The sequence below is a fragment of the Paramisgurnus dabryanus genome, chromosome 6 (assembly GCF_030506205.2).
Source record: "Paramisgurnus dabryanus chromosome 6, PD_genome_1.1, whole genome shotgun sequence".
NCBI lineage: Eukaryota > Metazoa > Chordata > Actinopteri > Cypriniformes > Cobitidae > Paramisgurnus > Paramisgurnus dabryanus.
The window spans coordinates 39,378,754-39,450,842 of NC_133342.1; the positions used below are offsets into that span (position 1 = coordinate 39,378,754).

The following is a 72,089-nucleotide window of genomic DNA, read 5'->3' on the forward strand; positions in this document are numbered from 1 at the left end:
CCTGTAGTTGTTCAGATGCACCCTCAGGCCACACTCGAATCACTTTAACAGCTGGTTTCACAGTATTAATAAGTGGTCTGTATACCGGAGTCAAAAATAGAGAAGTGTGATCAGAATTCCCTATATGGGGGAGAGCCCGTGCTTTAAAACCATGCTTAATGTTACTATACACATGGTCTAAGGTACTTTTCCCTCTTGTTGGACACTTAACATGCTGGTAAAGTTTAGGGAGAACAGTGTTCAGGTTAGCCTGATTAAAATCGCCTGCTATCATTAATACCCCATTTGGGTGAGCACTCTGTTGCTTGCTAATAGCAGTTAGCAAGTAGCCTAGCGCTATAGTAATGTTAGCATGAGGGGGACTATAAACAGCAGTGATAATGACAACCGAGTGCTCTCTCGGTAGATAAAAAGGGCGACATTTTACAGTCAAATACTCCAGATCCGGGGAACAGTGCATGTCAGTGATCTTAGCATCTGTGCACCAGCTGTTATTTATATATACACAAAGACCCCCTCCCCTGCTCTTACCAGAGTCACTTGTCCTGTCAGCCCGATGTGTAGCGTAGCCTGCTAGCTGGATGGCTTCCTCTGGAATTGTTGCGTTGAGCCATGTCTCCGTGATCACCAGGACGCAGCAGTCCCGTATGTTCTTTTGTGCAGACATGGTAAGTTCCAATTCTTCCATCTTGTTTGGTAATGATCGTACATTTGCTACGAAGAGACTTGGCAGTGGTGGTCTATATGGGTCTCGTGCTAACCTTGTACGTACACCAGCTCTACAGCCCCGTTTCTGCTTCCTGTCTTTGCGCCGCCTTCGTCCCCGCCCGGCAGTAACAATAACCCACGGAGACCCTGGCGGCCTCACCATCTCAGTTGGAAAATCAGTTTGGTCATAAACACCGCTGATACCGCCAATATGCGCCAAACCGATGTTTATCAGTTCGTGTCGGCTGTATTTTATGCTTACATAAGCATACGTAGTACTTACTGACAAATAAACTAACAGAAAACCTATTAATGAGAGCCTTCTTACAGAGCACAGAGCCGCAGCGTGTACACGCGCCGCCATCTTGGAACCGTTCCAGCAAAAAAAAAAAAAATATTGCTTCTATATCAAATATATATTTTTTATTTTAATAGCAGTGATGAATCCGTGTTTCCCATTGATCACTTAAACTATGGTGGTTCCTCAAAATCAATTTTTTTCCTGCTACAGTTTTGTAATAAACCTATAAGAACACTGACATTGTGTTTGCGCCACTGCTTTAACAAAACATCTGCCAATCAAACAGAAAAAATCCAGATGAAGATCAAACCAAAAAGGCAATGATTTAAGTATATCTTAGTTTGTTGATAATAATTAATTATTGATAACTATTTATAAATATTATTTTAAACCGCTGAAATGGGTGTTTCTAGTTATTTAAACTTTTTTTTCTCTGTATTATTATTTCTTATGCCTACTCATTGGCAGTTTTGCAGAATGTCAAATGTTTGTTTTATGACCCTTTTACATGTGCAGCACTTTGGTCAACTTCTGTTGTTTTTAAATGTGCTTTAGAAATAAATTAAACTTGAAACCTTAAGTGAGCTGTTTTCTGTGCACAGACATGGACACCCAAATGGCGCATTCATAGAGAGTCTCGTTTAAAAAAGGGTGTGAACACTCTTTGCATGACAGGACACATACACACAAAATTATCTCGAAATACCACATACTTGGCAAGTATTCTAACAAAAACTGTCAGTTAATATGTCTTAAGTGAATGTAAACAGTTCAGAAAGATCCGAGGAGTTTTTCAAACATTGTGCACCCCGCCTTCAAAGAGACAGTACATTAATTAAGAATCTGTCGTTTGTGTCATTTTGGTAATCAAACAACAGAACACACAAAGAAAATAACTTCTATAGTTTTAAAAAGATTAATTATATTTAACTCTTTTCCTTCCAGCATTTTTCATGATTTTCACAAAAGTTTAATGCCTCCCAGAAAATGCTCTTTTTTAAATATATAAACATACAAAATATTAAATGAAAAAAAAAAACAGACCCTCTGCTTTTAAAAAAAAGTTTCATCCTAACTTCATCAGTTCTCTTTTTATCACCTCTCAAATACGGGTTTGTTTCTTCAAAAACACAAAATTTTGAGCAAAAAGCTGAGATAATTCTATTTTTGTAAAGGACTTTTGATAGAGATCAAATGCAGAGTGGTCCTCAACACTTAGACGGACAGACAGCTGTTTACCCTAGGGCGATACTTCCAGGTTTTATAAGTAGCGGTATTAAGAGATAACTCGTCAATGGCGGGGGAAAAGTTAATAAAAAAATAAATAAAGACAGTGTTATTTTTCATTTGATTCCATTTTTGTACCCAAATATTACCATTAGACCATGCTGTATTTGTAAGTTTGCTCTTTTTTATTTTCATATGCTTGTAATTTCTTGATCAGTTCTTATTTTACCCTCCCCACCACTTTTTTGCTGAAAAAAATCCATGACTTTAAACCCATAATAATAAGTTAACATGTTGTACAATGATGTAATTTGAGAGTAGGGGACAGCGAGGCAAGTTTATGTGCCCACATAACCACTTTTTATGATAAGCACGTAAATCTTATGTACAAGATACAGTGTAGCGTGGTCTGAACCTTTACCCTGATATTAGGCTGATATTGGCAATAGGCTTACTTTCTGCCCCAGTTTTATTTCAAGAGTTCCCTCACCTGTCAAGTTCCAATTTACCCCTACTTACACCCAAACTGCAACCTAATAAATAGTCACCATTAAAAAGAGCAATAAATTCTCCATTCTTTAATCAATATGAAATAATCAATATTGATCGAGACAAAAATGCAGACAGAATTTAGGAAACATAAAAGCTCAAGAAAATAAAAAATAGGTGTAAAGAGCTCCAAAACTTTGTTTAATTATCTAACCAGCAATTTTTAACATGAGTAAGAAATAATAAGTAACAGCATTCAGAGATTTTATTCCAATATCCAATAACTATTATACAGTAATATCAGATGATGTTTTTTTTAAATATACTCAATCATGACAGCATATCATACATTGCCTGCTTGTTAATTTCCTAAACAAACATATGGCGATTTACATTGTCCATTGGAATTATCCCTGATATATTTATACAAAGAAGAAAAATGTAAATCACCTGTTGAAGTATCACTGGAATCTGTTTGATGTTGTTATTGAACGATGATTGATGTATGTTATCTAAAGTCTGAAGCAGCCACAAACTGAAAGGGAGTTGCAATGGAAACAGTTTATATTTCCAGAAAGTCACATGATTTTGACTCTGGCAAAGGGAATAATGCTTAGGGGCATCAGGAGTAAAGTTTCTGTTTCATTATTCGATTACACCCAGCAAGCAATAGCCGTCATTTCAACGTCTCGTTTCAGTATAGACCCGATATAGCCGGGCTGTGCCTAGCCCACTTCTAGCCCCATAATTTGTGAGATGTATGCTATTTCATCATGTAAGCAAAGTTAACAGCGATTACAAGGTATTTCGTTTCATTTCTTTAAAGTGTTTTATGTATCGTCTCACGTAGTCACAATTTAGCTCATAAATAGACCGACTACGAATAAACCACGATTAGCCCAGAAATAACCATGAATTTAATTACATGTTGTTTTGCCAAAATGATTTATGAGATGCATGATATTTCCTCATGTAAACAAAGTTCAAAGTTATTAAGGTATTTTGTTTCATTTCTTTTAAAGTGTTTTATGCACCGTCGTACCTAGCCACTATTTAGCTCATAAACAGACCGACTAAGAAAAAACCATGTTTAGCCCAGAATAACCTTGAATTTAATACAATTTTGTTTTTGCCAAAATAACTTGCAAGATGTATGATATTTCATAAGGCATGCAAAGACACCAGTGAATTCAAGATGTTTGGTTTTATTTATCTTATCTGAATATCTGCTGTCACGCATAACATTCATTATTTGACCATATTTCAAAGATAAACAAAATCCAGTTACAACTCCGAACCGCTAGATGGCAGCAGTACACAAACAGAAGGCCAAATCTCATTACTGGAAAAGGGTACTTAGCCTAGTAAATGTTGGGATGTAATCTAACTTAAGTCTAGTGGTAATACAAATTAGTTTCTGTGTGAAATATAAACAGCTCACAGTACAAATAATTCAGCACCAATACAAAAGTTTACAGGAATTTATAAAAAATATAAATGTCATAGTAAAGAACATTTGAATTAATAAAAAAACTACCACAGGAATTAGAGTTTTTAGAATTAAGTCATCAGGTGACATCCCTGGGCCAATGAGCAATAAGCTGTGTCGTCAGCAAGTCTTTTCCCATCGTGCTTTTCGTCTACGTAGTCGCTGAAGAGCAAAGCCGTTTCTCAATATGCGTTCTTGTCTGTACTTGTGTTCATGTGGACTTGTGAAACGTCATCAGTCGCGGCCCAAGTACTGTTCCAATTCAAAGTTCGCATCAAGCCCAAGTTCACATAAAATCCCCGGATGTGTTCTTGATCCGCCCATTTTATCGAGGATGCATCAGAGGAGACTTGTGTGGACTTATGACAACAAAGTTTCACAGAATGCATTTCGTGTCAGGAGTTCGTTCTTCCGAATCTGAACTTACAAGTTCGAACTACGAAGGACACAAGTCCGAGTTCGGCGTACTTGGTTTTGAGAAACGGCTCAACTGTGCCCGAATGCAGAATCTGATGATCCCGCCTCGCCATCGCGAGAGTTTTATGGCACACGTAAGCGTGACATCAGAGCAAGGCGGACCATTCTCGGACACTTTTCTTACCGGCATGCAACTCGCAGCGATCACCGGTGATCGATTCTGCACAGAATTTGCTTATCTCAAACAAGCCTAATGTCTCTGCTCGTTCACTTCAGTGGAGCAGGGCGTTGTGATCTCAGCTCATTATACAGATAATGATGTAACAAGAGACAGACGGTAACTTTTAGCAGTAATTGCAGCCATTTCAAGCGCAAAGTCATTTAAGACAAGCTTTTTGGGTTAAATAATTACACAGATACCATTCATAACAAATGAGCAAAAATGTGTTAATTGCATTGCGTGAATCATTAAAATATTCTCCTTCAAAAAAAATTGCGTCTGAAAGGGAGACATGCATATGCAATAAGGTCAGTCTCAAAAATAAATAAACCACAGCTTTTCAGTACTAATTATCCACTGCACGTCTTTAGTAATTCCCGACAGTCCTTATTTAATGCCAAAATGATGGTTTGTGCTGGCGCAAGCTGTTAGTAAATCTGGCCCTAAAACTTCAAGCAAATACAAGTGAGTAATAGCCATTTTAAATGAATTATTCTGGTTTATTGCTTCTATATCAAATATATATTTTTTATTTTAATAGCAGTGATGAATCCGTGTTTCCCATTGATCACTTAAACTATGGTGGTTCCTCAAAATCAATTTTTTTTCCTGCTACAGTTTTGTAATAAACCTATAAGAACACTGACATTGTGTTTGCGCCACTGCTTTAACAAAACATCTGCCAATCAAACAGAAAAAATCCAGATGAAGATCAAACCAAAAAGGCAATGATTTAAGTATATCTTAGTTTGTTGATAATAATTAATTATTGATAACTATTTATAAATATTATTTTAAACCGCTGAAATGGGTGTTTCTAGTTATTGAAACTTTTTTTTCTCTGTATTATTATTTCTTATGCCTACTCATTGGCAGTTTTGCAGAATGTCAAATGTTTGTTTTATGACCCTTTTACATGTGCAGCACTTTGGTCAACTTCTGTTGTTTTTAAATGTGCTTTAGAAATAAATTAAACTTGAAACCTTAAGTGAGCTGTTTTCTGTGCACAGACATGGACACCCAAATGGCGCATTCATAGAGAGTCTCGTTTAAAAAAGGGTGTGAACACTCTTTGCATGACAGGACACATACACACAAAATTATCTCGAAATACCACATACTTGGCAAGTATTCTAACAAAAACTGTCAGTTAATATGTCTTAAGTGAATGTAAACAGTTCAGAAAGATCCGAGGAGTTTTTCAAACATTGTGCACCCCGCCTTCAAAGAGACAGTACATTAATTAAGAATCTGTCGTTTGTGTCATTTTGGTAATCAAACAACAGAACACACAAAGAAAATAACTTCTATAGTTTTAAAAAGATTAATTATATTTAACTCTTTTCCTTCCAGCATTTTTCATGATTTTCACAAAAGTTTAATGCCTCCCAGAAAATGCTCTTTTTTAAATATATAAACATACAAAATATTAAATGAAAAAAAAAAACAGACCCTCTGCTTTTAAAAAAAAAGTTTCATCCTAACTTCATCAGTTCTCTTTTTATCACCTCTCAAATACGGGTTTGTTTCTTCAAAAACACAAAATTTTGAGCAAAAAGCTGAGATAATTCTATTTTTGTAAAGGACTTTTGATAGAGATCAAATGCAGAGTGGTCCTCAACACTTAGACGGACAGACAGCTGTTTACCCTAGGGCGATACTTCCAGGTTTTATAAGTAGCGGTATTAAGAGATAACTCGTCAATGGCGGGGAAAAAGTTAATAAAAAAATAAATAAAGACAGTGTTATTTTTCATTTGATTCCATTTCTGTACCCAAATATTAGTAATGATGCAAAGTCGGCAACACCAAAGCTCCAAAAATATAAAAAAATTTTATTAATTAAAAACAGTGCTAGGCATCAGGTAACGTTTCGAGCACGCAGGCTCTTCATCAGACAAATTAGCCCAGCTGCTCAACCACTATTTATACACAAACCACCAGGTAATGAGGTGTCACATGTTCAAACCAAATTAACAAAAAACAAAAATTAATTCTTATATATAACAATGAGAAATTATAAATGACAAAATAGAATAAAGGAGAAAATAATAATAAAAATAAACGAAAACAACTGAAAATGCACAATGCACAAAACGAACAGATACCAAGTATTGCGTAAATCACAGTTGATAACCACAAAAATGTCAAAAGTATAAAGACTTGTATACATTAAAGAAAAGGACGAATATCAAATTCTTCATTTAAACCTTTTGGTGACAATGTGTTTAATGTGTAAATCCAGTACAGCTCACGCTGTAAAAGTAATTTATTAATGTCACCACCACGGCGTGGATATTTAACTTGCTCAATGCCAATGTACTGCAGAGTGGAAACAGAGTGTCTCAAATCAGCAAAATGCTGTGCAACCGGACTTTTTGGATCGCGATGTCTAATAGCACATCGATGTTCAGAGATACGAGTTTTTAAAGGTCTGCTGGTTTTTCCAATGTAACACAACCCACAAGGGCAACGCAAAAGGTAAATGACGTTAGCCGTCTTACAAGAAATAGTGCCTCTGATCTTAAATATTTTTCCCGTGTGAGGGTGTGTGAAAGTCAAAGTCTTGTATGTGAAATTGCACTGTTGGCAATTGCCACATCTGTAATTTCCATCAGGTATTTTATTTAAGAAATGACTCCGTGGTTTCAAATCAGCTCTAACCAAGATATTTCGGAGATTGGGAGTTTTCTTATACACTACACGGGGAGGTTTTTCAAAGCATTTCTTAAGATTAGGATCGCTTTCCAAAATAAGCCAATGTTTTAATAAAACCTTCTGAATGCTCATAGAGACGGGCGAATATTGGATATAACAATTCAAACGCCGGTCGACTATTTTAGTGTTCTTAACAAGACTCTCATGTTGTGAAACATCTTTAAAACGAGTGACCGCAGACTGGATCCACTCTTCATTGTAAGATCTTTGTCTGAATCTCTCTGATAAAATTAGAGATTGTTGTCGAAAATCGTCATCACTATTGCAAATGCGGCGGACCCGACTCAATTGGGAAATAGGTAACGACCGTTTTAAAGATATAGGGTGATAGGATTGTCCATGTAATATAGTGTTACGGTCAGTAGGTTTTCGATACAGGGTGGTTTCAATGCCCAATGCAGTGTTAAGAACAAGTACATCCAAAAAATTCATTTTCTCATGATGAAATTCCATTGTGAATTTTAATGCATTGCAGTTATCATTGACCCAACTATGAAATTGTAATAGTTCAGGTTCAGTACCACTCCATATCATGAAAACATCATCGATGTATCTCTTCCATAAGACAATATGTATAAAAAAGTCATTGATCTCAGGCTTAAAAACAAACTGATGTTCAAATAACCCACAGAATAAAGATGCAAAACTAGGAGCCATCTTAGACCCCATGCTTACCCCTGAAATCTGCAAGTAGTAATCTGACCCAAACAGGAAATAATTATATGAGAGTACCAATTTGGCCAACTCAATCAAACATGCAGTACTAGGAACTTGACTAGGCCGTTGATCCAGAAAAAATTTAATAGCCTCTAGCCCTCCCAGAAAAGGAACATTGGTGTAAAGTGATTCGACATCCATTGTGACTAAAAGTACAGGACACTCAGGTAACGTCACATTCTTAATCAGTTGAATAAAGTCCATAGTGTCTCTAATGTAAGAGGGTAAAGAAGTTACCAAAGGTTGTAAATGAAAATCAACGAAAGACGAAATTTTTTCTGTAAGTGACCCTATAGCTGCCACTATGGGTCTGCCAGAAGGAATGTCCTTATAAGGTTTGTGAATTTTAGGCAGAGTATATAATACAGGTGTGATCGGATGCTCAACAACCATATATTCATATTCATGTTTGGTCAGTGAACCTGAATCAACGAAATGTTTTAAAGTGTCATGTACAGCTGCTTTATACTGGGCCAATGGATTCGTATTCAACTTTTTATAAAAAGCTGTATTAGACAATTGTCTATGAATTTCACTTTCGTAGCTTTGTCGATCCAAAATGACCACAGCTCCACCTTTGTCAGCATTTTGTATAACTATAGACGAGTCATTTTTGAGTGATTCCAATGCAGATAATTGTGACTCCGTCAAATTGTGTGCAAGTTTGTACTGACGTTTAGATTTAAAAATGGACCCAACATCGTTTTCTACAAGCCTACAATAAGTGTCCAATGAAGCATTTCTGTTTTTGAAAGGAACAAATGTAGATTTACCTCTAAAATCAGACCGATGTTGTGCACTGTATTCCACTTTAGAAGAATCACCATCATTGTCCCGTGCTGCGGATGTAGTGTCCGACACGGACACTTCTGAAGCCATCGAATGAGTCTGTAGTGAGCCGTTCTGTCGCCCATTAAAAAATTCTTTAAGTCTCAAATTTCGAAAGAATTTATGCAAATCAATGTAAGTGTCAAATTCATTACAGTGTGTTGTCGGTGAAAACGAAAGTCCTTTATTTAGGATCGTTAAACAATCTTCAGAGATCACTTTACTCGATAGATTGATGACATTGATCACTTCTGTGTCGTTCTTCGTGTCACATATAGAGATCTTGCGGGAGTTCTTTTTACTCCTCCTGCATTTTTTCTTGTGTGGCGAGAGGTGTGAGATTGGCGTCCGTCTTCTAAAAAACGTTGAGATAGGGACAGATTGCTTGAATCGGAGTCCCGATCTAATGAAGAAGATGATTGTGCAGAGGAGTATCTCTTTTCATCATATCGTAAGGATTTCCGAGCACCACGAAAGGTGGATTGTGTCGATGAATGAGATTTGAGATGTGATCTCCACTGATACACCCGATCGTTAGCATAATCTACAGCATCTCTGGTAAACTTGCTCTTCTTAGAAGCGATGATCTCCTTTTTCAATTCCGCAATGCGTAGATTGCATTCAAGTAGCGCTGAATCAAGTTGTTCTTTATCAGAAAATTCCACAGATAGCTGAGTTCTAACATCCTCCATTTCTTTCCGGATGGTCACCAATTGCGTAGAAATCTCTTGTATGGTCAACGCCATTAAATCAAATGCACACTTATTGAGAATCTCACACCATTTGTCACAAAAACTGACATTGTCCTTGCCGAAAATAGGGCTCTTGATAATCCTTAGGCCGCGTGGTATTCTCTTCACTCTCAGATAGTCACTCAACGTGACTCCATGGAGATATAGTTTAGTTTCCCTCTCAAGAAGTCTTTCCAGAGTTTTAGTAGAGATTTTTGAGGAGTCCTTAATGGCATTGTCATCAAATAACGAGTCCTTCATGAGTATTCGAGCTATGTCTTCATCAGAAAATTCAAACGTTCTTGACTGCTCAGCTTGTGGCTCAGCCATAATGACGCCAACAGGTGTATTAAATCAGTCCGTAACACTGGAGTCAAACGCGAGTGCTGTGCTAATGAAATCGACAAAAAGCAGGCTAAAGCACGCACATCAATTTAAATAGGGTGCTCGACAAAAAAAACGTAGTAGTAATGATGCAAAGTCGGCAACACCAAAGCTCCAAAAATATAAAAAAAATTTATTAATTAAAAACAGTGCTAGGCATCAGGTAACGTTTCGAGCACGCAGGCTCTTCATCAGACAAATTAGCCCAGCTGCTCAACCACTATACACAAACCACCAGGTAATGAGGTGTCACATGTTCAAACCAAATTAACAAAAAACAAAAATTAATTCTTATATATAACAATGAGAAATTATAAATGACAAAATAGAATAAAGGAGAAAATAATAATAAAAATAAACGAAAACAACTGAAAATGCACAATGCACAAAACGAACAGATACCAAGTATTGCGTAAATCACAGTTGATAACCACAAAAATGTCAAAAGTATAAAGACTTGTATACATTAAAGAAAAGGACGAATATCAAATTCTTCATTTAAACCTTTTGGTGACAATGTGTTTAATGTGTAAATCCAGTACAGCTCACGCTGTAAAAGTAATTTATTAATGTCACCACCACGGCGTGGATATTTAACTTGCTCAATGCCAATGTACTGCAGAGTGGAAACAGAGTGTCTCAAATCAGCAAAATGCTGTGCAACCGGACTTTTTGGATCGCGATGTCTAATAGCACATCGATGTTCAGAGATACGAGTTTTTAAAGGTCTGCTGGTTTTTCCAATGTAACACAACCCACAAGGGCAACGCAAAAGGTAAATGACGTTAGCCGTCTTACAAGAAATAGTGCCTCTGATCTTAAATATTTTTCCCATGTGAGGGTGTGTGAAAGTCAAAGCCTTGTATGTGAAATTGCACTGTTGGCAATTGCCACATCTGTAATTTCCATCAGGTATTTTATTTAAGAAATGACTTCGTGGTTTCAAATCAGCTCTAACCAAGATATTTCGGAGATTGGGAGTTTTCTTATACACTACACGGGGAGGTTTTTCAAAGCATTTCTTAAGATTAGGATCGCTTTCCAAAATATGCCAATGTTTCAATAAAACCTGTACCCAATAAGTAAAATGTAACCTGTTCAGTAAAATGTACCCAAATATTACCATTAGACCATGCTGCATTTGTAAGTTTGCTCTTTTTTATTTTCATATGCTTGTAATTTCTTGATCAGTTCTTATTTTATCCTCCCCACCACTTTTTTGCTGAAAAAAATCCATGACTTTAAACCCATAATAATAAGTTAACATGTTGTACAATGATGTAATTTGAGAGTAGGGGACAGCGAGGCAAGTTTATGTGCCCACATAACCACTTTTTATGATAAGCACGTAAATCTTATGTACAAGATACAGTGTAGCGTGGTCTGAACCTTTACCCTGATATTAGGCTGATATTGGCAATAGGCTTACTTTCTGCCCCAGTTTTATTTCAAGAGTTCCCTCACCTGTCAAGTTCCAATTTACCCCTACTTACACCCAAACTGCAACCTAATAAATAGTCACCATTAAAAAGAGCAATAAATTCTCCATTCTTTAATTAATATGAAATAATCAATATTGATCGAGACAAAAATGCAGACAGAATTTAGGAAACATAAAAGCTCAAGAAAATAAAAAATAGGTGTAAAGAGCTCCAAAACTTTGTTTAATTATCTAACCAGCAATTTTTAACATGAGTAAGAAATAATAAGTAACAGCATTCAGAGATTTTATTCCAATATCCAATAACTATTATACAGTAATATCAGATGATGTTTTTTTAAAATATACTCAATCATGCCAGCATATCATACATTGCCTGCTTGTTAATTTCCTAAACAAACAGATGGCGATTTACATTGTCCATTGGAATTATCCCTGATATATTTATACAAAGAAGAAAAATGTAAATCACCTGTTGAAGTATCACTGGAATCTGTTTGATGTTGTTATTGAACGATGATTGATGTATGTTATCTAAAGTCTGAAGCTGCTACAAACTGAAAGGGAGTTGCAATGGAAACAGTTTATATTTCCAGAAAGTCACATGATTTTGACTCTGGCAAAGGGAATAATGCTTAGGGGCATCAGGAGTAAAGTTTCTGTTTCATTATTTGATTACACCCAGCAAGCAATAGCCGTCATTTCAACGTCTCGTTTCAGTATAGACCCGATATAGCCGGGCTGTGCCTAGCCCACTTCTAGCCCCATAATTTGTGAGATGTATGCTATTTTATCATGTAAGCAAAGTTAACAGCGATTACAAGGTATTTCGTTTCATTTCTTTAAAGTGTTTTATGCATTGTCTGTATGTAGTCACAATTTAGCTCATAAATAGACAGACTACGAATAAACCACGATTAGCCCAGAAATAACCATGAATTTAATTACATGTTGTTTTGCCAATATGATTTGTGAGATGTATGATATTTCATCATGTAAACAAAGTTCAAAGCGATTAAGGTATTTTGTTTCATTTCTTTAAAGTGTTTTATGCACCGTCTGTACTTAAGAGTGGCGGTTCTAGACAAATTTCACTAGGGGGGGCCAAGGAGGGGCCAGTGTTTTACCAGAGGGGCACATAAAAAAATGGCAAGAAATTATATTTAAAGATTATAGGGGTGGTTACAGGAATTAGTTTAAGACAGGTCTAGGCCTTAGTTTAATTAGGAAATGTAACTAGTTTTAACAAACATGCCTTACTAAAAACATTACTTATTACTTGTACTTGAGAGACGCTGAGAGAGAGCGACGAGGAGTCGCAATCCCGAAGCTCCGTTGAGCTTAGCAGCTAAATCCTATTTTTTTACTATCTTATTCCTATCTATATAATATAACTTATTGCTTATCTTAGGAATACTTCACCTTGACGATTACTGAATTGTATTACTAAGCGAAACGATTTTATCACTTGTAAACACCCAGTGTTAGCATTATGGCCCGCTAGCATCACCACTCGGTGCCGGTTAAAGCTAGCATTTCTTACCGTCTGTTTACTTAAACCTGCCTTCGTTGGTCGATCTAATGGCGGATTCATCCGATGTATGCTTTTCTGACCTGTCCACACCAGATCGGGAAGCTGTGAAGGAGGTGCTGCCCGGCCTTCGCAGAGTCAGCGTGCCTCACATCACCCTGACCACAGACGCTCGCAGGCGGCTGAGGCGTGCTGCGAGCCAGCACCCGTCTCGATGCAGCTTCACGGACCGCGTTGGGGGGAACGGAGACGCCATCGCCCAGCATGAAAACAGTAAGACACCGCTTGTCATTGTAACCTGCACTACTTGCCACATGTACAGTTTAGCTTCTTCCGTCAGCATAGAGGGGTTTACATGTGCTAAGTGTATTGAAGTAGTAAGGCTGACGGAGAAGGTTGCAGAACTAGAATCGCGCATCCGAACGCTAGTTGAGGACAGTAAGACCACTAAAGGTAATGTTACAAACACTGTTTCGGGTGCGCCTAGTGTTAAGCGTAATACACCTGGCTCGGTTATGACTTCAGAGTCAAGGCGGCTGACTAACTGGGTGACTGTCAGGCGGCATAGTCGCATTCGGCACCCAAATCACGCTCCTGTTTTAATATCAAACAGATTTTCTCCACTCAGCAATACACCGGCTGAGACGTCTGTTAAAAGTGCCCTGGTTATTGGAGATTCGATACTCAGGAACGTTGACATTGAGGCACCAGCCACCATAGTCGATTGTATACCGGGAGCCAGAGCGTCTGACATTAGATCAAAACTTAAAGTGCTGGCTAATGCTAAACGTAAGTTTTCTAAAATTGTTATTCACGCCGGCACGAATGACACCAGACTCCGCCAGTCGGAGATCACCAAAGATACTATTAAAGAGGTGTGTGAAATTGCAAAAACAATGTCAGACAATGTAATTTGCTCTGGTCCCCTCCCCGCCTACTGGGGGGATGAAACTTACAGTAGATTAGTGTCTCTTCATGGCTGGATGTCAAAGTGGTGCCCTCAGCATAACGTAGGGTTTATAGACAATTGGAAGCATTTCCGGGGAAGACCTGACCTGCTAAAGAGAGATGGCCTCCATCCGTCTCCGGAAGGAAGTGCTATACTCTGTAGAAATCTGACCAATAGTCTTACTTTTGATATTGTCTGACTATCCACGGCCCAGGTCAGGAAACAGACAGATCGGCTTACCCGTCAGTCTGTTAGCTGCCTTGACATGTCAAGATCACATATATCCCAGCACATAGAGCCTTTTTTACCAGAGTACCAACACATCTCGACTGTGTCTGTTCCTCAAACAAATACATACAGAGCACCGTTTACCTCGTCTCGTACAAATCTTATTAACATAAAATTAAAACACAATACATTAGCAGATGAAACTCAAAGGTTAAAATTCGGCCTTCTTAACATTAGATCGCTTACCAATAAAGAACCTATTATCAATGAAATAATTACAGACCAAAACTAAGATGCACTCTGTTTGACAGAGACCTGGCTTAAAGCAGACGATTACACCAGTTTAAACGAATCCACCCCACAAGACTATTATTATAAACACGTTTCTCGTCTAAAAGGCAGAGGGGGTGGTGTAGCTACAATATATAACAAAATGTTCAAAGTAAACCATAAATCAGAACTAAAATTTAATTCTTTTGAAATAATACTGTTAAACATGGAAATAACTGATCGTAACAACAAACAGCTTTCATTCATTTTAGCTACCATATATAGGCCTCCGGGCCACCACACAGATTTTCTTAAAGAAATAGCAGACTTCCTATCTGAGCTTACAGTCACTGTAGATAAAGCTCTTATCGTTGGTGATTTTAATATCCATGTGGATATCTCAAAAGATGCATTAGGACGTGCGTTTATGGATGTTCTAAATTCTCTCGGTATTAAACAAAACGTGTCAGGTCCCACGCATACTCGTAAGCACACATTAGACTTAATTCTGTCACTCAGACTCAATATTAATGACATCAAAATATCACCCCAGAGCGATGCCGTTTCAGACCATTGCCTTGTGTCATACACAATACTTCTAGACAGGACCGCCCAGTCTACAACATGCTACAGATTAGCCAGAACAATAATTTCCACCACTAAAGATAGCTTTACTAGCACTCTTCCAGACCTGTCTCAAATGAAACATGTAGCAGATAACCGTGAAGATCTGGATATTATAATAGACAACCTGAACAACGTTTGCTCTAGCATGATGGATGCCGTTGCTCCCATTCGAAAAAAGAGAATCAAAGAAAAAACGCCAGCTCCATGGTATGACCATCATACTGCAGCCCTTAAAAAAGTAGCTAGAAAAATGGAAAGAAACTACCGAAACACAAAGTTAGAGGTATGGCGTTCAGCATGGAAAGAGAGTGTTCAACACTACAGACAGGCTATTAAAACCGCCAGATCTACCTATCTCAGTACGCTTATTAAAGAAAATCATAACAACCCTCGTTTCCTCTTTAGCACAGTTGCGAAACTGACTAGAAACAAAGAACAAACAGAAACCAATAGTAAACTCCAACACAATAGTAAAGACTTCATGAACTTCTTTACTAACAAAATTATGTTTATTAGGGAAAACATAGAAACTACGCAAGCAGTCACCACTATACCCAATAGTACATTTACCACTAGTTTACCATACGAACATCTTGAGTCATTTAAACATACTACAATAGAAGAGCTCTCTAAATTAGTAACATCATCTAAATCATCTTCCTGTATATTAGACCCCGTTCCCACAAAATTACTAAAAGAGGTATTTCATGTAGTGTCCGACACGGTACTAAATATCTTTAACTCATGGCTAGAATTAGGATACGTTCCAACAGCTTTCAAACTAGCAGTTATTAGACCGCTCATTAAAAAATCAAACCTTGACCGGGGAGATCTTAATAACTTTAGACCAATCTCAAATCTACCATTTCTTTCTAAAATATTAGAAAAAGTAGTGGCAAGCCAGCTACGCACATTCATAGCGAATAATAATACATATGAAAAGTTCCAATCAGGATTCAGGCCCCACCATAGCACAGAAACAGCGCTGCTTAGAGTTACAAATGACCTCCTATTAACATCCGATCGTGGTGAAATCTCAATCCTTATATTACTAGACCTTAGTGCAGCCTTCGACACAATAGATCACAGAATCCTACTCAATAAACTAGAAAACTATGTTGGCATCAGTGGTCAGGCGTTAGCCTGGTTTAGATCGTATCTAACCAATCGATATCACTTTGTTTATGTAAATGAGGAAGAGTCCTATCACCCCCCTGTTAAATGCGGCGTACCTCAGGGATCAGTTCTAGGCCCTATCCTATTCTCGCTATATATGTTACCTCTAGGAGACATTATTAGGAAACATAACATAAGTTTTCACTGCTATGCGGATGATACCCAGCTTTACATCTCATCACATCCGAGCGAAACACACCAGTTTGCTAAACTAACAGACTGCATTAGTGATATTAGGGACTGGATGGCACATAACTTTCTTATGCTAAACTCCAATAAGACTGAGATACTTATTATTGAACCAAATCGCTCCAAACATAATATGTCAGGTTACAAGTTGCCCATAGATGGCTGCACGGTGGTGCCATCTTCCACGGTTAAGAATTTAGGCGTAATGTTTGACAGCAATCTATCTTTCGATAGTCATATCTCCAACGTCTGCCGCACAGCATTCTTCCATCTTAGAAATATCTCAAAAATACGCCATATGCTGTCTGCATCAGATGCAGAAAAGCTTATCCATGCTTTTATGACCTCTAGAATAGACTATTGTAACTCGTTACTCGGGGGATGCAATGCAAATCAGGTAAACAAGCTACAGCTGGTTCAAAACGCCGCCGCAAGAGTGCTTACTCGATCTAAAAAGTATGACCACATTAGTCCAATTCTTGCATCTTTACACTGGCTACCTGATATTAGGCTGATATTGGCAATAGGCTTACTTTCTGCCCCAGTTTTATTTCAAGAGTTCCCTCACCTGTCAAATTCCAATTTACCCCTACTTACACCCAAACTGCAACCTAATAAATAGTCACCATTAAAAAGAGCAATAAATTCTCCATTCTTTAATCAATATGAAATAATCAATATTAATCAAGACAAAAATGCAGACAGAATTTAGGAAACATAAAAGCTCAAGAAAATAAAATAAAAGATGTGTAAAGAGCTCCAAAACTTTGTTTAATTATCTAACCAGCAATGTTTAACATGAGTAAGAAATAATAAGTAACAGCATTCAGAGATTTTATTCCAATATCCAATAACTATTATACAGTAATATCAGATGATGTTTTTTTAAAATATACTCAATCATGCCAGCATATCATACATTGCCTGCTTGTTAATTTCCTAAACAAACAGATGGCGATTTACATTGTCCATTGGAATTATCCCTGATATATTTATACAAAGAAGAAAAATGTAAATCACCTGTTGAAGTATCACTGGAATCTGTTTGATGTTGTTATTGAACGATGATTGATGTATGTTATCTAAAGTCTGAAGCAGCTACAAACTGAAAGGGAGTTGCAATGGAAACAGTTTATATTTCCAGAAAGTCACATGATTTTGACTCTGGCAAAGGGAATAATGCTTAGGGGCATCAGGAGTAAAGTTTCTGTTTCATTATTTGATTACACCCAGCAAGCAATAGCCGTCATTTCAACGTCTCGTTTCAGTATAGACCCGATATAGCCGGGCTGTGCCTAGCCCACTTCTAGCCCCATAATTTGTGAGATGTATGCTATTTCATCATGTAAGCAAAGTTAACAGCGATTACAAGGTATTTCGTTTCATTTCTTTAAAGTGTTTTATGCATCGTCTGTATGTAGTCACAATTTAGCTCATAAATAGACAGACTACGAATAAACCACCATTAGCCCAGAAATAACCATGAATTTAATTACATGTTGTTTTGCCAATATGATTTGTGAGATGTATGATATTTCATCATGTAAACAAAGTTCAAAGCGATTAAGGTATTTTGTTTCATTTCTTTAAAGTGTTTTATGCACCGTCTGTACTTAACAGTGGCGGTTCTAGACAAATTTCACTAGGGGGGGCCAAGGAGGGGCCAGTGTTTTACCAGAGGGGCACATAAAAAAATGGCAAGAAATTATATTTAAAGATTATAGGGGTAGTTACAGGAATTAGTTTAAGACAGGTCTAGGCCTTAGTTTAATTAGGAAATGTAACTAGTTTTAACAAACATGCCTTACTAAAAACATTACTTATTACTTGTACTTGAGAGACGCTGAAAGAGAGCGACGAGGAGTCGCAATCCCGAAGCTCCGTTGAGCTTAGCAGCTAAATCCTATTTTTTCACTATCTTATTCCTATCTATATAATATAACTTATTGCTTATCTTAGGAATACTTCACCTTGACGATTACTGAATTGTATTACTAAGCGAAACGATTTTATCACTTGTAAACACCCAGTGTTAGCATATAGCCCGCTAGCATCACCACTCGGTGCCGGTCAAAACTAGCATTTCTTACCGTCTGTTTACTTAAACCTGCCTTCGTTGGTCGATCTAATGGCGGATTCATCCGATGTATGCTTTACTGACCTGTCCACACCAGATCGGGAAGCTGTGAAGGAGGTGCTGCCCGGCCTTCGCAGAGTCAGCGTGCCTCACATCACCCTGACCACAGACGCTCGTAGGCGGCTGAGGCGTGCTGCGAGCCAGCACCCGTCTCGATGCAGCTTCACGGACCGCGTTGGGGTGAACGGAGACGCCATCGCCCAGCATGAAAACGGTAAGACACCGCTTGTCATTGTAACCTGCACTACTTGCCACATGTACAGTTTAGCTTCTTCCGTCAGCATAGAGGGGTTTACATGTGCTAAGTGTATTGAAGTAGTAAGGCTGACGGAGAAGGTTGCAGAACTAGAATTGCGCATCCGAACGCTAGTTGAGGACAGTAAGACCGCTAAAGTTAATGTTACAAACACTGTTTCGGGTGCGCCTAGTGTTAAGCGTAATACACCTGGCTCGGTTCTGACTTCAGAGTCAAGGCGGCTGACTAAGGCGGCATTGTCGCATTCGGCACCCAAATCACGCTCCTGTTTTAATATCAAACAGATTTTCTCCACTCAGCAATACACCGGCTGAGACGTCTGTTAAAAGTGCCCTGGTTATTGGAGATTCGATACTCAGGAACGTTGACATTGAGGCACCAGCCACCATAGTCGATTGTATACCGGGAGCCAGAGCGTCTGACATTAGATCAAAACTTAAAGTGCTGGCTAATGCTAAACGTAAGTTTTCTAAAATTGTTATTCACGCCGGCACGAGTGACACCAGACTCCGCCAGTCGGAGATCACCAAAGATACTATTAAAGAGGTGTGTGAAATTGCAAAAACAATGTCAGACAATGTAATTTGCTCTGGTCCCCTCCCCGCCTACTGGGGGGATGAAACTTACAGTAGATTAGTGTCTCTTCATGGCTGGATGTCAAAGTGGTGCCCTCAGCATAACGTAGGGTTTATAGACAATTGGAAGCATTTCCGGGGAAGACCTGACCTGCTAAAGAGAGATGGCCTCCATCCGTCTCCGGAAGGAAGTGCTATACTCTCTAAAAATCTGACCAATAGTCTTACTTTTGATATTGTCTGACTATCCACGGCCCAGGTCAGGAAACAGACAGATCGGCTTACCCGTCAGTCTGTTAGCTGCCTTGACATGTCAAGATCACATATATCCCAGCACATAGAGCCTTTTTTACCAGAGTACCAACACATCTCGACTGTGTCTGTTCCTCGAACAAATACATACAGAGCACCGTTTACCTCGTCTCGTACAAATCTTATTAACATAAAATTAAAACACAATACATTAGCAGATGAAACTCAAAGGTTAAAATTCGGCCTTCTTAACTCTTTCCCCGCCATTGACGAGATATCTCGTCAATTAAGAGAAAACGCTTCCCCGCCAATGACGAGATTTTCCGTCTTTCCGCAATACCGCTATTATCCACCAGGTGGCGCCCTTCCGAACTTTTTAAAACCGGAAGTATTGCCCTATGGCAAGCTGCTGCATGTCCGTGTCTGTTTTAAAGATCGCTCTGAATGGGATCTCTATGAAAAGTCCGTCACAAAAATGGAATTATCTCTGCTTTTTGCTCAAAATATGGTGTTTTTGCAAAAACCTACCCATATTCAAAAGCTGATTGCAAAAGAACCACTAAAGGTAGGATGAAACGTTTTTTTTGTTTGAAAGCAGAGGGTCTGTTCTTTCATTTGGTTTATTATATGTTTATATATTTAAAGAAGAACATTTTCTGGAAGGCATTAAACTTTGGTGAAAATCATGAAAAACGCTGGCGCTGGCTGGCAACTTTTTTTTAAAACGCTGGTGGTGAAAGAGTTAACATTAGATCGCTTACCAATAAAGAACCTATTATCAATGAAATAATTACAGACCAAAACTAAGATGCACTCTGTTTGACAGAGACCTGGCTTAAAGCAGACGATTACATTAGTTTAAACGAATCCACCCCACAAGACTATTATTATAAACACGTTCCTCGTCTAAAAGGGAGAGGGGGTGGTGTAGCTACAATATATAACAAAATGTTCAAAGTAAACCATAAATCAGAACTAAAATTTAATTCTTTTGAAATAATACTGTTAAACATGGAAATAACTGATCGTAACAACAAACAGCAGCTTTCGTTCATTTTAGCTACCATATATAGGCCTCCGGGCCACCACACAGATTTTCTTAAAGAAATAGCAGACTTCCTATCTGAGCTTACAGTCACTGTAGATAAAGCTCTTATCGTTGGTGATTTTAATATCCATGTGGATATCTCAAAAGATGCATTAGGACGTGCGTTTATGGATGTTCTAAATTCTCTCGGTATTAAACAAAACGTGTCAGGTCCCACGCATACTCGTAAGCACACATTAAACTTAATTCTGTCACTCAGACTCAATATTAATGACATCGAAATATCACCCCAGAGCGATGCCGTTTCAGACCATTGCCTTGTGTCATACACAATACTTCTAGATAGGACCGCCCAGTCTACAACATGCTACAGATTAGCCAGAACAATAATTTCCACCACTAAAGATAGCTTTACTAGCACTCTTCCAGACCTGTCTCAAATGAAACATGTAGCAGATAACCGTGAAGATCTGGATATTATAATAGACAACCTGAACAACGTTTGCTCTAGCACGATGGATGCCGTTGCTCCCATTCGAAAAAAGAGAATCAAAGAAAAAACGCCAGCTCCATGGTATGACCATCATACTGCAGCCCTTAAAAAAGTAGCTAGAAAAATGGAAAGAAACTACCGAAACACAAAGTTAGAGGTATGGCGTTCAGCATGGAAAGAGAGTGTTCAACACTACAGACAGGCTATTAAAACCGCCAGATCTACCTATCTCAGTACGCTTATTAAAGAAAATCATAACAACCCTCGTTTCCTCTTTAGCACAGTTGCGAAACTGACTAGAAACAAAGAACAAACAGAAACCAATAGTAAACTCCAACACAATAGTAAAGACTTCATGAACTTCTTTACTAACAAAATTATGTTTATTAGGGAAAACATAGAAACTACGCAAGCAGTCACCACTATACCCAATAGTACATTTACCACTAGTTTACCATACGAACATCTTGAGTCATTTAAACATACTACAATAGAAGAGCTCTCTAAATTAGTAACATCATTTAAATCATCTTCCTGTATATTAGACTCCGTTCCCACAAAATTACTAAAAGAGGTATTTCATGTAGTGTCCGACACGGTACTAAATATCTTTAACTCATGGCTAGAATTAGGATACGTTCCAACAGCTTTCAAACTAGCAGTTATTAGACCGCTCATTAAAAAATCAAACCTTGACCGGGGAGATCTTAATAACTTTAGACCAATCTCAAATCTACCATTTCTTTCTAAAATATTAGAAAAAGTAGTGGCAAGCCAGCTACGCACATTCATAGCGAATAATAATACATATGAAAAGTTCCAATCAGGATTCAGGCCCCACCATAGCACAGAAACAGCGCTGCTTAGAGTTACAAATGACCTCCTATTAACATCCGATCGTGGTGAAATCTCAATCCTTATATTACTAGACCTTAGTGCAGCCTTCGACACAATAGATCACAGAATCCTACTCAATAAACTAGAAAACTATGTTGGCATCAGTGGTCAGGCGTTAGCCTGGTTTAGATCGTATCTAACCAATCGATATCACTTTATGTATGTAAATGAGGAAGAGTCCTATCACTCCCCCGTTAAATGCGGCGTACCTCAGGGATCAGTTCTATGCCCTATCCTATTCTCGCTATATATGTTACCTCTAGGAGACATTATTAGGAAACATAACATAAGTTTTCACTGCTATGCGGATGATACCCAGCTTTACATCTCATCACATCTGAGCGAAACACACCAGTTTGCTAAACTAACAGACTGCATTAGTGATATTAGGGACTGGATGGCACATAACTTTCTTATGCTAAACTCCAATAAGACTGAGATACTTATTATTGAACCAAATCGCTCCAAACATAATATGTCAGGTTACAAGTTGCCCATAGATGGCTGCACGGTGGTGCCATCTTCCACGGTTAAGAATTTAGGCGTAATGTTTGACAGCAATCTATCTTTCGATAGTCATATCGCCAACGTCTGCCGCACAGCATTCTTCCATCTTAGAAATATCTCAAAAATACGCCATATGCTGTCTGCATCAGATGCAGAAAAGCTTATCCATGCTTTTATGACCTCTAGAATAGACTATTGTAACTCGTTACTCGGGGGATGCAATGCAAATCAGGTAAACAAGCTACAGCTGGTTCAAAACGCCGCCGCAAGAGTGCTTACTCGATCTAAAAAGTATGACCACATTAGTCCAATTCTGGCATCTTTACACTGGCTACCAGTTAAATATCGCATACAATTTAAAATATTACTAATCACCTACAAAGCATTAAATGGCCTAGCGCCCTCGTATATTAAAGAATTACTATCAGAATACAATCCACCACGTAAACTGCGATCACAAAATTCTGGTTACTTAATTATCCCTAGAATATCAAAAGTGTCTAAAGGTGGTAGATCCTTTTCCTACTTGGCCCCTAAGCTCTGGAATGACTTACCAAAAAATGTTCGAGCATCAGACACAGTCGAGCAATTTAAATCTAAACTTAAGACATTCTTCTTTAACAAAGCATTCACATAGAATGTCCAAAAAATTTACTTTTCCCCGCAGTAGTTATTTTGTCTAGAACAAAGCACTCACATACCTCATATGGGTAATTTACTCTTGCCGCAATAGTTAGCCTGTCTGGAACCGAGCTGAATTAAACCACTATAATGACACTTGCATTACATGTGAACGGCCCCTACGCTAATAGAATTCTGTTTTTGTCTCCCTCTCTCGTCCTTGACCCCGAGGACAATGAGACAAACAGCCACAGTTCCTGTTGCTGTGAAGGTCATCGCACCACTGATCTGTCCTTCAACGTGATGCCCAGCCGATGCGCGACCAACGACCACCGGCTGAAGCAGTTTAATCCGCTTACCCGCTTTCTATCCCTACCGTGTCTATATATACATACATATATATATATATATATATATATTAGGGGTGTAACGGTACGTGTATTCGAACCGGACCGTTTCGGTTCAGGGCTTTCGGCACGGTGCGCACGTGCACCGAAAGGCCGAATGCATTTTGTGTGCGCCTGTGCGGAACATAATACGTGCGTTTCCGCACGAACATATTAAGTGGCGGAAGTCTCCGCGTTCAGCGCAAGTCTTCTGTCAAACATATAACATAATTCGGCCCGCAGAAAGATTTTTATTTACTTAGTTGTATATCCGTTTGATTATTGATGTAAACGTTTACGTGTCGTATCTAAAAGCGCATGTTAAACGCGTGTCAACGCGCTGCTTTGTTCTTTCAAAAGTGCGTGAGAGGATGCACGTCTTTCGTTGCTACGCATTCATGAGACGCACTTTCTGTGACAGCAAGAATAAGGAATGCGTGATCAGATTTTTCATCTGCATATCACGTCAATCATATCATTGTCACAATGCGATCAGCTGGTCGGGACAGAGAAGAGCTGTAACCCGGGCTTACTCAGCTGTTACTCAGCTGCGGAGGGGTTCGTAAGTAAAGTCACATATTACATTGACAACACAAGCAAAGATTAGGAGAAACGTGCAAAAGATCAAAGATGGCTATGTATGCAGCTCACTAATCTCAAAATGAGTGTATCATCATGTTGCTTGCTATGCAGTTACACATAGAGCAGTAATATTATTTTTATACAGAGATGGTACATAGCCAATTCAATTCTGTGAGTTAAACAATCCAAAATAAATCAAAACAGAAAATTTTTAGTGGCAAAAATGTAGGCTAATAGTTCATAAATGTATTCAGGAATTGAATTTGTTAGTTCAAGGTTTTAGTAGAAAAAGTTTAGGAGAAGGTTACCTTCTGTTATAAAATAATGTAAAAAATAACTTTGCAGTAGTATTTTATTTATAATTTTTTCATTTTATATATATTTTATCTGTTATATTTTAATAAAGTGTTTAAAAAAGTGTAAACAAATTGTAAAAAAAAGTTTAAAGTAATAAACAACCTGCAGTTTAATGTTTGCATTTCTCCCTTACTGTACCGAAAATGAACCGAACCGTGGCTTCAAAACCGGGGTTCGCACCGAACCGTGATTTTTGCGTACCGTTACACCCCTAATATATATATATATATATATATATATATATATATATATATATATATATATATATATATATATATATATATATATATATAAATATTAATATTAATATTAATCTCTCCCTAGGGTTTTTTGTCCTTCTAGGAGTTTTTCCCACCGGGTTTTCTCCTAAGGGGGTTTTTTAGTCCCAGGGAGAGTCAGCCAACTTTGGCTTAACTTAGCACTTTACTGTATACGTGACATTATTAATACGCTCGCTTACACGGTTTATCCATAGCCGCTTTATTCTACTTCTTATACTATGTATTGATTTTCAGTGTTCTCCTCTACATCTACTCATGTAAAGCTGCTTTGCAACAATTGACAATTGTGAAAAGCGCTATATAAATAAAATTGAATTGAATTGAACTTGTGTGCATTTTGAAGCAAAACAAAGGGCACTGATATATTTTAAGATGGCATTGCAAGTTGTTTTCAGTTTGGACAGCTCTTAAATTTATTTTAGTCTAGGACTAGTCTAATCCCTTTTCGGGAAACCACCCCTTAAACTTTATTTTACTTTACAATTATATAAATATTTATTTAATACAAGAGTGAGTGCAGGTGCAAAAGAGGAGCTGGACTCTTTTCTAAAGCCCTACCGAAAATCATGCGAGCCTACTCAATAAACTTTATGAAAAGCAAACTTTTATAAAGACAAACGTTTGTTTTAGTTTACATATAAACACACATTGCTAGACAGTTAGGGACCACAATCTTATCAATATTTAAAATAATATTTATTTTAAATTGTAAACATTTTTATATGTAAGTTAACATTTAATTATATTCCTCCAATTTTATGCACGTATATGTAAGACCATAATTACAGTGCTTTTTACAATGTACTATTTAAAAAGTCAGCGAGATGTTGGTTTTGCTGGTTGTTGATGAGTAACAGCTGTGAATGAATCAGAACGCGCTTAACTCTTTCACCGCCAGCGTTTTAAAAAAAAGTTGCCAGCCAGCGCCAGCGTTTTTCATGATTTTCACCAAAGTTTAATGCCTTCCAGAAAATGTTCTTCTTTAAATATATAAACATATATATATAAACAACAATATACCAAATGAAAGAACAGACCCTCTGCTTTCAAACAAAAAAAACCGTTTCTTCCTACCTTCAGTGGTTCTTTTGTAATCAGCTTTTGAATATGGGTAGGTTTCTGCAAAAACACCACATTTTGAGCAAAAAGCAGAGATAATTCCATTTTTGTGACGGATTTTTCATAGAGATCCCTTTCAGAGCGATCTTTAAAACAGACACGGACATGCAGCAGCTTGCCATAGGGCAATACTTCCGGTTTTAAAAAGTTGCGGAAGGGCGCCACCTGGTGGATAATAGCGGTATTGCGGAAAGACGGAAAATCTCGTCATTGGCGGGGAAGCGTTTTCTCTTAATTGACGAGATATCTCGTCAATGGCGGGGAAAGAGTTAAGCAGCCACGTCACAGGAGAACAAGTGAACAGTGTCCCAATGTGAAGTGAGCTAGAGTCCTTACCAGTGCCCAAACCTGCACACACATTCAGAACATCGGGAGATTGGGAACGAATTGAGACACTCGCCGAGCAGTGATTGGGTGTGCCGTTCTAATTTGCCCGTGTAGAACGTTGCGTCGCATTTGTTCCGCTTTTGGCGCTCGGGTATAAACTCAAAATAAATGTATACTTTTATATCTTGTCAGCACGGGGTGGCCACAGGGGTGGCCAGGGACATGTCTACAGAGGCACGGGCCACCCTTGGCCTCCGTGTAGAACCGCCACTGGTACTTAACCACTATTTAGCTTACAAATAGACCGAATACGAATAACCCACGTTTAGCCCAGAAATAACCATTAATTTAATTACATGTGGTTTTTGCCAAAATAACTTGTGAGATGTATGGTATTTCATTGTGTTAGCAAAGTTAACAGCGATTACAAGGTTTGTTTAATTGTTTTATGCACTGTCGTACCTAGCCACTATTTAGCTCATAAATAGAACGACTACGAACAAACCATGTTTAGCCCAGAATAACCATGAATTTAATAAAATTTTATTTTTGCCAAAATAACTTGCAAGATGTATGATATTTCATAAGGCATGCAAAAGCACCAGTGACTTCAAGATGTTTGGTTTTATTTATCTTATCTGAGTATCTGCTGTCACGCATAACATTCATTATTTGACCGTATTTCAAAGATATACAAAAGCCAGTTACAACTATTTGTTACAATTCTACAAATAGAATCACACCGCATACCTACCTTTCTAAAAGAAACACTGCAACGACCCTTTCAGACCTGTAGCTGTTTCCATCTTGCAGAAAAGCAGTGAAGTTGCCAATGTTAATTTGGGTTTTTGCTCTTTGCTCATCCAGATGTTTTTTGTTGTTTCAAAATGTCTTTCATTTTGTAGCTCCTGTGTCAATTCAGCAGGAAAGTTTATTTGATTCTCTCTATTTTTACAGAGTGTGAACGGGGTGTGAAGTGGCATGCAAAACACGTTCACAGAAGAGGGGCAAAAATTTTAGGCGTCCAATTAGGCATGGGCCGGAATTAGATTCTGGCAGTATGATAACTGTAAGCAAAAATACCACGGTATTGCCATTGTGAAACTAAAATGTGTTATTTTCAAATGTCTGCGTATTATAACATCAACTTTTCAACTGGACACAATACATTTTATTTTTAAGCAACATACAACGTTTATGCCAGGTAAAAATAAAGCCTTTAAATGATAATATTCTTTCAATTGTAAATGTAAACATGAATTCAATTACATGATTTAATTCACTTTTGTAAACACAGTTCATAAATTGAAAACGGTATCACAGAAAATTTTTGTGGTTTTTAAAATCTTGACTCTGAAAATCTCGGTATACCTTTAAACCGGTAATTGGCCCATGCCCACATCCAACTATTGCATTCGGTCGGGGTTCAATGATTTGTTAAACGTTTTTTGGTCTTACGCCTTTTACAGACACAAATATATAAAAATACACATTTAGACAACTTAACATAGTGATTGCTATCAAGATTTGAGGAGACTTTCAACCAGCATAACTAAAATGATTCTGGATCAAAATCAGATACCCTGCCTTTAAGCCTCTTTTGCTAGTTTCAAAATGTCATTAAACACAACAGAAACATGCACTTGTGTTTGTAGTAATGAGAACGGTATGATTACTGTTAACCTTTTTCAAAAGAGAATGACTATCACATTTAACATAAAGCTAAAATACTTGTCTCATGCATTCTTTTCATATTTGGCAGATGCTGTGTTGAACAACTTCCCAGCAGCAACAGAACTGGAAGTGAAGGATGCAATGGGAGGCATTTCAAACAGTCACCAGGGAGGACGTGGTGTATAGAAATTAGTACAATGAATAAGTTGAAGTGAACTGAAGATAGTTTGTTAATGTTTAGATGTTATTTCATTTATAAAATTGTATTTTGTTATTTATGCTTTTATTTTGTTACTGTTTTTATTCTTTTTGTTAAAAGTAGTTTTTATTCATTTTGTCTTTGAATTTCTATTGTATTAACAATATTTTTTGTAATAAATTGCATGATTGCATGTTTATGGGAGCCTTTTTTAATGGATTAAAAATAATTCTTTAGCCATTCTTTTGTTGTTTATTAGTCATTTAATAGCCGTCTATTTAACGGCAAGTCTATTCTTGGGCTATGATAGACGTCTATTAGATTTTCACTGACAGCCCTAAATTAGCCTTGTTTTAGCCTAGACGTCAGGGGGGTGTTTAGACGGCTACTAGACGTCTATTAGCCACAAAATTGCTTGCTGGGCATCATCATTCACATTAGTCAGTAAATTTAAAGAAACCTTCCACACATTAAACTTTTCATCCATTAAATAAATTCTTTCCATGTTCCAAACTAGGGATGCTCATTTCGGTTAATTTTCCCGACCGCCAACCGCCGCTCGTTATCCGAGTATTAACCGTTAACTGATAAGATTATAATATTTAATTGGCATTAAAGAAAAATAACATTGGAGAGTGTGTTTATGTTTTTATCATGGATTTATTTTAACGTGCAAACAGCAGCATACAGAACAGATCAACAACAGAACCTTCAAATATTTTTTTACAGCAAATAAAACTGTACATTTTCTGACAGTGACATTTCTGACAGTGACAACAGAAAAAAAATGAATTAAATAATATAAATAAAAACAAAATAGGCCTACCCTAAATATTATTTTGACTTAAATAATTAGCAAATTAAAATGACAAAAAGAAAACCGTTTGAAAACCGGCTTTTTTCCTGTCAGAGTTTCCAAGTTTTTTCATAAAATAAAAATAGCAGGCCTTCCTCAACAAGCACCTTTTCTAGTTTTTATTTAAAAAAAGTAACATGTCTACTTGCTGTGGGGTTAATCTGGAGCGCAGCCTGTTGACAGTCAGACCCGCGGCAGAAAACACTCTCTCCGATGGCACAGATGTCCCGGGAATACACAGATAACGTCTCTCTAGAATGGCCAGCTTCGGGAAGCGCCTTTCATTTTCTTTCCACCAGTCAAGAGGATTATTATCCAGAGAGGGAGGATCGTCTCTCATATAGACGGTTTCATCGGACGCCATGATACACGTCTGGATCCGAACCTTACGTTTCGTTTTTTTAATGGTCTGACTAGTTGCTAAACTGATCTCTTGAACAAATGCCTCGTCAAAAATAACAAATGTTTTGGTTCCCTTTCAGTCGGTCACTACGACGTCACGTCGTGACCGACGAATTGGGAACTCGCTTAGAGAGACCAATCTGCTTCGTATACTACTAAAACGCCAATGAACTTGGCATTGAGATATTTGCATAATGCTGGCGCCGCCCCGCCAGGTGCCTTTATAAGCAGCAGGTGCAAATAGGGAAAATAGCTTTTTCGCTTCGAAAGCCGGCTTTATCTGCTACTGAGAAGCTACTTTACTCTGTTGGGATTTGATTGCTGAAGTTGGTTGAACTAGCAGTATCACAGCGGACGCTTCGCTTATTCCACGGCTCTACATCTGTTTATTGTTTTGAGTTTAGTGTGTGCGTTGCCTTCCTGTGCGCTCATCAACTAAGCATCTGAGTGAATTTCCCTAAAAGAGTGATACGAGAGAGCTTTGTGCCTTGTTAAAGGCAGCCACTCTCTCGTATATGCGGAGATCAGCGTCCTTTTCAGGATAGCTTTTCGCCGTGCGATCTTGGATGCGAGAAGTATAAGGGTTCCAGTGACGGTCACGAGCGCTGTCTTCGTGCTCAGGCATCGAGCTCTCCGGGGCTGCGTTCGTGGAGAGTTTCTGTTCTCTCTGTGAGAGCATAACCCTCTTGGATTGCGGAGACGACTGTCGTTTCTACGGGAACGCTGTCCGCGCCTTTGCAGTGCTGACGCCGCCATGGTGCGGCTGTCAAGCGCTCGCAGGGCGCCCTTCGCGTCACTACGCTGAGTAGGACGGAGGATGCGTCCTCCACCTACCGGCCTTCTCATCCTCAGCCGGTTGAGGCTCCGGTGGAGACTGCAGAGTCGTGTTCTACGATGTCTGCCGAATCCATTGGACCTCCTTCTGGTCCCGTCACTTCTGCAGCATCAGAGGGGTGTCCATTTTTCCTCCGAGGCAGAGTCGTTCCGGAGATGGCGGCCGTGCCCGCGAGCGGCGGAGACGGTAGAGTTGGAAAGGTTAACCCCTCTCCGCCCGAACCGTCCCGCCCACATGATTGGTACTTCGGAGCTGCTCGGGCCTCTCGGTCCTCTCCTCCTGTGCCTTTCTTTCCCGACGGCACGAAGAGCTGACGTGATTTGCGGCCGTCCGGCCGTTCAGCTTCACCCCTCACCTCCCTCACCAACGGAGCCGCTAAGGGCGGGGACCCCTTCAGTGGAGCGGGATGCGTTCCTGGAGGGACCACCCAACCCTTCCCTCCCGTGTTTGTAGACAGTCGTCCGGTCACGGACGCTGCCCATCAGGCATGCCGGAGAGGCGGCTTCGGCCCTGCACGCAATAACGTTGCTGCAGGCTCACAAGGATTTACGAGGGAGCCCGCGACCTTCAGTCGTGCGATGTCCACCACAGTGGTTCAAGATCGCCACCTTTGGCTGTGTCTGGCTGACATGACGGACGCAGACGAGAACAACTTGAATGCTCCTGTCTCACAGACCGGCCTCTTCGGCGAGCCAGGGGAGTCGTACAGCTCCGCTGCGCAGACTGAGGCGATCTCCTAGGTCATGCCCCGGCGGAAGAGAGCTGCCCTTGGTCCACCACGCCGGCTCCTCAGTCTGCCTCTCGCCGTCGGCGTCCTGCGGCGACCACCTCCGTTCCCCTCCTCGGACCCCATCTCGGCAGCGCAGGGGAACCGGTCGTCAGCAGCTCGCCCCGCCCGCTTAGCCGCTTCCCGTGAAATTCGGGAGTTTAAGTGGCCAGTGAAGGGCGACCCGGATTGGCAGAGGATCACTCTTCAGGAGATGGAGCTCCTTCCCCCGATAGAGGGTCGGGTGGAAAATCCTTGGTTTACATATGTTCCACCGGCTGTTTCGCCGGTACCCACTTAACCACACATAAGAGTGCATTCCTCTTCCCTCTCTAGGTCTCCGGAGGATCGAGAGAGCCGTGAGCGGGTACACACCAGCTCCCCTACCTCTCCTCTATCGCCAGCGGGTGACCTGAGGAGTCCGAGCTCTCCGCTGAGGAGACCGGACCACCAGCACCCTCATCGGAGTCTGCGCTCTCCGTAGAGGAGACCAGATGACCGTTACCCTCAGCGGGCTCAGGTCAGTGTCACACACACATACTGTAGATGTTTATGCTGTCACAGCAGACGCACCGGCAGTCCCACCTGTCTCGCTTCGCTGCCCCACCGCGGGTACTTCGGTAGTGTCGTTATTTCTCCTCGTACGGTGCCTGGGTGCTTGGCTTCAGTTCCCAGCCCGTTTCGTTGGGTTTTACGCACGATCCGCCTCGGTTACGAATCCGGCACACCCCCAAAATTCGGGCTTTCGTTTCACTGTAGTGAAAGCGTCCGATGCACATGTACTGCGTGCAAAAATCGATATCCTGTTGGCGAAGGATGTTCGAGCCGGTCCCTCTTACCGAGATGATGATGATGATAGGGTTTTTCCAGCCTTTATCTCATAGTACCCAAAATACGCGGCGGGTTACGATCGATTTGATTTACGCACCGGCTCTACGAAGGTGTTCTTTTTGGATGATAACGCCGAGGCTCGTATTTCAATATTCAGATCGGTTTGCAGCCTTAGACCTGTAAGACATGTACTTATGTGTCCATCTCCCCTCGCTTTAGACCGTTTTTTCGCTCTGCGTCGTGGGGTGGGCATATTAACACTAAGTACACCATTCGAGCTGTCTCTCTCTCTCTCTCCGTGTCTCCATGTGTAGTCACGGCATTAAGATGTCAGAGAGAGAGCGTTGTTCGCATTCTGCTTTTTTCTACGTCGACTTATAATAGCCCGTTCTTGGCAGACGTGCGCGAACACAGAGAGTTAATGCTTCGGCATCTCGCTCGTTTAAGTCTTCAGGTCGTCTGGGAAAGAGCAACTTTGCCCCGTGCAGAGGATCCTTTTTCTCAGTATGGAAATAAGACTCGATCGACTAATTGGCGTGTTTAACAAGAGCGCGCAACCAGTCAGTTCTGACTTGCCTCGGTTTAATTCGAGGGAAGTACGCGGTCCCTCTGAAACAATTTCAGAAGCTCCTGGACATATGACAGCATGCTGCGGCTGTGACGCCGCCCGAGCTGCTTCATATGAGACCGCTTCAGCATTGGCTTACGATCGAGTCTCGAGGAGAGCGTGGCACACCGACATACACTGTGTAAACATTGCACCTGCGTGTCATTTAAATTTTTCCCTGTGGTAGACCCGGCATTTCCGATAGAAGATATGCCCCTGAGGGGTCTCCTGGCATTCTGTATATTGCAATGCCCTCAGCACGGGATGATCAGCCACGTATGACGGGCTTGCAGTCTCAGGGGTGTGCATAGCACCCCAACTGCCGCGAGCGGTGCGCTGTATATCTGGGACTTGTACGCTCCGCTATGGAGATGCGAGGGAAGGATGTATTAGCCGACACCAATAACATTGCGACTGTTGCGTTATTTACCGTTAAGGCGGTTTTGCGCTCTCGTCACCTGTCGCATCTCGCTCGTCATCTCCTCCTTTGGAGTCAGAAGCATCTGAGGTCCCTTCGTGCCATTTACATCCCGGGTTCGCTCAATACAGCGGACGCGCTTCCCGAGCTGCGCCCCCGGCGAATGGCGACTCCACCTCCAGACGGTCCAGCTAATTTGGAAGAAGTTCGGTTGTGCGTAGATAGATCTGTTTGCGTCGCCGGACGATACCCACTGTCGCCTATTTTATTCACTAACCGAGGGCAGCCTCGGCGTGGATGCGTTGGCACACAGCTGGCCGCGGGGGGTGCGTAAATACGCATTCCTTCCAGTGAGCTTTATTGCGCAGACACTGTGCAAAGTCAGGCAGGACGAGGAGAGCCTTTTATTAGTCGCCCCGTACTGGATTGGGTTTCAGAGTTAATGCTCCTCGCGACAGCCCCTCCCTGACGATTTCCCCTGAGGAAAGACTTTCTTTCTCAAGGAAGGGGCACATTATGGCACCCGCGCCCCGACCTGTGGGATTTCCATGTATGGTCGTTGAGCGCGCGCAAGGTTTAGGTGATTTATCGCAAACGGTATCTAACACCATCGACGCGGTTCGAGCACCGTCCACAAGACGGGCTTACGCGCTTAAAGAAACCTTTCTCGTCACCCGGTGCTCTTCGCAACGCGAGGACGCCAGAGAATGCCCATTAACATTGTGCTTTTATATCTTTAACATAGGTTAGATGGTAGGCTGTCCCTCCGCCATTAAAGTTGATATCGCCGCTATTTCTGCTCATCACTCTCTTATCAACGGCAGATCAGTTGGCCAGCATGATTTAATTATTACATTTAAGAGGCGCTCGCAGGCTAAACCCCTCGCGCCCTCCCTCTTTCCTCCTGAGACCTGTCCATGGTGCTGAAGCCTTCAGGTCTCCCTTTTGAGCCTTTGCAGTCTACGAGTCTGAGGTTTTTATCAATGAAAACTCTGACCCTGATAGCATTGGCCTCCATGAAGAAGAGTAGGGGATTTACATGCATTCTCTGTTGACGATTCGTGCTTTTAGCTTGGTCCTGCTGTCTCACTGAGACCCAGACCAGGCTACGTGCCCAAAGTTCCCACCACTCCCTTCAGAGATAAGGTGGTGAGCTTGCAAGCGCTGCCCCCCGGAGGACGCAGACCCAACCATGGCTTTGTTGTGCCCCGTACGCGCACTGCGACTCTACGTGGTTCGCACGCAAAGCCTCAGGACCTCAGACCAGCTCTTTGTTTGTTATGGTGGCCAGCAGAAAGGGAAAGCTGTCACTAAGCAGAGGATGTCTCATTGGATAATTGATACTATCGCCCTGGCTTATAATCTTCAGGGTATTCCTTGCCCCTTTAATTTGAGAGCGCACTCCACACGGAGCGTTGCCTCATCTTGGGCTCTAGCTCGTGGTTCCTCGCTAACAGACATCTGTAGAGCTGCTGGTTGGGCGACACCTAATACGTTCATTAGATTTTACAGTGTTCGTATTGAGCCTGTATCCTCTCGTGTTCTTTCCTCACCAGGGGGAGCACGGAGAACAGTCTCACAGGTCGGCTTGCAGCCTCCATCTGATGCTTCATAACTGTGTCAGTATGGAAGGCCTTCAGAACAAAGATGCGTAATGGTTTGAATTGTTCTTCCTCCGCTGCCTTGGCAGCCTTTGTTGCGGAGCATTGGCTGTCAGCCTTCACTAGCTGCATCCTCGCGAACCTACGTGTTGGCTCGGGCTCCACATTGTGTCCCACCGGGTTCCTTTGTGAGTATTTTTCCGTGGGGTTAATCCTACTAGCCCACGTTTCCCTTAGCAGAGCACTGCTTTGCTTACACAGCCACGGCTGTCATTTTTACCTCAACTACGGTTGACTTTCGCCCACCATTAACCCTTAAGACGGGTGGTGGCTTCCGCAGCGTTCCTATCCCGCTCAGGTAGGGCGCTTCCCAGTTGCTGGCACTTCTGTGGGGTTAAAGGAACATCTAGTGCCCGGCCTTCTGCCTTAAAACCTAATTCTCCTCCTCCTTAAGTGGAACCGGAGGGCTTTACGCAGACACTGGAAGAGGTCAGCCCCTAGTGGCGTTTTGATAGGGATTCCCAATTCGTCGGTCACGACGTGACGTCGTAGTGACCGACTGAAAGGGAACGTCTCGGTTACGGATGTAACCCTCGTTCCCTGAAGGAGGGAACGGAGACGTCACGTCCCGTCGCCACAGGTGCTGCCACCTGCTGTTAAGGCCGGTCACACTTCCGGCTTTCTCAGCGAAAAGAAGCTATTTTCCCTATTTGCACCTGCTGCTTATAAAGGCACCTGGCGGGGCGGCGCCAGCATTATGCAAATATCTCAATGCCAAGTTCATTGGCGTTTTAGTAGTATACGAAGCAGATTGGTCTCTCTAAGCGAGTTCCCAATTCGTCGGTCACGACGTGAAGTCTCCGTTCCCTCCTTCAGGGAACGAGGGTTACATCCGTAACCGAGACGTTTCCTACCTAGGTAATCTATGTGTTGTTTTTTGCTTGTTATATAAAAAAACTACGTCTAAAGACCTTTGTTGTTATTTATTCTTAGCAGCGTTAACCGGAAGTTACGTGCGGATCGCGACAGCCGCTTGTTTATGTTGTTACTGCTGAAACGGTCTATAGATGTCAACCTCTGCTTCTGGACAATCAGTGGCTTGTCGAGGGGTGCTGTAGTCACCTCCCAGGAGCAACATCATTGCATTGCTTTCGCCACGTTCTTTATCGCCAGCTTGGGCAGCAGTTCACGCTTTCTCATCCCCCACCGTAGTAGCCATTTCCAAAGCAGCACACATTTCAATAAGTTTTGCTTTTGCGGCTTGTTTCGCCGTTCGAGCAAAAAAAGGGAGCAGTTTATGGCGAGGGTCCAGGACAGGGTGATCAGCGCAGGTTTGGCCACCAGATCATCCTTTTCAACCTGTGACAAACATATATCTCCTAATTAATACACAACAACAATAATAATAATAATAATAATAATAATGGCAACACTTTTTACAATAAGGTTTGTTAGTTAACATTAGTTAACTACATTAGTTAACATTAACTAATAATGAACTGCACTTATACAGCATTTATTAATCTTTGTTAATGTTAATTTCAGCAATTACTAATAGGCTAAAATCTTGTTAACATTAGTTAATGCACTGTGAACTAACATAAATGAAAATCTTTATTTTCTATTAACTAACATTAACAGATGTTCGTTTAATAATAAGATTAATAAATACTGTAACAAATGTATTGCTCACGGTTTGTTTCATGTTAGTTAATACATTAAATTATGTAAACTAATGAAACTTACGTATTGTAAAGTGTTACCATAATAATAGTAATACTAACAACTACCTCCATGCGGCCACTTAAGGACTGCCGAACCTTTGCCTTGAACTCCATCACTCTGTGGCCGTCATTCTCAACTCTCAACAGGTGTGTGTTTAGCAGGCTAAAAGTGATGGGGCAAATGTTGGAAATTGAAAGGTTTTTTTCTGATGACATTATGGTGGTTGCACATTTTAAAGTTTCCAACACTGGCGCAATCTCCTCCATTATCTGCCAGTGTTCGTCTCGTGTCTCCAGGGTTCTGGCATCTTGCAGCCTTATAACCGTTCGGTCAGACAGAACAGCTGTAACCGCCCACCTTTGTTCGAGTAGTCTTCCAAACATGTCACAGACCGAGTTCCATCTTGTCTTACACGACTGAATGAGGTGGTGTTTTGGAAGTTGCATCTGTTCTTGTTTGGCTTCCAGTGCCTTGGATGCAAGGGTGCTGTGGTTAAAGTGCCTAACAAGCTGCCCAGCTGCAACGATCACCCGATGCACAAACACATTAAATCCGTAATTTGCGCAGAACCAGTTCACCCGTTCTGGAGAGTTTGCAGCCACTATGTTGCGTGCATTGTCATGAACACATGCAGACACTTTCTTATTAAATCCCCATGTCTCCACTGCACTAGTTTAGCTGCGAGGTTCTCAGCTGTGTGCCTGCTTGCCATACTCTGTGTTAGTAGGACAGCTGAATTAACTTGCCAGTCCTCATTGATGTAGTCGCACGTTATTGTTATATAGCTCTCCGTTGTGAGTGCCGTCCAGCAGTCAGTCGTAAGGGCCACGAACTTTGTACTTTCGAGTTGTGATTTAAGCGTTTTTTTCTCTCCTCAAAACGGGCTTCAATTCTACGGGTAATAGTACATCTCAATGGGATTTCGTAATTGGGCTCAGTATAGCCCAGTAGCTCTTGAAATCCTTCACCACAGACGACACTGATGGGCAAAGTGTCTTTTATTACAATTAAACAGATGCTCTTCGTTATTTCCTCAGATCGCCGTGCATCGCATCTTCTCTCTGATAACATGGGGGACAAAGTTTGTAGCCGTTCATTACTCGATGCTTGTAGATGTTTGCTTCGCAAGTGATACTGCATTGTACTTGTACTACTGCTGTATTTTAATACAGCGTGGCATATTTTACAAGTAACTTCCTCGCCCTTTGTGTCAACATTGTCCCACACAGTACTTCTTTTCGCTCGCTTCATTTTGCTTGCACGCTCAGCAAAATATTTCTGCAGGCAGTCACGTGTGGTTGCACTTGTCGACACGCCCTGTGAGTAAACAGATATAGGCTATGAATAATATTAATATGATAGTTTTTTTAACCATACAGATAAAAAAAAAAAAAAAAAACTTTTAACATTTTAACCGTTTAACTGATATTATTAATCGGTCAAATTTTTTACTTTTGGTTAACGGTTAAACAGTGTGCGTGTGGTCCCTTTTGAAGAAACTATACACTGCATCACAAAATGACATTTTGTACTGGGGTGCAAACTTGTCACCTTTCAGCGAAATTTGCGGATTTGGATCTAAAGTAAGTCATTCTTGTGTTCTAGATCCGAGAAGTTTTTGAAAATGAGGGGTAAGGGTGGGCTGTGACAGTGAATGAAATTATGAAAGTAATTGTCAGCTGTTGTGGTAATGATGTCAAATCACTAAACAGTTTGGCGGGTTACGTTTTACAATTTAAAGTCGCATTATTTGCTGCAGAAGTTTAATCAGTCTGCAGATTGAGCATGTATACTCAACTCGTAGTATTTTCTGAATCAGATGCAAAAAATACCTTGCGCACATACGCAGATAAATTGTGCATAAGTTCACGCCTTCAAGCAATAAAGGTATGCATGTTCTCCCTGTGTCAGCGTGTGTTTACTTCAAGTACTCTGGTTTCCTCACACAGGTCAAAAACTTCCAGTTTAGGTAAATTAAAAATACCAAATTGTCCCTTCCCAACCTAGATTAGCTTGTGTGGATCAATTTGTGTATGGATTAACTGGTTCTTACCATGAATATAGCCATAGATGCTGGAATGGCGTGAAGAATAAATAAGGAAGAAAAAGATAAAGGAATAAAATAGTGTTGTGCATTTCCAAAAGAGTTGGAAAAGAGTTTTTCCCTTTCGAGGGAACTTTATGCTGCTTCAGAGAGCTGATGCTATGGAGAACGCATACAGCATGACAGCGTTTGAGTTTGTATATCAAATGGTTGGGTGTGACGTCATAGGCGGAAGCCAGAGAGCATAAATAAGGTGGTAAGGTATGCCCACTTCATCTTTCTATGCCACAGGGGCTATCTATGTGTCTGTGTATTAGGAGTGGAACGGTACACTGAAGTCTCGGTTTGGTTCGTACCTGGGTTCAGACGTCATGATTCCGTATGATTTCGGTACAATGGAGGGAGAAGCAAAACAAAAATGCAGAAGGCATTTTTTTATTGTACATGTCTCAGCTGTACCACCTAGTGTTATACAGTCTCTCCCCTGAGTTATAGCTGCAACACTAACTCAGGCATACAATGTCCAATCTGACCCACGCTTCACATGTTTGATAAGGGTCTTGGCTTGGACACATTTCCATGCCAATATTCAACTACAATCAAAGCGCTACCTAGAGGCAGCAGGAAATGCCATGTTTTACGCTGTGATTACTGCACATTGAGATTTAATCAGATTGTCATCATATTTCGTCAGACTGATCTTAAGTCCTCTGCAATGATAATTTCCGAAGATCTTGACTTTTCGTTGAAGGGTGTGTCCGTAGCGGCCTGGCAAAATGTAATTTTTCGCCATGAAACAGGAAGCTGTTGTAATTCAGGCATACAAAGTCTCACCTGCCCAGATTTCACATGTTTGATAAGGGTCCCAGCCTGAACACATCAAAATGGTATAATTCAGTTACAATCTTAGCACCACCTAGAGGCAGCAGGAAATACCATGTTTTATGCTGTGACTTACTGCTCTTCAAGATTTAACCAAATCAACATCATATTTCATCAGTCTAATCTCAAGACCCTTTGAGACGATAAATAGCATCGACCTTGACTTTTCGTTAAAGGGCGTGTCCGTGGCGGCCTCGCAAAGTATCGCTAAATGAATCGCATTTTTGACAGCCTAAAAAAACTCAAAAAGTCATGAAACGTTGCACAAGTGTGAAATGGGGTGAAAATTTTCACTTGATATAGGCTTCAGAACTGGGGGTGTAAAATTGGCTATAAAGCACCACCTACAAAAGTTCAATAAAGTAGCCCCCCCAATTTAAAGTCGCATTATTTGCTGCAGAAGTTTAATCAGTCTGCAGATTGAGCATGTATACTCAACTCGTAGTATTTTCTGAATCAGATGCAAAAAATACCTTGTGCACATACGCAGATAAATTGTGCATAAGTTCACGCCTTCAAGCAATAAAGGTATGCATGTTCTCCCTGTGTCAGCGTGTGTTTACTTCAAGTACTCTGGTTTCCTCACACAGGTCAAAAACTTTCAGTTTAGGTAAATTAGAAATACCAAATTGTCCCTTCCCAACCTAGATTAGCTTGTGTGGATCAATTTGTGTATGGATTAACTGGTTCTTACCATGAATATAGCCATAGATGCTGGAATGGCATGAAGAATAAATAAGGAAGAAAAAGATAAAGGAATAAAATAGTGTTGTGCATTTCCAAAAGAGTTGGAAAAGAGTTTTTCCCTTTCGAGGGAACTTTATGCTGCTTCAGAGAGCTGATGCTATGGAGAACGCATACAGCATGACAGCGTTTGAGTTTGTATATCAAATGGTTGGGTGTGACGTCATAGGCGGAAGCCAGAGAGCATAAATAAGGTGGTAAGGTATGCCCACTTCATCTTTCTATGCCACAGGGACTATCTATGTGTCTGTGTATTAGGAGTGGAACGGTACACTGAAGTCTCGGTTTGGTTCGTACCTGGGTTCAGACGTCATGATTCCGTATGATTTCGGTACAATGGAGGGAGAAGCAAAACAAAAATGCAGAAGGCATTTTTTTTATTGTACATGTCTCAGCTGTACCACCTAGTGTTATACAGTCTCTCCCCTGAGTTATAGCTGCAACACTAACTCAGGCATACAATGTCCAATCTGACCCACGCTTCACATGTTTGATAAGGGTCTTGGCTTGGACACATTTCCATGCCAATATTCAACTACAATCAAAGCGCTACCTAGAGGCAGCAGGAAATGCCATGTTTTACGCTGTGATTACTGCACATTGAGATTTATTCAGATTGTCATCATATTTCGTCAGACTGATCTTAAGTCCTCTGCAATGATAATTTGCGAAGATCTTGACTTTTCGTTGAAGGGTGTGTCCGTAGCGGCCTGGCAAAATGTAATTTTTTGCCATGAAACAGGAAGCTGTTGTAATTCAGGCATACAAAGTCTCACCTGCCCAGATTTCACATGTTTGATAAGGGTCCCAGCCTGAACACATCAAAATGGTATAATAGACTCTATGCACGCCTTACTGCCTACGTATTTCCGCCAAAATCTCAGTTTTACGTTGGCTTCCGGTCTAGCATTATCCGATAGCAAGACGTGGTGGTAGTGTGGTCTTTTTGTCATTTTCAACTAACTAGCGATAGCAATTTATAATATTATACATATTATCAACCTTAGTTACATAATAGTTTTAGTTTGTTATATTTATACAACATTGTAGTTTTGAGTTCAACACGCTTTAAGGTGCGAACATGATTACTGTTCATCTCCCGTTCCGGCGGCAGTCGATCTTTCTTTAGATCAAACTGAAGAACTCCGAAAGGAGGTGAAGCGCTTGAAGAAGCAAGTGGAAGAGCTGTCTGTCCGTCACAGTTTTTGCTTGGGGCGTTTTGCTGCATCTGACGATGACATACGGTTCTTTACTAGGTAAGACAGGAAATTACCAGATGCTTTAATATCATTATTATAAGATGACATATCAAGACATGGTGTGATTTTTACATTTCGGTATGAAAGTTAGCTAAAACTGTTGGGCTTACATTACCTTAGATGTATATTATCTCAAACATGCCCAACGTTTTATGTAGGTTTGTGACCTACAGTCATCTCATGGCGTTCTGGAGACTCATTGAGCCTGCAACCAACAGAATGGTTCGTGTGACAAGGGCAAAAGCAGCTACAAGAAGTGGTAGCAACAGGCAATGCATCTGTAAATATATATTTTTTTATTTCTTCCTATTATTTATTTACATTATAAATATATATTATGTGTGGGGAGGGGTAAGGAACACAAATGTAGTACTTTTTATGTATGTAAACTGTATTTTACATTTTATTTTAACAGGGTCAATCCCTAATGTCGGCTGATGAGGTAAGGAAGACGCAGTCCATTGCTCGTCTGAGGGTCCACGTTGAGGGTATCATCCGCAGGGTGAAGCAACACAAACTGTTTGATGCTGTCATCCCTCTTTCAATCACAGGAAGCATAAACCAGCTATACACTGTTGCTTGCCTTCTTGTCAACTACCAGAATGGGCCCTTGGTAAAAGCATGGGCAATGGATTAAAGACTTTGTATGGGATGGATACATTTTGATTGGCAGAGAATCCTATGTAAATTAAATGTATTTGCTATGTATGTTTTTGTAATCGAGTAACAGAAGCATTTCTTTCACAATGCTAATGTAAAAACTGTAATGCAGCAATGTCAATAAGTAATTTTGATGCCGTTTTAATGTACACTACTAATGTAAACATGAAAATAACTTTGATACAGTTTCTGTAAACATGTAAATAACTGATACAGTGTTTCTGTAAACAAGAAAATATAAATAACTTTCATAAAGCTAAGCTTGTAAAGTGCACCACTAATGTAAACATGTAAATAACTTTGATGCAGCTGAGCGCCACTAACGTAAACATGTAAATAACTGTGATACAGCTTGTAAGGTATAGTTCACCCAAAAATGAAAATTCTGTCATCATTTATGGATAATCTTAAGACCATCTAAGTGTATTCAACTGTGTATTCTGCTTTGAGAGACCATGAATATGAACTGAAATGTATGTAGTTACCAATTGTAGTGAACTTAAACCCATTTTTGTCTAAAAGTAAGGTTTGAGTTTACTTTAGGTTTTGAGAGATAGTATCTTAAAGGTGTGTTTTAATTTATATTGTTGATGTCTAAAAAATTGCACAGTTGAGTACACTTACATGTTCTCAAGTTTATCATAGGAGGTACTAAAGAAGAAATTTCAGTACATTTCATTAAAAAAAAATGGACAATGACAGAAATGACAAAATGTCAATTAAAAGACCCCGAATTATCGAGCATTTGCATAAACAATGACTTATTTAGCTTTTAAAGTGCTAAACATTTACTTAAGATACTTGCATAAATGTACTGAAGAAATTGTTATAAATTTAATAAGACAATAAACTTAAAATATAAACAACATGTCTATGTTTGTCTGCCTACTCTCAGACTATGTGGCTTCTCTGTCTTCCTCATAGATCTGAAACAAGTCGCCTTCACACTTATCTCTTCTGTTACGTCATCCTTATTAGAAACTGAAAAATGCACAAAGTGACAGTTACAGTGTATTAACATGATAACACAACTTGCAAAAATATAAAAACAGACAATCTGAAAAGGTAAAACAGGAAGAAAACAAAACTCTGACTCTAAGGAACGTTTACCAACGAAGCGTAACGTTACCTAGCTAGTTTGTGCTTGTGAATACCCTCAAAGTTGTCCGTGTAACTCGAAATGTACAATTTAAATCCTTTCTCCTTTTTACTAGAAGGAGTGACAGATGCCAACCTCACAATTCGGTTGACGTCGTTCACCGTAATCCGGGGAAGCTCTTGCAAGCAGCGAGTGTAAAATGACATGCTGACAGCGCTTATTAAAACAGTATGCGATAAGCGCTGCGCCGGAAGCTACAGTACAACTGAGACAAAACGCGGAAGTGACAGTGCATAGAGTCTATTCAGTAACAATCTTAGCACCACCAAGAGCCAGCAGGAAATACCATGTTTTATGCTGTGACTTACTGCTCTTCAAGATTTAACCAAATCAACATCATATTTCATCAGTCTAATCTCAAGACCCTTTGAGACGATAAATAGCATCGACCTTGACTTTTCGTTAAAGGGCGTGTCCGTGGCGGCCTCGCAAAGTATCGCTAAATGAATCGCATTTTTGACAGCCTAAAAAAACTCAAAAAGTCATGAAACGTTGCACAAGTGTGAAATGGGGTGAACATTTTCACTTGATATAGGCTTCAGAACTGGGGGTGTAAAATTGGCTATAAAGCACCACCTACAAAAGTTCAATAAAGTAACCACCCCCCCCCCCTGCTACGGTAAACGTACAGATAAGAAATGCAGTAGGATCATGTATCACTCCAAGACCTACAAAAAAGTCTCTTGGAACCAAGCTGTAAACCCCACGGGAAGTCGGACACCTATATTTACCCATTAAATTAAAATCCCCCTGGTTCACTGCCTTACTAAGGCCATAGGGTGGCGATGCACATGCGTGCGAGGGCCCTTCCGTCGCTGCTTGCAGCTTTAATTATTATTATTGTTCTCCTCTGAATTCAGTGGGCCTTAAGCATGCTCAACTCATGAAATTGTGCACAGATGTCAAGAGTGGTGAAAATGTACATGTGGTTTAGGTTTTGGAATTAGGCGTGGATAATGGCTGTATAGCGCCACCTATAAATTTCAACGAAGCAGCCCTCGGACTGTGTTTGATGTACAATTACGAAATTCGGTACGCTTCTGTATCATGACAAGACCTACAAAAAAGTATCTTGGAACAAAACCAAAAGCCGTAAACCAAACAGGAGGTCAGCTATTCTGGGTTTTTTGTGTGATTTTGGCACAGTTTTTGTCATTTCCAGCAGTCATACTTTAACTAACTGCTCCTACAGTTTTCGTCGGATCATCATTATATTTGGCGAGTCTCATCTTAAGGTCATTGTGCCACCAGCTAGCAACAGAAAGTGACATGTTTACACTGATTATGCAATGTCCGTTCTTTCCCTAACTTCACATGATTGAAAAGAGTCCTGGACTGAACACATCTACATGCCAATAGTCAGTTATGGTCATAGCGCCACCAGCTGGGAACAGGAAGTGACATGTTTACAATGATTACGCAATGTTTGATTAGTCCCAAACTTCACATAATTGATAAGAGTCCTGGACTGAACACATCTACATGCCAATAGTCAGTTATGCTCATAGCGCTACCAGTTGAAAACAGGAAGTGACATGTTTACAATGATTATGCATTGTCGGATTTGTCCCTAACTTTACATGAGTCCTGGCCTAAACACATCTACATGCCAGTATTCACATAGTCATTGCGCTACTAGCTGACAACAGGAAGTGACATTTTTCACAGATTTTTTAATGTCCGATCTACCCTACACTTTACATAATTAATAAGATTCCTGCACTGAACACATCAACATGGCAATATTCAGTTACAGTCATAGCGTCACCTACTGGCATCATGAACAGGCATGTTTTACATTATCTTTAGCATACAGTGTTCAATATGTGCTCTACTTAATGTTTAATGAGACTCTAGGACTGAAGGCATTTATGTACACTCTTCAGTTTTAGTTATTGCGCCTCCTGCTGCAAAATATTGCCCTATTCCTCCTATATTTACCCACTTAAATGCATATCCCCACTGTTCACTGCTTTTCTAAGGCCATCGGCTGCCGGTGGCCATCGGTGCGAGGGCCCTTTCATCGTTGCTTGCAGCTTTAACTTTAATTGAAACCAAAAATAAATGTAATAATTACTTTTCCAAAATTAAAAAATTGATAATGCTTTGGTCCGTGTACGTTGCGGTGCGTTCATTCATTTTTTGATTCACATTTAAAAAACGAAATACGAATTATGATGCTTTTATTTATTATCAGCATTGAAAGCAGAAACATTTGAAAAAGTATTTTTACTGTTTCTGAGCGGTCCGTGTATCTTTTGGTCATTTGATTATACTTTTAGAAACGGGTATTAAAAAACAAAAAAAGAGTGGCTATTTGATTTTTGTTTAAAAATACAAAAATTTAAATTGAAATACAAGGCGTTTTTATTTTTCATGGTGTAAAACGGATTAGTAAAATTTTGAAAATGGTTTGATTTTTGTTTCATATTTTGAATAACAAAAATGAAAATCACCAGAACACAGAAACGAAAAAAGGCCCGTTTTTTAATATTCCGGGACCGGAAGTGGCCTGTCATCTGCCGAAATCTCTGCACGTATATCACACGAAAGTGGGGGAGCAAGAGGATGTTCTGCAAGAAATGTGAGGAGATTCTGCACTGAAAATGGCTTAAGTTTAATGGGACTCGCCGACGCACATTTGGAGTTAGAAGTAGCAAAAGCTATAACAGAGGTATGTATACTATGACGGCATTTCTGTGCCAAAAAGAATCGAGCGCATCACTGATACCCGCGCGCGCAAAAGTGTTATTGCAAGCGAGGAAACAAAAGATTGCGAGCTCCTTTTAAACCCTCGCGCGCAAATGCCATCTCATATGCTCGTAATTTAAGCCCTCGTGCGCGGAGATGTGTCTTACAGCATGCGCAAAATCATCCCCAAACTTTCGCGCTGCACCCTCTCTCACCTGCTACTTTTTGCTTGCGCGAATGCAATTATTTTTGGCAGTCGAGGGGCGGGACTTATCAGTCAATACCACACATGACTTCCAATGGCATCTTGCACTTTACTGATGATCCCCTGAAGAGTAGCCTCACATTCTAAGAACCGGATCACCACCATTCTGCTGGGACTTAACCTCCCACCAACCACCTCTGCAAGAAAAATTTATCTGGAAAATATCAAGAAAATAATTGCTGACACACAGGGCATTCATAATCCCAGCACTGATTAATGGTCTTATGTTCATTGTTCTGATGAACACGAATTAAGATATTTTGAGGAATGTTTGTAACCAAACTGTTCATGAGCTCCATTCACTTTCACAACACGAGAGTCAGTAAATGATGACATAATATTCATTTTTGTGTGAATAATCCCTTTAAGCTTCACCTTTGTTATTATTTTTTAATTGTGTAATAGCGATCTCTAGTGTTGAAAATCTACATATTGTGACTGTTTTGCAATGAGAAACACTATCTAATTATATTTTATTCCCATAATTGGTGAATTTGAATTAAACATGTCTGTCGTTTAAGGAGTGATTTAGTCAAACGTTACCTTTGAAATGTTTTAGAGACAGTGGCTCTGAGGGGGGCTGAGGCAGTCCGCTGTGCACTTGAACTTGAAGTAGTTCCAGGTGATCGTGTCACAGGTCGGAGCGGACCCGAGATATCTAAAGGGTCACGCCCCATCCTAGTTTCCACCTCGAGGAGGTCCCAAAGCCACCCCAATGACCAGACACACGAGTGAAAAGTATATTTAAAATATATCTTTATTAAATTATTTAAAATCAGGGGGAAAGGGCAGGTTAATTACTAATTACTGGTACGCCTCCAGGCGGGGGCCCACGGGGAATGGGGTCAAGGTCTCTAGACTTCTTCCTTATACCCGTGGCGCGCTCCTCTTCTCCTGGAGGCAGATCACAAAGAAAAGGTCGTTACTGAACTGGTTACCACTCTCACCTACTGCCGGGATGCTCCAACAACCAATGTTAACTAAGATGCCTAATCCTCTTCTCTTTTCTCTCTTCCAGACCCGTCGTCCAGGCAAGCGATATACGGGGGAGGGCACTTCTCCCATCTAAGTTCGTGCTGTAAGCAGAGGCAGGTGGTAACACAATACTGGGACTTTCCTTCCTTCTAGGCTCGTGCTGTAAGCAAAGGTAAGTGACGATACAATACTGGGACTTTTCTTCCTTCTAGGCTCGTGCTGTAAGCAAAGGTAAGTGATTATACATTGCAGGGACTTTTCTTCCTTCCAGGCTCGTGCTGTAAGCAAAGGTAAATGACGATACCATACTAGGACTCTCCTTCCTACTAGGTTCGTGCTGTAAGCAAAGATAAGTGACGATACAATACTGGGACTTTTCTTCCTTCTAGGCTCGTGCTATAGGCAAAGGTAAGTGGTTATACATTACTGAGACTTTTCCTCCTTCTAGGTTCAAGCTGTAAGCAGAGGTAAGTGGTCATACACTACTGAGACTTTCCTTCCTTCTAGCTTATGTTATATGCAAGAGGTAGACGGCAGACCAAGCAACAAGAGACCCACACAGTGTGTTTTAACTCACTGCCTCCAAGGGTAGGGGAGAACCAGACGTAGAGGGCAAACACGTGGAGCCGAACGCTTCCCTGGGTCCTCCTTCGCCCTAGGCGTCAAGGATGCGGGACCGGGGCGAACCTTTGAAGAGGCTCCACGCAGAGGTAATTTTCGTCCCCCAACCGTCAACCCAATGGCCCTGCGGAGCAACCGAGTCTGAACTTGTCTTCTCACTAGGATCGTCCAGATGCTTTACCGCTGCCTCATTAATCGTCGGGGCAGAGAACTTTACCATTGCACACCCGAAGGGGTCTCGACTGGCGTACGTCTTCTCTCACACCCCACAGACCTCAACGGCCTGGATCTCCTCACAGCTCCCCGAGTCTCAACAACGGCTTCTGTCAAACAAGACACAGCACAGCACTGCAAGCGAATTAAGCGAACACACAAACAAGTGAAGACAGGGACTCACCCACAGCACTACACACACACTTCGTGAGTTAAGGACAAAGTCGGACTCGACCCGGGACGCCGTATGGATAGTTGGCGGGCTTTTCGTGGGGGGTAGGAGTAGATAGAAAAGAGGCATGGGACCTCCTCGTGGTGATTCCGATGATCCCCAGCTCGCCCACGCTCTCCTCCCTCTTCAGTGGGGCCGAAATGATATACAGCACAAAACAGGTGATACTTGGTATTTACAATTCACCATAAACAGCACGATTGCTCACGTAAATGCTTCCTTTCTAGGATAACTTCCTCAGCTCGCCCACACCTATCCCTCTCTTCAGTGGGGCCGAAATGATACTCAGCACAAACACAGGTAATACTTCGTGTTTACAATACACCATAAACAGCAAAGGTATTCACATAGGTGTTTTCCCCCTAGAATGATTCCTTGGCTTGCCCACACCTATCTCTCTCTCTTCAGTGGGGCCAGAACGACACACAGCACAAGAACATGGAATATTTGTTAGTTGGAATACACATAAACAGCAATGCTACTCACGTGGATGCTTCACGTTTCAGATGACTCCCGCAGCACGCCCACGCCTATCTCTCTCTCTTCAGTGGGGCCGGAATGACACACAGCACAAGAACCGGTAATACTTTGTATTTACAATACAACACAAACAGCAATACTACTCACGTAGATGCTTCCCTTCCAGGATGGCTTTAGCGGCTCACCCACGCCTATCTCTCTCTCTTCGGTGGGGCCGGAATGACACACACAGCACAAAGACCGGTAATACTTTGTATTTGCAATACAACATAAACAGCAATACTACTCACGTGGATGCTTCCCTTCTAGGATGGCTGTAGCGGCTCGCCCACGCCTATCTCTCTCTCTTCAGTGGGGCCGGAATGACACACAGCACAAAGACCGGTAATACTTTGTATTTACAATACAACACACCATCCAGCAACAATGTTACTCACACCCGTTGGGAAATTCAGTTGCAAAACAACCGCCGTCTTCGCTTCACTGATTAGTTTAACTGCTTTTGCCGTTCTTTCTTCACCCAGTCCTTTGTATTCCAATCCTTCGTGGCAACCACAATAGACAGCACTGCAAAGGCAACCGGACCACAACCAAACAATACAGTCACAAGCACACGTTCTCTTTCCGTGGGGCTCTGCTATACGATATAGCCACAACTCTTTCCTTTTTGCCTCTCTTGGGCCCGCACTCTTTCCGTCCGCTCTTAGAGCGATCCCTGGATCAACGGCGCCCTCGGCGCTTCCCAGAAAGTGTACATTTGTGGTCCGCCTTTGGCGGAGCAGAGCTCACCCCGCAAATCAACTTCCCTTCCTTGTGTTTTTGCAGGTCTATTTATGTGCCGTCTTCACCACCTCCTCCAATCGTGGGCCACAACCAAATCCTCGCATGAATGTAAAACGTTGGCCTGTGCTAGTTGTAGATGGTGCAGTGTCCTCCTCACCATGAACCTCATATTGAGCTCTTGGAGTAAGGTCGAATGTGTTGAAAAGACCAGATGCTCCAGGAAAAATGGCCACATTTGCCTCGTCAGTCATGTATAGGCTATGAGATAAAACCTGTCAATAAATTAATAAGACAAATAAACACTACACTCTAAAAAACGTTGGGTTAAAATTAACCCAACTTGGGTTGTTTTGCAACCCAACGCTGGGTTAAATATAGACCAACCCAACGCTGGGTTATTTTAACCCAACTGTTGGGTAGAAATAACTTTTTGTTGGGTTGAAACAACCCAATGTTTGGTTAATGTGTTTAAAGCTGAAATTTTGTGGATTAAATTGCTTTCATACCTTTCATTGTGGTGTCTATAAATAACAAAGCATAGATTTAATTGAAAAAGCATATTTATTGCACATGAACAATAAAAGAGTACATAGCCCTACACAAACAATCAACTTTCTGATAAAAAAAATATATTAGTATTATATCTCACAATCTAAAATGACAAATACCCAGTTAAAGGCACGGTATGTAGTTTACAGCGGCCTCTAGCGGTGATGTTTCAGATTGCAACCAATAAGTTTACAAGCGCGTGCTCGAACTCATGAGCGACGGCCAGACTGAGATGTAACACACCGGAGAAAGCATCACACAACATGCTGGAAACTCAGGTAAACTCCCACTGCAACGTTTAATTGACTGCATTTAGCCTATGTAATGTGGTGTTACGTAGGTACATTTACGGTAAGATAACGAAAACGGTTAGTGAACTTCACTGAACAATTTCAGTATAACAGTAAAGCCTGGTATACACTGTGCTATTTTAAATAGTCATTTAGGCTTGATGCTTGCCACACTGTGCAATCAATATCGTAGTTAAGTCCATGTCACACTGTATAATCTCAGTTTCCATCAATGTCAGACTGTACGAGTTTAAAGACTTTTAAAAAGCGGACGCACGCAAACAAACGCGTCCGCAGTTTTACGTCATTGATCGACGACGGCTGGGCGAACACACGCTAAAGCGAAGGCTAACCGAAACAACATCTACAAAACTAAAGCACATAATCAAAATATATTTGACATGCTTTGTAGTAATGTTAGCTTACCTGTCCAAAAGGATGAAAGCCAACTCCGAATCCGTTTTTATACCCAAAACAAAGTGGAGGTTTCTCCATAATTCAAATGCCCTGCCAATGTTAATCCGTGTTTTTTTCAAATCCGAAGTTGATCCGATTCACGTTTGGCCTTACGAGCTTCAGCAGATAACTTTTTTTCTTCACAATATGTGGAGTTTGTGTTGGAGTCTGTGTTGTGCTGGGAGCAGGTCGTTTCAGTCTGTTATCAGGGAATGCGCATGCGGGTGACTTCACTGGATTTCGCGCCAAATCCGACCCGGTACTTTCCCTTAAAAATTATAATATTTTTTTTCAGAGGTAATAGCCAAACCTGCAAAGTGGATAATTTTAATCTGAGATTACAACCCATTCCATGAGAAGGTCCAGCATGCTGTGAAACTTTTTCATATCTGATCAATAAATATTTTAACTTAGATATTTGTATTTTGTGCCTTTACTCTAAATTATGAACATGCAATGGACGCCTTAAAGTCCAACAATTGGTGACCGCCGACGTTCTTTGGAGGGAAAGGAGAGAGTGAAAGGAAGGAGGGTTTCATATTGAAGAAACCAAAGTAAGGGAGGAATCCAATTCAACACAAAAACAGCGCTCTACTAAAATAAGGTAAGCAGAAACCTGTTTTATCGAATTCTGCTATTTGAATATACCAAATTACTTGTGTTGAAAAGGATCTCCGAACTGAATTTTGTATGGTTTTCTTAATGAACTGATCAGAATGAAAAACTTTTGAAAAGTGATAAAACGTGAACGGTAAACAAGAGACTAATTTATGGTTGGAGGCCATTAGTATATTAGATACTATAAAGTACCAAGAGGGGTGAAAGGCCTGTTAGGTGAAAATCCTACGAATATTGTAATTTATGGTTGGAGGCCATTAGTGTATTAGACACTATAAAGTACCAAGAGAGGTGAAAGGCCTGTTGGATGAAAATTCCACGAATACTAAAAAGAAAGACGTCAGATTGCATACTTTGTGTGTCCGATTGTATATTGTTGTCAATATTCTTACAATAGTGTGACAGAGTTGTGTTTATTGTTTCGTTGTAAGCAGTTATATACGTAATGGCGGAATTTCAGAAAGAATGTGATGAATATGGATGTCCACCGGTTTATGTTCAATGGCAAAAAATATTGAAATTGATGTTGGCCCAAACTGATTCTAAAGATGTGAAGAAGAGACAAAAGGAAGTTGAATTGGGTTGGAAAGTGTTAAGAGAAGAGAACTGTTGGGAAGCAGAAGAGAAAAATGCTTTGGCAAGGGACCGAGTGTGAAAGACTTAGAGAAAGATTTAAGAATGTGGACAGGATTAGCTTTGGTGGCTGCCGCCGCGCAGGCTATCAAACCAAAGAAGAAAGGGGAAGTTGACAGTGGTGCAGCTGCTAAGCAAAAGGAAGTTGAACAGGGAAGCGCTCAGCAAGAATCAAGTGTGACGCCCACAGCTACTACCATGGCTCCTCCTCAAGTGAAGTCACTATACCCCTCACTTCAAACACCTCCTCCTTATGAGGAAAAGTCTGTCTCAATCTCAAAGCAACAGCCGGTGTTAACAGTAAACAGTGGTGAACTAGATGTTGAATTTGATGAAATACAGAACTAAAAAAAAAAAAAAAAAAAAAAAATGCCCAAGCAGGCCCAACCAACACCAATGCCTATGACAACTAATGGCCCAGATATTGCCCAATAACCCAATCATCCCATAGATCCATACATAAGCCCAACCTATAGAGGGAACCCATGGGAGGGATATAACCAACAGAATAGGGGAGGCCCAAGAGGCAGAGGGGGACATGGAGGCATTGGAGGTAATACATGTTTTCTGTGTGGACAGGAAGGTCATTGGGCGCGAACATGCCCTAGTAGCGGCCCACAGCCTCATTATTCCGGTGTAAGACATCCATTTAACGCACCAAATGCAAGGGGATGGGGTCCCAACAGAGGAGGTGGCGGACGTGGAAATGGTGGTTTTGGCAGGGGACCATCAGCGTCACACAACCCATCACTGCCTGATTGGATGGCGCCTGTGCACCCAACATGGGGCCAGGGTAGTGGTGCGGAGGAATGACGGGGCACACAGAGAACCACCATGAGGGGAATGGCTGAGCCCCTCATGGACATAGTGGTAAACGATACACCACTAAAAGCTCTAGTGGATACTGGAGCTACATACTCCAATGTAATATGAGGCACCATACAGTCAAAAGATCTAAGTAATACAACAGTGGGTGTGATGGGTTTCTCTGGTAAAATTGAAAAGTGGCCATTAACAAAATATTTACCAACCACAATTGATAATCAGTCTGTTTCACATGCATTTCTGTATTCCTCCAACGCACCAGTTAATATTGGATAGGGACCTAGAAATTATATTGACCTGTCAATATTGTAATGTGCTTCCGGACGGGCAAAAATGCATGGCTAATTAAACTATGCAGAGACAGAGCATTATGTATGACCAATGACCAGAGACTGTGAAAGACATGTTGTAATTTTTGGGCCTTATAAACTTTAGCAAACAATAGATAGCAAGGTACTTACCAATATATAAAAACAGTGTCCTAGAGAAAGCTTACCAAAATCCTGGCCAGCCAAACCTGAAATTGTGTCCATGAGGGTGTAAACATGACTGACCTGATCACTGAGGGGATGCCACATGATAGTAAAAAAAAAAAAAAAAAAAAAAAAAGGGCCCAACAAAATCAGACATAAGTTGTTTACAACACCACTGCCAACTACCCGCTACTGATTAGGATATTTACGGATGGCTTTGTTTTAGAGCATCAGATGGTACGCTAAAAGCAGGCTTTGCCGTGGTGGAGCAAGTTGAGGGTGATTTTGTAACAGGAGTGAGTGGCAGGTTGGAAGGTAAACAGTAAACACGGAGAGCTGAAATGATAGCTGTTATCAAAGCCTTACACTACGCTGGTGAAGAGAGGGTGATTGTTTATAGTGACTGTGAATATGTGATTGGTGAAGTATATATGGAACTGCCATATGGCAGATAGGTGGGTTTGAAACCAGGAAAGGCCGGCCTATAACAAATGCTAGCGAAGCCTGAGACATGCTACAGGCTGTGAAGGTACCTAATGAAGTGGCTGTTGTCAACTGCCTAATACACCACTTATAACCCCAACCATGGTTTCCCAAGACAAAGTTAGATCTGACAAACTGACAAACACGCAATGGAATTGACATATAGTTTCGGGGCTGCTTGTCACCCCAATGACAGAACAAAGCTGAAATAATGAACCTGACCTTGACATCAAAACTTGACTTGACAAAATCTGTGCACAGACAAAAATAACATGGCTTGACGCATTGCCAATTGGATTAATGTCTATTTGCTTTTCTGTTAACAGGATCACTGGTTTGACAACATTTGAATTGCTTACAGGTCGTCAGTTTCCGGGTCCGAGGAATGACCTGGTGAAGGACCCTATCCTGCCACTAACAAATGCTGTTTCTTTTGACACACTAACTGATCTGATTAAACATTTTTCATGACAGGCTACCAAAACACGTGAAGGTGACAGTGACCAAACCAAAAGTATAGCTGATTGGGTGAGAGTAACGGTGTTAAGGAGGAAGTGGAACGAGCCCAGATGGTCCAAACCGCTAAGAGTGACTGCCAGGCCGTCGAATTGTGTGTAGCTCCAAGAAAAAGGAGACACCTGGTTGAATGTTTCTTGTTGTGTTACATGTGATTTTCCTTCCAGGTCACTGACAGACACAGGTGTGGACCTGAGGACTCAGGTCCAAGAGAGGGAGGTTGTTGAAAGTGAAAGTAAACTAAACCTGCTGGAGAGCAGAGAGAACAGACGGGAAGTGAACCACTATTGGTAACACCCACACAACACCAACAACAAAGTCGACAGACAATCTGTAAAATTCAGGTATAGCCGTACGATTCAAGGCAAAGTACGGTACACAAAAGGTTGTAAGTCAAAACAAACACACAGGTGAATGTGCAGTTACCCATGAGGATGACGGCAGACTGATCTTTCATTTAATAACCAAACAAAACTGTACTGATTTACCAACATATGAGAATTTTACTAACAGCCTCAGATGCATGAGAGATTGGTGTGAGGAAAAAGGAATAACAAGTGTGCCTACTCCCCGGCTGGGGTGTGGGTTAGATAAATTGGATTTCCATAAGGTGGTGGAAATCCTGACAGAAGTGTTCAGGGACTTGAACATCACAATTACTGTTTAGTTATTATAACCTGGGTAACTACATACCATATTGGTATATGAATTTTGACCTTTGAATTTCTTAAGTTTCTTATATAGTCTTACATTTCAATGTTTCCTTTTGAATTAAATTTCTAAGTTTCTTATACAGTTCTACAGAATTAATTTCACATTTCATTTTTCTTTACCTTTTTGAATTTACGATTGTTATTTGAGTATTAGCCAATAGGCATAAGTGTATTTTTTCCACAGAGATGAAGCTATATGGAAATTGGAAGGTTCTGTGGGCCCTAGGGGCTATAACTGCAATTATAATTACCATAATATTTGGCATAAACAATGGAGGTCATCTGAAAATTGACAAAAGGTCCAAAACAACACCACAAGATCCGTGTTTAAAGAGATATGGGGGAATTGAATTAAATTACACAAAAATTGAACGATATCATACACCTTGGATTTGGCCATACTGGTCACTTGTGGATGTTGTTGTATCCCCTGTCTTAGATCCCTGTGTAACAGACTGATAGTGTCTGCAATAGAGAAAAAAGAGAATAATCCACCCCCATATAGCATGCCGCTATTAGGCCTACAGAACCTGGAGGATGATGAGGAGGAACAAGTGTGACCTCTTTCAGAGGTCAAGAGAGGGAATTGTGGGATTTTAAGGTTATATGTTTGTAAATAGTTTAATTAGAAGTGTTTTCAATAATCATTATAGCATGCTGAAGTAAAAGATTGTTTGTGTTTGTCTAAGAGAGTGGAAAGTTACTGAGAGAGAGAGCAGTTTGTGTGTGCAAAGGCTGCAAGGCCGTGGTTTCGGTTGGATTAGCTTGGAATGTGTACAGCTGGTATTGGTCAAGATAAGAGCGAGGCCTGAGGGAGAAAAGCAAACAGACATTCATGTTATTAACCAATGTTTTAATATTTACAGGATAAAATATGCAATGTATTTCTTACTTAATCAGTATTAATCATTGAATAATTGATGTAATAAATATAAGATGTTGTCTTTGATAAATGTGTATTAACCAATGAAATAAAGGTTGCATACAGAATAACCTAATGGGGGCATGGCAGCTCAACCTTGAAGAACAGAATCTCCTGTGCTTGTTCTTTGTATGTGTGTGTGTTTTCCTCCCTAACAGATGGTTATTAATAATGATTAAAGTGTTTGCTTAGAAGTAGTATTGCAGTAAAAGATTTAATATGTGTTTATCTATCTAAAGAAGTTAATGTATGCCTTATTCATATAAACAATTTTACGAATAATGAAATGATCATTTCCATCTTACAGCTTATGTCTTTTTATGAATAAATGAATGTTTTATTAATGATTTGTTTTTAAGAAAGCATTATAATATGCTATGTGAAGTCAATCATATATGAAGTGGAAAAGTACTGGGGGAAAAGTTACAAATTGCAGGACTCTCAAAGTTGTGCGGAGAACAGTTTGTTTTTTCTTTGTCTGTGTGTGTCCATCTTTGCCTACAGGTTGAAACTGGGTGTGGTGATGGAGTCAGATAAACGAGAACAACCGATGTGGGTGGAGAATTCTAAGAAAAAGATCGACGTCATATATCATATAAATACCCAGAAAGCACGTTCAGTCTTACCGACGTTGGCAATTGGAGGGCACCAGCGGCAAAGTGTCGGTTGGGGTTTTTCCCCTGCACACAGAATAAAAGTAGGTGGGTAAACCATCGGCGCGATGAGTCTGCAGCCCACTGCTCTCCGGAGATCGGCGGCGGAGGAACCGCGAGCAACCTTTTTGCCGATCGCCCTTTTTTTCTTCACTAGATCTACGCAGTTGTTGGACCACATCAAGCCGGCAGTGTAAGCGCGAAGGTATGTTGATTAAATATGATTGTGGAAATGTTTTCGATAAACGGATGACAGAAATTGGCGTCGGAGGCAACGTTACATGTTTTTAAACTTGGTTTGTTTTATAACTGTTGACTTGGGGTGCGTTTCCCAAAACCATAGTTGCTAACCTGTTGTGTTAGCACGTTGGTTGGCAATGGGAAATAAGCAACATGGTTTTGGGAAACGCACCCCTGGTTAGTTATTATTAATATGTTCGCGTATTAAATATTTTTCAGTGAGTTATTTTAGACAGTATTTTTGACGTGAGGGGATCGTTCGGTAAACAGCCAGGTAAACGGTAATAAATTGACGGACTGTTTTTTGTCTACACAAAAATGACATCTGTCATTTTATAATATGGACCCCTTACACTCTAAATGCATTTTTTATGATTTTGTCTAAGTGACATGCTTAAAATTAAAGGCAGCTCTTGTTGTGCGTTTTTATGGTAACGTTAAAAGTAGACCTGTCAATCAAAGAGCTAGTGCACAGCCACTGTAGACAGTCAGACAAAGTGGTTATTAAGTAATAAAGTGATAGGAAGTAAGTGTTTTTGGACACACACCTATTCATAAAATAGAGCCTTTAATTAACCTTTGTAATTTAAGCAAAATAAAATGTCTTTTCTGTTTTTTTCACTCAGGTAAATACGATGAAGGCATGGCTTGGTGGCCTCCAGACCCTTTTACAGCCCACGTGATCAAATAGCTTGCGCGCGCATTTTGGCCACGGAAGTGTTGTTGTTCCCCAGTGGTTCTCTTACCTGTTAGCAACTCAGAAAGTTTATTAAAACGGTTTCCCAGCATCAAAATGTTTGGTTGTTGCGTTTGGTTGCAGTAATATAATATACTAATATGCGTATATATGTATCTGGCCACTTTATATTTGGCCATCTGCTAACGTCTTCTATCCACTCCACTATAGTACACGGATCTGGTAGATGTGTTGAAAAAGTTGATAAGTCAACTTTTTAAAATAACTTTCTCTGTCTGTGTTACTTCACTGCTGATTCTTTCCATACTTCCGTTGCCAAACTGCGTGCGCCTACGTTGCCACATCATCATTGTGTACAAAGAGTAAAAGGGTCTATAAAGACTCATACAAAATACTCCAAAGTTTTTTCAAGAGGACATCACCCAACCCATCTAAAGGATGGAAACAATACTCTTGTTGAATACTACATGAGACAAGTAAGAGTGGGGGGCTATGGTGTTCTGATGTTACTCGTTGTACTTTCTATGATCGATGTGATCAATATGAAAACTAATCTTTGTAAAAACTTTTCATTTACAGACCATCGTGACTTAGATCACCATCACCACCATCATCCCCTGCATCATGCCCTTCATCAGACACCCAAAATGCACCACAAACATCACAGGCGAAAAAGAAGAAAACGCACAACAAACCTTCCAAAAAACCCTCCTCCCCCTTCCCTCCTACCTATGGCTGGAAACAACATAACAGTTGGCAAGTTGAATAACTATTTTGACCTTAAAGGCATATATTTTTTATCTTATTCACTGTATCCCCATAGTTAGATAAGTGCATACATACCCCTTTCATCCCTTTCATATGCTGTAACTTTGTCCGACGCACCCACCGCTAGCTTAGCTTTGCACAATGACTTGAAGTAAATGGCTCCAGCTAGCATGCTGCTCCCAATAAGTGACAAAATAATGCCAACTTTTTCCTATTTATATGTTGTGATTTGTATAGTCACAACATGTACAAATAACAAGGTCATGTGAGACACAGCCATCTATTAACCATATACATACTGGGAACTATATTCTCAGAAGGCAAAGCACGGCTACTTGGGTGCAGTGATTTGCTAGCAGCACCTGAGAAACCCCCGGTGAGGAGCAGAGAGTTTGGTCAGAGTTGTGCAATTACTCCGCCCAAGTAGCAAGTGCTTCACCTTCTGAGAATATAGTTTCCAGTATGTATACTGCTAAAAGATGGCTGTGTCATGACCTTGTTGTTTGTACACGGTGTGACTAAACAAATCACAACACATAAATAGGAAAATGTTGCCGTTATTTTGTCACTTATTGGGAGCAGCATACTAGCTGGAGCCATTTACTTCAAGTCTTTATGCTCAGATAGGCTAGCGGTGGGTGCGTCAGACAGAGTTACGGCACGCACAGAGATTAAAGGGGTATGTATGCACTTATCTAACTCTGAGGGTTACTGTGAATGAGCTAAAATACCAAAAAGTCGGCGTGTTCCTTTAAGTTTCCATATGTCCATTAGAAAATTAAAGGGATAGTTCACCCAAAAATGAAAAATAATGTAATTAATGACTCACCCTCATGTCGTTCCAAACTCGTAAGACCTCCGTTTATCTTCGGAACACAGTTTAAGATGTTTTATGTTTAGTCCGATAGCTTTCTGACCCTCCATTGAAAATCTATGCACGGTATACTGTCCATGTCCAGAAAGATAATAAAAACATCATCAAAGTTGCCATTTGACATCAATGGGTCAGTTAGAATGTGTTGAAGCATCCAAATACATCTTGGTCCAAAAATGACAAATTTATTCAGCATTCTCTTCCATGTCTATTGTGTAGCGCATGTGTCTGACTAAAGTCTTGTGACGCAGATGGCGTGTTATCCTCAGATATGTTTGTGAATTTTTTTCACATTTACAGCATTCGTCTCCCTCAGACTGTATATGAAGCTCGGGCGCACAAAAAAAAGCGGGGACGCACCTAATAACACACCAGCCACGTTGTACGTCAGCTGCGTCACTGCAGTCATGTGACTTTAGTCTCGTGCGCGTTCACAACAGAACCGGAAGAGAAGACAATGCTGAATGATGTCGTAATTTTGTTATTTTTGGACCAAAATGTATTTTCGATGCTTCAACACATTTTAACTGACCCACTGATGTCAAATGGCTACTTTGATGATGTTTTTATTACCTCTCTGTTCCTGGACAGTATACTGTGCATAGATTTTCAATGGAGGGTCAGAAAGCTCTCAGACTAAATCTAAAATATCTTAAACTGTGTTTCGAAGATGAACGGAGGTCTTACGAGTTTGGAACGACATGAGGGTTAGTCATTAATTACATTATTTTCATTTTTGGGTGAACTCTTCCTTTAATTACATGCTCATACTTGTAATTATGCCTGATAAGAATTTGTAATCTTTTGTGTTTAAACATTTTTCGAAATTTTAATCCTTGTTTTTAAATGGCCATGACAGTGACAAAAAGGAAGCAGCCTTCTCTAGCCCACCCAAGTTTCCATCAAAGAGCAAGCCTAGTAAGACATTTTATGTGTATAATGCTGCACTTCTCATACAGCGAATATCAGATGTAGATATCTAAGGTGCAAATCTTATGGTTGATGTGCCTTTTTGATCATCTTTCTGTTGTAACCTTTTTTAATCTTCTTGAAGTGTCTGTAAGAAGAAAGCTGGCTAACCCTCCCAGCCCTCGTTTAACTCCTCCAGCCCATCCCACATCATTGTACAGTGAAGGTAAGTGTACCCTATATAGTAAAATGCATCAGGTCCCTAAACTCAAGCAGACACAATGTACTCCACAGGTCCACAGCACATACCATTGTTTGATGTTCCAGAGATATGATTTTTGAGTTATATTAGTAGTGTGATCAGTAAACCAAGGTTTTCTGTCTTTCCAAGAGACTGCGGTTAATTTTCAGAAAGAGGCGCCGAGAACGGAAGGCTTTCCTGACTGTAAGCTATTTAAAACGCAGACCATGAAAACACTGACAAGTGTGTGTAGAAATGTGTGGCAATTACTCAGCCCACTGACATTAGTTTATCTAATTGTGATAAACTTGACTTACTGTTCACTCCAATAATTTCGTTTTTCTGTATTTTCTAGTGACACCGAATAATAACGAAGGCCTGTGTGCTTTGCAGCAGCCTCCACGTCACCCTCTTCCAGGGCTCCGTCAGAGGACTAACGATAGTAAGATATTTTACATGTAATGTATGATACTGCACTTTTTACTCAGAACATCATACTGAGGTAGTAAAAGAATACATTTCAGAATAATTCAATAGCAAATGAATTAGGGCCAGATTTTAACTCTTTCCCCGCCATTGACGAGATATCTCGTCAATTAAGAGAAAACGCTTCCCCGCCAATGACGAGATTTTCCGTCTTTCCGCAATACCGCTATTATCCACCAGGTGGCGCCCTTCCGCAACTTTTTAAACCCGGAAGTATTGCCCTATGGCAAGCTGCTGCATGTCCGTGTCTGTTTTAAAGATCGCTCTGAATGTGATCTCTATGAAAAGTCCGTCACAAAAATGGAATTATATCTGCTTTTTGCTCAAAATATGATGTTTTTGCAAAAACCTACCCATATTCAAAAGCTGATTGCAAAAGAACCACTAAAGGTAGGATGAAACGGTTTTTTTTGTTTGAAAGCAGAGGGTCTGTTCTTTCATTTGGTATATTGTATGTTTATATATTTAAAGAAGGGAATTTTCTGGAAGGCATTAAACTTTGGTGAAAATCATGAAAAACGCTGGCGCTGGCTGGCAACTTTTTTTAAAAACGCTGACGGTGACAGAGTTAAAATCAAGCTGGATCTGGGCCATTTGTGCTTTTTCCATTTAAGTGATTACATCAGTGAATGAGGACCTTCTTCGTACTGAATGTAAGTTTCCGTTAAATATGTGATGCATAGACCCTTTTACAGCCCACGTGATCAAATAGTTTGCGCGCGCATTTCTGCAACGGAAGTGTTGTTGTTCGCCAGTTGTTCTAACATGTTAGCAACTCAGAAAGTTAAAACGGTTTCCCAGCATCAAAATGGTTGTTGCGTTTGGTTGTACTAATATAATATACTAATATACGTATATATGAAGAGTTTGAAAGCCATTTGAAAGCCATATGAAGCCATTTTTGAAAAGTATTAAAAAGTAAATTCTTAATTTTAAGCAAAATCCAATATACGCCGTGTTATTCTGTCATCTTTTCTCCCTTTTTTCCCAAAATGCAATAAATGCCACTCCTCCTTTTCTACAGAATGCCATAAATCCGCTCCACAGATTGCAGCGCACCATTGCAATGTAAACAAACAATGGCGGCGCGCTGAGTACACGGAATTCTAGTTTTCCTCATCTACTTTGTACTTCGTAATCAACAAACAAACAAAAACAAAATAATACTTTAATAGCATTGATAAACCTGTGATGGTTTTCTGTGACGGGAAAGAAACGTAAGCCATCAACATCTAATAATTTACGCAAGAGACACTCGGGAGACAGGTGCTTGTTTGCCCGGGCCGACAGCATCAAGTCTATGTCATGCTAACAGATTGACCCCAGAGGATCTTATGAAAAACAAGTGTATACCACTAGTCAACTAAATGAATAACATGGCAAAGATGAATGCACATTTATAAAGGCTATTGATTCAATAGATTTATAGCATTTTGAATAAAAACTTGTCATGAATTTATTGCATTTTGTGGAAAAAATAATCCGTTTTTATAATAAATCTTTGAAAATCAAGTTATGGATTTGAATTTTTTATGTTTTTATAACCTAAAGATGCTATGTGAAAGTTTGTAACAGAAAATAGTGGTTTTCATCTTGTCACTTTCTTGGTATAGAAAACACGTTTTTAACCAAATTTTGTCATGAATTCGGTCTCATTGGCCGCTTTGTCTTTGTTTCACCATGTGTTGTGTTGTGTTTATGTTTTGACAGCTCCACACGTGCGCGCCTTCCACCTGGTGACCTCATTATCTCTGACTCTTCTCACCGGCGTCCCACACCTGATCCATATTTATTGCCCATCCGGTTTGATTTAAATTCCCCTCGTTTCCTCTGTTCCTTGCAAGTTCGTCTTTGTATGTTCGTGCCCGCTAGCCTGGCTAGTTCTAGTCCTGTCGTGTCGAGTAAACTGTGTGTAGTTTTGTTTGGATTATTTACCGTGCTCTCTGCTGCCTTATCCCTTCAGATTCCTCGCCCCACTGTCAGTCTCTCCCGAGTGGTGTGTTCCCCGCCTAGCCTCCACTTACACTCTGTCTGCGGATTCTCTGAGCGCCGACTACATCTAGCGCTGTCCAGCTGCAGTGCGCTCTGCGCGTAATCCTGCGTAAGACTCGGACGCCAGCTGTGCGCTGTCCAGCACTTCTCTCTGCTGAAGACTCAGTCCGCCTCTCTCTCTCTCTCCTGCTGTGCCCCGCCTGGAACTCTCTCTGCCCTGTGACGGGTTGTTACGAGTGTGAACGGAGGGTGGATGTCCTACAGCCCTGCTGGGTTTCCCACCGCGAGTGCCTGCCTGTTCCTGACGTCACAGAGTGTTTTGCCTTTCACATTTACATTTTCATGAAGACATAGAGTGTTATCTCCTATACATACCTGACATTGTGTTTTCTCATTAAAACCTCTGCATTGGGATTCCTGACTTTTGTGGTTCCTGACAGGACGAACTTGCCAAGATGGATCCCGCGGAGGTTGATGCTCTCCGGTCAGCGCTCGCCCAGCAGGGTTCATGGTTAGGACAACACTCGGCTCGCCTCACCACTACTTCTCAAGAGGTTGAGGGTTTATCAACCCGTCTGAATGACCTTTCCTCTCGGCTTGACCAGGTCAGTCATGATGCCACCCAGCCCAGTCAGTCGTTGCAGACGGAACCTCACGTCACAGCTCCACCTCCATATAACGGCGATCCCGCCTCCTGCCGGGCTTTCCTCTCACAATGCTCTCTGGTTTTTGCCCTCCAGCCCCGCCGCTATGCCTCTGAACGCACCCGGGTTGCGTATGTAATCACCCTTCTGGTTGGCAAGGCGCGCGAGTGGGCTACGGCCGTGTGGGATGCCAGCGACCCTTGCTGTCGGTCTTTTGATGAGTTTAGGGAAGAGATGGAGAAACTCTTTGACCGATCGGTGCGCGGGGACGCCGCTGCAGCTCGCTTGGCTCATCTTGTTCAGGGCAGACTCACAGTTACTGATTATGCTATTGAGTTTAAGACTTTAGCGGCTGCCTGCCACTGGAATGAAGCGGCTCTCCGAGCCCAGTTTGTAGAGGGGTTGTCCGACGATCTGCAGGACGAGATCGCTCTTCATGACCTTCCTCCGTCACTTGATGCCATTATTGATCTCGCTCTCCGGATCGAGGCTCGGAGACTGCTTCGTAATCAGCGACGCTCCATCCGTCAGCGAGTGTTTTCTGAGGAGACCACCACTTCCCCTTCTTCACCTTTACCATCAGCCGAGCCTGAACCCATGCAGCTGGGTCGTTTGCGCCTGTCACAGAGAGAGAGAGAGAGGCGCATACAGAAGGCCCTGTGTTTGTATTGCGGGAAGCCCGGGCATTTTGCAAGGGTCTGCCCGTTAAAAGCCGCTGCCCATCAGTGAGTACGGGAGTCCTGCTGGGCACTTCTTCAAAACTCTCCCCTGTTTCCAGTACCCAACTCCCCGTCATTTTGTCCTTCGCTGGACGTGATCATCCGTCCACTGCCCTTCTCGATTCTGGTGCGGAGGGCAACTTCATTGATGAAGCGCTGGCGCGCGCTTGGGGTGTTCCGGTTGTTCCTCTCCAGTCCCCCTTGGATGTCTGGTCCCTCAAGGGGCAGCAGATGGCGCGGATTACACATTGCACTTCTCCTGTGAGTCTCTCTGTGTCTGGTAATCATCCTGAGGAGATTGTGTTGCACGTCCTTCATGCGTCTCTATCCCCTATTATTTTAGGGCATGGATGGTTAGCGCAACACAATCCTCACGTTGATTGGCAGCATAGTATTATCTTGTCTTGGTCCCAGTCTTGTCATGTGTCATGTCTTGGTTCTGCTGTTTCTGGTTCTGTTCTTTCTCTTCCTCAGGTTCCGGCGGTCGATTTGACCGGAGTCCCGGCGGAGTATGCGGATATCGCTCAGGTGTTTAGTAAAGCCCGGGCCACCTCCCTGCCTCCTCACCGGCCATATGATTGCGCTATTGATCTCCTCCCCGGCACTTCTCCGCCTAAGGGTAGACTTTATTCGTTATCGGGTCCTGAGAGAGAGGCTATGGACCAGTATATTAATGATGCCCTGCGTGCCGGTCTCATTCGTCCCTCCACCTCGCCCGCAGGGGCGGGGTTTTTCTTTGTTGGCAAGAAGGACGGCTCCCTGCGCCCTTGTATTGATTATAGGGGCTTAAATGACATTACGGTTAAGAATAGGTACCCCCTTCCCTTAATGTCTACTGCGTTTGAGCTCCTGCAGGGGGCGCGTTTCTTTACTAAGCTAGATTTACGCAACGCCTATCATCTGGTGCGAATAAGAGAGGGAGATGAATGGAAGACAGCCTTTAACACCTCTACCGGACACTTTGAGTACTGCGTTCTGCCGTTCGGCCTTTGTAACGCCCCCTCTGTCTTCCAGACTCTGGTCAATGATGTGCTGAGAGACATGGTTAACAAGTTTGTCTTTGTGTATATAGATGATATTCTCATCTTTTCTCCCTCTATGCAGGAACACACTCAGCATGTTCGCCGAGTCTTACGCCGGCTGTTAGAAAATAAGTTGTATGTCAAAGCGGAGAAGTGCGAATTCCATCGCAAGTCAGTTTCGTTCCTGGGTTTTGTTGTTGCCCCCGGTGAGATCCGTCCCGACCCTGCCAAGATCAAAGCGGTGGCCGAATGGCCAGTCCCCGACTCCCGTAAGGATTTATTAAGATTTCTGGGTTTCGCCAATTTTTACCGGCGATTTATCAGAAATTATGGTCAGATTGCTCAACCTCTTACTGCTCTCACTTCCACTAAGGAGAGGTTTGTCTGGAATTCCAGTGCTCAGGAGGCCTTTGATATTTTAAAGTCCCGGTTTATCTCTGCTCCTGTTCTCTCTATTCCAGATCCGGCTGCTCAATTTATTGTGGAGGTGGATGCTTCGGATGTCGGGGTAGGCGCCGTTTTATCTCAGCGGTCTGCTAAGGATGGCAAGGTGCATCCCTGTGCCTTTTTCTCCCATCGGTTAAACCCAGCAGAGCGAAATTATGACATAGGCAATCGGGAGCTGCTGGCGGTCAAACTGGCTTTGGGTGAGTGGCGTCACTGGTTAGAGGGGACCTCGGAGCCCTTCCTGGTCTGGACGGATCATAAGAACCTCGAATACATCCGTTCAGCCAGGAGGTTATCTTCTCGGCAGGCTCGTTGGGCGCTCTTCTTTGACAGATTTAACTTCACCCTCTCGTACCGGCCCGGCTCCAAGAATACTAAGCCCGATGCTCTCTCTCGTTTGTTCGAAAGCCCCGGTTCCGCTGGGGACGAAACCATCCTCCCGGAGGGGCGGGTGGTGGGTGCCTTACGCTGGGGAATAGAACAGCGAGTGAGACGGGCCGGCCGGGAGGGGGAAGTGCCAGAAGGGTGTCCAGCGGGTCGATTGTGGGTTCCGAATGCGCTTCGCTCCGAGGTCATCCGGTGGGGTCACGAGTCCAAGTTTGTTTGCCATCCGGGAGTTCGGAGAACGTTGGCGACCGTTCGTCAGCGTTTTTGGTGGCCCTCTATGGGTTCCGATGTCAGACAGTTTGTGTTAGCCTGTCAGGTTTGTGCCCGTAATAAGGCCTCTCATCAAGCCCCTATTGGTCTGCTTAAACCATTACCCATTCCCTCTCGTCCTTGGTCACATATCGCCATCGATTTTGTAACCAATTTGCCTAGTTCTAGGGGAAACACTGTAGTGTTGACCATTGTCGACCGCTTCTCCAAGGCGGCTCACTTTGTCCCTTTGCCCAAATTGCCCACTGCCAAGGAAACCGCCCAGGTTATGATCGAACACGTCTTTCGCTTACATGGTCTGCCCACAGACGTTGTTTCAGATAGGGGTCCTCAGTTTATTTCTCGTTTCTGGCAAGAATTTTGTAGACAAATAGGCTCCACGGCTAGCTTGTCTTCAGGGTATCATCCTCAGACCAACGGGCAATGTGAACGGGCTAACCAAGATTTAGGTAGAGCTCTCCGCTGTCTGACATCACAATATCCGAGCTCCTGGTGCCAACAGTTACCCTGGGTTGAATACGCCCATAATTCTCTCCCTGTTTCTTCCCTTAACATGTCCCCTTTTGAGGCGTCCATGGGGTTTCAGCCCCCTTTATTCCCATCACAGGAACCCGATGCGGTGGTTCCGTCTGCGCTGGCTTTTGTCCGTCGTTGCAAACGCACCTGGAGGAAAGCTAGATTTACATTACGTCAGATTTCCAGACGAACCAAGGCCGCGGCCGACCGTCACCGCAGAACTGCGCCCCGTTTTATCTGTGGGCAGAAGGTATGGCTTTCGTCCAAGGATTTACCTCTCCGTGAGCCTTCTCGCAAGTTGGCTCCACGATTCCTTGGGCCATACAGCATTGTTAAGGTCATTAATCCCGTGACGGTCAGGCTCAGATTGCCCCCAGCTCTCGGTCGGGTCCATCCAGTTTTTCATGTGTCTAAACTGAAGCCTGTGTATTTTTCCCACATTAACCCTGTTCCCTCTGCCCCCACCCCTCCCACCCCTCAGCTTATAGATGGTGCCCCTGTGTATTCGGTTAAGTCGTTACTGGATATGCGTCGCCGGGGTAGGGGATTTCAATATCTCGTTGACTGGGAAGGATATGGTCCGGAGGAGAGGTGTTGGGTACCGGCCCGGGACATCCTGGACCCTGGGCTGATAGAGGATCTCCGCCGGCGACGGGGTGAGCCTCCTCATGGACCGCCCAGTGGCGGTCGTGGGGGGGGAGTCCTGTCATGAATTCGGTCTCATTGGCCGCTTTGTCTTTGTTTCACCATGTGTTGTGTTGTGTTTATGTTTTGACAGCTCCACACGTGCGCGCCTTCCACCTGGTGACCTCATTATCTCTGACTCTTCTCACCGGCGTCCCACACCTGATCCATATTTATTGCCCATCCGGTTTGATTTAAATTCCCCTCGTTTCCTCTGTTCCTTGCAAGTTCGTCTTTGTATGTTCGTGCCCGCTAGCCTGGCTAGTTCTAGTCCTGTCGTGTCGAGTAAACTGTGTGTAGTTTTGTTTGGATTATTTACCGTGCTCTCTGCTGCCTTATCCCTTCAGATTCCTCGCCCCACTGTCAGTCTCTCCCGAGTGGTGTGTTCCCCGCCTAGCCTCCACTTACACTCTGTCTGCGGATTCTCTGAGCGCCGACTACATCTAGCGCTGTCCAGCTGCAGTGCGCTCTGCGCGTAATCCTGCGTAAGACTCGGACGCCAGCTGTGCGCTGTCCAGCACTTCTCTCTGCTGAAGACTCAGTCCGCCTCTCTCTCTCTCTCCTGCTGTGCCCCGCCTGGAACTCTCTCTGCCCTGTGACGGGTTGTTACGAGTGTGAACGGAGGGTGGATGTCCTACAGCCCTGCTGGGTTTCCCACCGCGAGTGCCTGCCTGTTCCTGACGTCACAGAGTGTTTTGCCTTTCACATTTACATTTTCATGAAGACATAGAGTGTTATCTCCTATACATACCTGACATTGTGTTTTCTCATTAAAACCTCTGCATTGGGATTCCTGACTTTTGTGGTTCCTGACAAATTTGTCAAAATGGATTTATTGGGTTTTGGAACCAAACTCTTCATATGTATCTGGCCACTTTATATTTGGCCATCTGCTAACGTCTTCTATCCACTCCACTATAGTACACGGATCTGGTAGCTGTGTTGAAAAAGTTAAGTCAACTTTTTAAAATAACTTTCTCTGTCTGTGTTACTTCACTGCTGATTCTTGCCATACTTCCGTTGCCAAACTGCTCGTGCATACGTTGCCACGTCACCATTGTGTACAAACAGTAAAAGGGTCTATTGGGTCTTTAAACTTGTGGCTGTAAGCGCACTTGAAAAGTTTGAGAGCAAAAAGCCTACATACTGTTTAGCAGTTTCACAATCTAATTTTATCATTTCATAGTGACAACCGTTAATTGGCAGCAAGAAGATGAATATGAAGGGCTGGGCTCTCCTGAGCTGTTTAGCATGCAGATCAAGAACACACTGAGACAGGCACACACACACAAAATACACAGTGCACTCTGCACTCTGCACAGTCCTACATAAAATGGGGAATGACAAAAATGACAGAAAAAGTTTTAGAACCACTGCTGTGGGGTCACTTGTTTAGCTCTGTTAGTTGGACCTGGGTGATGCTGTTCTTTGTGTAACAGGCCTTTTTCTGTATTTCCTAGTGCCACAAGATGATTGGCAGCAAGACACACCCAGTGATGAAGGGATGTGCTCTCCTTAAATCACAGCCTATTCATCAGGTACTCCTGAGTAAGTCCTACAATGTGTTGAAACAACATGATTTTATTTTTTGCAAAATGCTCTTACTTTTCTGAATTGTCTTTTTAGAAACCATGAAGAGATATAGACTTTTGTGCCGTCTTATTTTTTTTCTGTTGCTTTATTATTACATTTTTTTAGGTGCTGTGTTAAGAAATCCTGCCTACAAAGTTCCACTGAGGCTGATATAAAGATGACTGTGAGAAACTGGCTGCGGCTGTCTGAGCAGAGAGGAATGGGGGCGGCAAAGGCGGGACAAGCAAGCATCTTAAATGAAATAATTGATTGGACTGATTCTGGAGTATGACTTATTCTGGAGGGAATTTCTTATTTTTGTTGCAGTTTGCTATGGGACGGTTTCAAGGACAGGGATTAGACTAGTTCTAGACTAAAATAAATGTAAGAGCTGTCCAAACTGAAAACAACTTGCACTGACATATCATAAAATACATCTTTTGTGATGCTTCAAAATGCACACAAGTAATGTTTTTATTAAGACGTGTTATTAAAACTAGTTATGTTTCAGAATTAAACTAAGGCCTAGTCCCGGTTTAAGATAATCCCTTTCCAGGAAACCACCCCAAAGTGTAATTTGTGGAGTGTTAAAATAAATGAAACTGCCTTTGCAAAAACAAAGTAAAACAATTTTTTTGCAGATGCCCTTCTGTTTTGTTATTTCTCCTGGAAAACTGATCCATTTTTTTCTCCTGGAAAACTGATCCATTTTTTTCTGTTAGACTGACATTTACCAGGTTGACATTTAAAAGGAAGCGGCTGCAGACTGCGCAGCCACGGACGGAGTCTTGCATGCAAGTGGGCTAGTTGCCTACTTCTCAACTAGCTCTTGTCAAATTGTTAGGGAAGAAATTTCATGATTAACACAACATAAACTGTTATTTAGTGTTGATTGTTGTTGATACACAATATGAAATGAGTTAGCCTGCAGGGGTCTCCAACATTGTGAGCAAGGGCTACAACAATATGGATAAAACAATCTGGAGGGCTACTTTTTTATTTATTCTACTCAAAACTTTTTTGTTTTACTTACTGATTTTATTTAATGTTACTTTTTGATATGTTTTAGTATTGTTTAACATGTTAACATACGTAAACCAATCCAAGTTAATATAAAACATGTATGTAATAAATAAATATTACAATTGAGACTAATAGAATGTGCTGGCAACATGGAGACCCCTAGCCTAAACAAATCAATTATATAACGGTGGGATCCTGAAGCCTCGCTCCCTTTAACACTGGAACAGCTGCTTTATAAGCATGCTGTGACGTTTACAGCGATGCAGCCGAAAATCAGCTGTTCAATGGGAGAGAGAAGCGGATCGCGCCGCATATAGGTCATAATAATTAGGGCGGGTTTACGTTGGCTCACGGTCGGCGATCATTCTAATGCCACCATCTTCCCGATATCTTGCCTATTAGCTACCGATCTCCATAAGACATCTCACCGAGGCACTTTATGTCGGGAAAGTGCATGCGCCCCAACGTCGGTAAGAGCTAATTTGCTGTCTGGGTAATTGTTAGAAAAGAGGCCGAGCACCTTCGCCTACCGAATGTGGTCTTGAGAAGGTCCAGCATGCTGTTAAACTTTTTCATGTCTGATCAATAAATATTTGAACTTAGATATTTGTATTTTGTGCCTTTCCTCTAAATTATGAACATGCAATGGACGCCTTAAAGTCCAACAATTCACAGTAATTTCAGATTCTGCCACGTCACTTTACCTGGTAGTAAGCCCAATTTTTTAGATTTTGCAACAACCTGCATACTTGCCCTTATTATTTAATATAGCCAACACTTTATTAGCATATATTATGTAATGAATACAGGGCTGGACATTAACGTTTGTCCCTAAAGTTAATGTTTTAGAGTTGCGAGTCAAAGACAATTTTTCTCTATTCCTACTTGTAAACATGTCTTCTTGCTAGTTCACAAACACAATATTAAATGTTTTAGGTTGCTTGCAAAGCAAAGTGTGCAATACTTCCATTACTTACATACATTTAAGATTTTCTTCCCACTTTTGGTTGGAATATCATCATGGGGTTCTGTAGAGATAAATGTTTAGGTTAAATTAGTAACTTTATTGTCATAATACTCAGCAAACAACTATTGTATTCCCAATTGTACCTGGAGGTGATTTGTTGATGCTCCTGGTTCTTGGCTGGGAAGTTGCAGGATTCTGTCTGGAAAATGCAATGCCCAAGTTTCAAATAGCTTTTCGGCATGGTCAGGAAATAACACAGAGAAGTCTTGTGAACTCCGAAAATGACAAATCATGCATTAATTTTCAATAAAACTTTAATGTAAATTTATGCGATAATGAATGCTATATGGGCTAGCTTGTCAGTGAACTACGGCTGCGTGTAGTAAACGGTGCTTCACCTGTTTTCAGATGATGGCACTTTCCCAGATAGCAAAAAATATCCGCAGGACTTCTTTTTGCCGCCAGCCCTAAGCTGTCGGCTATAGGTGCGTCCCGCTGGCGGGGATGAAACGTTTGCCGCCGAATACGTCACTCCCCTTTCTTGCAATTTGCCGCCGGCGACTGCTTAATTTTCTCTGGCGGTTGCCTCCGTCTAATAGACTGCGGCAGGCTGGTGGCAAGCCGCTTTGAAATGTTCTCTAAATCGACCATTGGCCATTGGAGTTACTGACAGCATTTTAACTACCTTTCACATTTGAAGCGGTTATAAAATCATAATAGCCTACACTGTAAAAAGTCATTCTGCAGGCTTGTAGATTTTATGAAATTGAATATGTAAACTTTATTTAATAAAATTAATTTCATGTAGTTTGTTATTTTTTTGTGTTAAAATTCTTTAAAAATGACTGGAATAAAAACAACTTATTGTTTTTGTGAAGGATTTAGCTATTCTTATTGTGTATCTGCGCATGTAGCGAATACTGAATAAATCCAACGTAATATTAATCAGCTGTTTTAAATCAAAAACCATTCCGGGTTGATATGCAGGTCGTGAGCGCTGAGCAGACGGATTTAGGAAATATTTCTGTTATTGTGCCAAAATTCAAAGTTTGAAAGCATTTCAGTCGAGAATGTATGTTTTTTTAAACAAGAATCTGCAGT

The 72,089-nt window shown here is 41.3% G+C and overlaps 1 long non-coding RNA gene and 1 pseudogene across 2 annotated transcripts; one reads left to right on the forward strand and one right to left on the reverse strand.

Moving 5' to 3' along the window:
* Positions 1-35,711: 35,711 nt before the first annotated feature.
* Positions 35,712-37,664, reverse strand: LOC141282362 (E3 SUMO-protein ligase ZBED1-like; annotated as a pseudogene).
* Positions 37,665-40,940: 3,276 nt separating this feature from the next.
* Positions 40,941-42,900, forward strand: LOC135768532 (uncharacterized). Of its 2 annotated transcripts, none has more exons than XR_010542186.2 (3): positions 40,941-41,398; positions 41,479-41,600; positions 41,736-42,900. It is a non-coding gene; the product is annotated as an uncharacterized lncRNA (long non-coding RNA). The 2 variants fall into 2 exon arrangements; XR_010542185.2 differs by having other exon boundaries at positions 40,941-41,317; positions 41,736-42,899.
* The last annotated feature ends 29,189 nt before the right edge of the window (positions 42,901-72,089 follow it).